At 35.5% G+C, this 72,089-nt stretch overlaps 1 protein-coding gene, 3 long non-coding RNA genes, 1 other non-coding gene and 2 pseudogenes across 6 annotated transcripts; 2 read left to right on the top strand and 5 right to left on the bottom strand.

Annotated features, from left to right (window-relative positions):
- Window positions 1–16,939: 16,939 nt before the first annotated feature.
- On the bottom strand, window positions 16,940–17,045 carry LOC146954441 (small nucleolar RNA R71). Its single transcript, XR_015025228.1, has one exon. It is a non-coding gene; the product is annotated as a small nucleolar RNA R71 (small nucleolar RNA).
- Window positions 17,046–29,141: 12,096 nt separating this feature from the next.
- On the bottom strand, window positions 29,142–30,632 carry LOC146954440 (uncharacterized). Its single transcript, XR_015013260.1, has 6 exons — window positions 30,516–30,632; window positions 30,277–30,349; window positions 30,017–30,147; window positions 29,857–29,928; window positions 29,566–29,613; window positions 29,142–29,397 (listed from the first exon to the last, which is right to left on the bottom strand). It is a non-coding gene; the product is annotated as an uncharacterized LOC146954440 (long non-coding RNA).
- An 88-nt stretch (window positions 30,633–30,720) lies between these two features.
- Window positions 30,721–33,709, bottom strand: LOC146954439 (serine/threonine-protein kinase Aurora-1-like; annotated as a pseudogene). The gene is made up of 6 exons (XR_015013269.1): window positions 33,246–33,709; window positions 31,755–31,877; window positions 31,413–31,559; window positions 31,214–31,309; window positions 30,914–31,036; window positions 30,721–30,817 (listed from the first exon to the last, which is right to left on the bottom strand). The product of XR_015013269.1 is annotated as a serine/threonine-protein kinase Aurora-1-like (transcript).
- A 9,058-nt stretch (window positions 33,710–42,767) lies between these two features.
- LOC146954438 (uncharacterized) lies at window positions 42,768–43,287 on the top strand. The gene is made up of 2 exons (XM_085744703.1): window positions 42,768–42,917; window positions 43,006–43,287. The coding sequence occupies exons 1-2, from the start codon at window positions 42,768–42,770 to the stop codon at window positions 43,285–43,287; spliced, it is 432 nt and encodes a 143-aa protein (XP_085600829.1).
- A 2,579-nt stretch (window positions 43,288–45,866) lies between these two features.
- Window positions 45,867–46,479, top strand: LOC146954437 (uncharacterized). The gene is made up of 2 exons (XR_015013286.1): window positions 45,867–46,032; window positions 46,128–46,479. It is a non-coding gene; the product is annotated as an uncharacterized LOC146954437 (long non-coding RNA).
- A 2,505-nt stretch (window positions 46,480–48,984) lies between these two features.
- On the bottom strand, window positions 48,985–50,931 carry LOC146954436 (uncharacterized). Its single transcript, XR_015032953.1, has 3 exons — window positions 50,351–50,931; window positions 50,045–50,101; window positions 48,985–49,860 (listed from the first exon to the last, which is right to left on the bottom strand). It is a non-coding gene; the product is annotated as an uncharacterized LOC146954436 (long non-coding RNA).
- Window positions 50,932–54,730: 3,799 nt separating this feature from the next.
- LOC146954435 (F-box/kelch-repeat protein At3g23880-like) lies at window positions 54,731–55,981 on the bottom strand (annotated as a pseudogene).
- Window positions 55,982–72,089: the final 16,108 nt, after the last annotated feature.

Below are 72,089 nucleotides of genomic sequence, written 5' to 3'. Positions count from 1 at the left end.
GGCCTCTTCTTCCCAAGAAAAAAAAATATCCTATTTGGACAGACTGGCCAGTGGCAGTAACAGGTGCTATTGGGATTTCATTGTATAGACACAGGTTAAGAATGTCTCGAACACACAAATATTAATTAAACCATATATAGTTAATAATCTCAATTGGCTATGCTTCTAATTTGTCACTAGTTAGACCTTATCTTCTAATAATGAATATTCTTTATTTTATTTTTAATCTATTCACACTAGTTGGAGATGACAATATTCGACAATCGGAATTTTGGTCTAGTATTTGGCGTCTGAAGGCGCCAACCAAAATTAAGAACATTGTTTGGTGGGTGTATCGTGGGTGCTTGTCAACTCGTGTTTATCTTCAGGATAAAGGTGTTAATTACCTTACCAATTGTGTTAGTTGTAATTCTCCCAACGAAGATCTTACGCATGTTGTCTGAGTGTCTGTTTGCTGTGCAAGTATGGAGCATGGTTAGGTTGTGGAACGACATCATGGGCGGATTTGAACATAAAAAAATCAGTGAGGCTAATTTTTTTTGTCCAATAACTAAGAGACATCATAAACCATTCATTTTCAAATAAATGAGATAAAAAAAAACCATTCAATTTCAATTTCAATCTAAATGTTGTAACCAAAAGAAAATTCAATTATTCATCCTTTAAGCATGTTCAGTCCGAGCAATTAATTCAATTGAAAGAGGTCCAACATCTGATTGCTGGATCATCATATCATTCCTTGAAGATGGTGCTGCTATTTGGAGAAAATTTCCTCTGCTGGAATATACTCCTAAAAGTCTCTCATTGGAAGTTGTTGAACCTCAAAGCTGAAAATAAAGAATCATTCTGCAACATGCACAAATAAATAAACATTATGCTTGCAACATAGAATCACCTTTGAAAGATATCATCCGTCCATCATTGTTTTTTTTTTTAGGGAACCATCCGTCCGTCATATATTGTTAAATACCATCATGATGGAAACCAAATTATATGGTGCACAGGTGAGACAAATCTAGCATTATGTAGTAGTTTCTATCATTACATCGATAAATCACATCATTAAATTAAATGATATATGATGTGACTTATTGATAACTTGTGCATGGAGTAAGACAAACCCATCATCTATCAAGCAGGAGTTTTATACATCAATAATGATAATGCACTATCATTAATCAGATCCGCTCCAAGGCGCTCCTCCAAGGTTTCAGACAAAGCAGCTTGCCTACTCAATTGATCATTCATTGACATTGATTGATTTGAATTTCATCCCATAAAATCATCAGCGCTTTTAGACTTCCAAGAACTTCGCCAACATGCCGGAGTTGTTCCATACTGGGCACCCTCCAAATTATTGAAAATCAAAACTGAGACCTAAACAAGCACCACCATTAAGGAAACTTAAAACAACATACCATGGAATAAACAGGAAAATACAGTGTGTATGTGTATGTAGAATATGATCGATGAATACTAGACTCAGAATTATACGTGATCAATGTTTTAAATAAAGGTATGCAACTTATGTGCCGATCTGGTATCGTCTGGTATCTCAAGGCTCAGGTTGTTCAACCTATCTATAGGTTCAGGTATGCAACTTATGACCCTGGACCCCTCCTGATGGTGTGTAACTATCGCAACAAAAAATATGCTTTCGTGCCTTTAAAAATGAAACTACCATGTTCTTGGAAAAGAAAGAGACAGACAATCCAAATTCTTTACACAGTGATATTATGCGGTGCAAACTTAAACAGGAAATGGCTATCCCAATACGCCACACACTCGGTATTTAATTAGATTAACCTAAGCAATCATAAAAAGAATATTCACATTCTTATAAACATGTTCAAATGAAACAACATATACAAATGAACATAAATTCAAACACAAACAATGGAAGAGAAACTTACTTTCAAAAAATTGGAACTAAACTTTCAACATAATCTTTCGGAAAGTGCCAGTATACATGACCGCTAGTTCTATTATCGGCAGTAGTTCTACTTGCAATATCAAACAAAAGAACCAATCCATTACAGGAAACCAACCATGGAAGAGCCTTTTCGAGATCATTTGTTGTTCAAATGATGAGAGTGAGAATCGTCAGAAAAGGTGAAGGAAGGGTTTTCGAATATATGATGGATAGGGTATCTAACGATAATGTATTCCTCCTCACATTCATAGTCATTTTGGGGAGTACGGTTTTCGTGATTCATGATTATTGTAAAGAGATTAGGGTTTCGTGTTTGTGATTTCTCGAGGTGCAGTTTCACAAAACTAGGTTCTGAAATTAGGATTTTCCAAGACTTACTCACACATCTGAATTGAAGAAGAGATTTCACGGGAAGAAACAACAGTACCTCTGCGATGAGATCCTCGGAGAGGACCGCCGGCGACGGAGGCATTGTGATGGCTGTGAGGAGCTGAGCTCGGCCTATATCAACATTGCTATGCATCCTCTTAACTTGGAGAGCATGAGGAGCTGACGCTATAAGACACTTTAGAGTAAGCAAGGAGACCAAACTTTTCCTATATAAAGGGGTCTCTAGCTAACCCTAACTCTTCCTTTTTTTTTTTCTTCCGAAAATACTATACTGAGACGACTTAGTATCCGACACCCCGCATGCTTAGGTCTGACCAGGGCCGTTCCGGTAAAATCGGAGGCCATGTTCAAATATTAAAAATGGGCCCCTGTAGAAAAACAAGATTTTTTAAGCAATAGTAATCATCTTCCTTCAAAAAAAGCAATAGTAATAATCTATTTAAGTTATAAATAACATAAAAAATAGTCATTCTTATTAAGTAAAAGTAAGTTTGTATGGGAAGGACTAACTTTTTTTTTTTTTTGTGGTGGTCAAGGTTCGAACCCCGGACCTTTCATATTTTATGCATTATCCATCCCAACTGAGCTAAGCTCGCGAGGACATGGGAAGGACTAACTAACTTGTGTTGAAACTTCACTAACAACTAATTGTTTTAATATTAAAATTTGGGTTCATATTTCATAATAAAAAGAAACACCAAAAACTTAAAAAGAATCATCACTTTGTTTAGTGCAAAATGGGCCTTAAGTATATTGGTTGTTGCTGCTTAAATAAAGTATCTTTGTTATCTAAATAGTGATAAACTAAAACTAATATCGGAAAAAAAAATAGTAGCAATTTAGTACTAGCATGCATGATTAAACTTTAAACAATAGAAAAAATACTAATTATTTAACGGATTTAATTTGCATTGTTAATGGAAATAGATGACAAAAAATTCAAGATATAAAGTAGTTTTCTACATTCATATAGATAACTTTGAAATGCATTTTAAATTGTAATGGCCTAGTAGTTGTGTATGTAATTGAGCCTTTTATATTTGGTTCAAATTCACACAAATGCTCGGGATTGAACCTCAAGACCGATGACTCAAGTGCATTCTATTTTACCACTAAACTATTCGAAGATGTCTATTGATTTTTTATATTTTGCTATATATACCTAACACTTTTGAGTGCTATATTAAAAAAAAAAAAAAAATCGAGGCTCCTAAGATTGCGAGGCCCGACACTGTAGCTCACCTTGCACATGCCAAGGGCCGGGCCTGGGTATGACATAAAGTTCACTGACAAGAACAATAATAGGTGCTTGAATGAAATTTATATTCTACAAAATTTAGTATAATTAAAACCAAAAAAATATTGGTTCTTGTGATATATGGTGACAAATTTTGGCTCATCCTATAATTTAGAGTGGTGATACATGCACACCCATAGGTTAGGATATTTTTTTGCTGAAAACCAGTCCAAACCGAACCGTTACACCCATACATGTCAACAACAATAATCCTATTATTTTTCACATAAGCAATTATCACATTCATGACCTCTTATATTACGTGACTTTGAAATTATTTTGACATCCATCTCACTACATCCTCTTCATAGCCAGTAAATGTTTGAATAATTTTACTCACAGAATAATTAATAATTAAATATATTTTAACTTTTTCGCAAACTAAATATTCAAGATAAGTTTCTTTAAAAAATAGGGATATGTTTTTTGTCCTTATAAATATGTCAACTTTTTTATCTAGTCCCTCTAAAAAAAATTTCAACTTTTAGTCCCTCAAAATTTTTTCAACTTCACTTTTGGTCCCTCCTTTAAAGTAAACTCATATGTAGAATTCATATTTTTGAATAAAATTTTGCAGAAAAATTCATAATATTATAAGAATCTCTAAAAAAAAATAGAATTTTTTAACAAAATGAATGAATTTAATATGAATTTTTATATTTTTTACGGTTAAAAATTCATATTTAATTTGTGTTTGTTTAAAAAATTCTATTTTTTTTTTGAGATTTTTTTTTACAATATTCTACACATTTCTGCACAATTTCATTAAAAAAATACAAAAATAAACTTAAAAATAGGGACCAAAAGTTGTGATTGAAAATTTTATAAGGACTAAAAGTTGAAGGAAAATTTTAGAAGGACTAAAACAAAAAGTTGGTATATTTATAGGGACTAAAAACATATTTAACCCTAAAAAATATATTCAAAAGCGCGGGCTTAGTTCATTCGTGATAGATGTAAAACTTCAGCATATCGGAATAGTAGTCTAGAACACTAAAAAACAATTAAACTTTATTTTTCCACGAGTTCAAGTCATCGGAAGTAGTCTTATTTTGTAGTAAGAGTCTAACTCATTCTGCTTGATTGAACATCCACTGATTATTTTAACTCATTCTGCTTGATTGAACATCCACTGATTATTTTATCTTGTTATATTGCTATAGACATATGGCTAATTTTGCTGAAGAAGTGAAAGTAGTTATTTTATAATTATATTATCTAAAATACAATTTTTTTTTTATATATTAAAAGTTCAATGGCAAAACTCACTCACACCTAATGCTAAAATCTTGGGACTTGCGGGTTTAAATTTACACTCTGACACATCAAATGTATTTGCAACATTTTATCATCGAAGTTATACTTATATTACACTATATTTTTTTGTTACCATGATATAAGATGTTTGTATCAAAGTACTTGTCACTTGACTAACCAATTGTTGATACTATTATATCCTGTTTTTTTTTGTTGGTACAAACTATTATATCCTTTTTACTATGAATAATATATTTAATGGGTCTATAATTGAATGTGTACACTTTTTTTTTTTTGGTACAAGAATGTGTACACATTTATTATGAATGAAAACCTCATAACGTGACATAATTTTCCTTACCAATTCCAAAACACACACCAAATACATTTTCCAAAATTAGGTACACACACCCTATTTATTTAGAAACACCCTACCTTTCGAAAAATATATGGTAAGAAATGTGTACACATTCATATCTTAAACTTTGGCGGGATTAGAAAAATAGTCTGCATCTGCATAACTTGTTAATTCTATTTTTGGTACTTTTGAATAAAACAAACCCTCGGCCATTGTACCTATAAGGTAACGAAGTATATGCTTGATTATGTTCCAATTTCTTCGTGTAAGTGAAGAACTATATCTTGCTAATAGAATGACAGAAAATGAAATATCATGACATGTGCTACAAGACTATTTAACTACCGAAAAGTACATGCATCCTATAGAGGTGAATATGTCCCATCAAAGTCGATTTAGGGTCTTTGTGAAAATCCTTAAGAAACAAGTCGAGCTTTGCATCTCATAATTTCACCATTCTCATTTGTTTTTCGCAAAAAAAAAAAACCCACCTACATTCAATTGGTTACACACCTTCAAGTGTTCATACTATAAGTCCTAAAAAAAATCGCTTGTAAAGCGAGTTTAACTATGCTTCAACTACCTCTTTCCATTTTGGTCAATTCTCACTCTGCCTACAATCTTTGATAGACATTGGTTCATGATCCTTGCTATCATTTATCACATTTAGCGCTATATGATATGCAAAAGCATCGTCAGCGTTGACTTTTTGCTGGTTCAATCCATTGTCTAAAGACTCTTAATTTATCAAGATCTCTTAATTTTCAAAAATTTCAGGTACCTGATCAGTCTCTTCTAGGACTCAAATATCAATTATGTTATCTTTGAAAACTCTTTTAGAGTTTCTATATCATCACTTGGGTCATCTTTCTTTTTAGCTCCTTTTCTAGTACAAGGATTTTTATCTTTAAAACTGACTGGCCTACCACGCTTCAAACGTGGTTGAGACTCATTTGCAATATGAGATTGCCCAACTGTTGCATCCATTTTTATCGGAGCATTAACAACTGATATATATGATTTTGTCACACTTTTTGGATTAGTAAATGCATTTGGTAATTGATTTTCTAATCTTTACAAATGAATTATTTTTGAACTTCAAGTTCACATTGTTTAGTTCGAGGATCAAGAGGATATAATGATAACTCTTTCCAAATGATCTCCTTTTCCAGCTGCTTTTTCTCTTCCCCTATTTTTGGAAAATTTGATTCATCGAAATGACAATCAACAAATCGGATTGTAAATAAAACTTCGTTGTTGGTTCGAGATACTTTGTAATAGATGGAGATTCATATCCAACATATATTCTCAACCTTCTTTGACAACCCATCTTAGTGCTTTGTGGTGGAGAAATTGGAACATACACATCAGATCCAAAAATTCTTAGATGGGAAATATTAGGTTCTCGACCAAAAACTAATTTTAAAGGGGAAAAGTTATGATAACTTGTTGGCCTGACGTGAATCAATGATGCAACATGCAAAGTTTTCATCTCATCGGAAGTGGTTTTGCAATTAATTGTATATGCTTGATAAATGATTCTGCAAGTTCGTTTTGTTCAATGTCAATTTCAATGGACATGCAATATTCATTAAATGCTTGAGATGAGAACTCAACAACATTATCGTGTACATGACAATCAAGGAAATAAGCTCTTATTCGAATTAATTGAGCTAGCAATCATGCAGATGCCTGATTGCGAGTTTACAACAAAGAAACATGTGACCATCTGTTGGAACAAAATTGGTTTGTAAAATTCCTCTAAGGTTTTGATGATAAAAAAGTATTGAAGAACAATTTGATATGCTAATATTTGTTCAAGTGTGTTGGATCATAGAATATATCCATCAATGAATTGAACATGTACAAAGAGAATTAGAAGCACCAAAGAAGCTTAAAAGACTATGGTAGAAGATCTGAAGATAGGTAAACTATAAGTCAACATCTTGGATCAGAAGAAAGGATGCTATTCAGACTATGAAGTATCTCATCAGAAGCTAAAGATTGACCTCATCAGACTCATAAGATTCCCAATAGACTCAGAAGATCTCATCAGACTTGGAAGACCAAAAATTAGTTTTTACAATTCCTGTAAGATTTTAAGGAAGAGTGATAACTTATAATAATGTAATACCAAGAATCCAAATAATTATAGTATGTTGATAAAAAAAATGTAAATAAAAATAATAATGATAATTCTTTCAAAAAAAAATCTTTTCAAAGGAGTAATAATAATAATAATAATAATAATAATAATAATAATAATAATAATAATAATAATAATAATAATAATAATAATAATAATAATAATAATAATAATAATAATAATAATACAACTAGAATACTATTAAATTAAACTATATACATTTTGATATGACTATTATTTTTCCCACCCTTCTATGTTCTTGCGCGCCCTGCAAAAAATATAAAAATACCCCTGGTCCAGATTATGTAATCCGAACCAGATTGTTAGCATTTTTCGGAATATAAATCTCTGATTTTTTGTGTTTTCTTTAATGTCAAAGGTCTATGTTGACCGGTATATAACCCCCGCATAAGCTGCAAAGCAATTGTAGGGGTTGTATGAACGGCCAACAATTGTTGAAGATCCAAGCCTATTAATAGCCTTAAACCAGGATTAGATCATAACTACAGTCAAATCAAACGTGTTCCACCGTCCAACCATCCAAAAATGCATTAAACACTCCATTAACCGGCCAAACCTTTGGTGAAACGCCACCGTCCAAAAAAAACTCAAGGTTTTCGTATTATATAATCCGAACAACACCAAAATGTGTTTCTTGAAGGGTTTTCATGGAAATGACATAGAAAATAATTAAAAAATGCATAAAAGATACAAGTAAGCTGCTTAAAACAACATAAACATCATAATATTCTAGGATGGTGTACGAATAGGTGCTTTTGAACTCAATTCAGCTGGCCAACTGGATTGAGTTCATAAAAACCTTTTTTGGACTCAAATCTGCAACATAACCATGAAAGACAAGGTAAGTGTTTCAAGAGGATTGTTTTGAGTTAGATCCTGCTGCCTTGCCAACTGAGATATTTATATCGCCAAGGCACCAAGATCTAGCTCATAACAACCACTTGGTATTTAAAGAGGAGATGATTGTTTTGAGTTTTATTTTGTTGTGCTTTGCAGCAAATAAACCAAGGCAGCAAGATCTATCTATATATTTTTGACAGCATGCTGAAGATCTTCATCATGCCGTCAAATAGAGAGCAATCTATTTGCGACAGCATGAGAAATATCCTCAGCACAATGACAAAAATTTCCATGATTTATTTGGTGTGTTTGTGTGTTTTGCTGGAAATGAAGATGAAATCCATAAACACCTTATTTATAGAGGTATTTGGGGGTTGTGGACCACAGAAACTGTCGGTGCAATGTGATCCATACAAAGGAATCTTATGCTGAAGGAATTTGGATTTTACAATCCGAATCGTACCAACACCCTATAAAATTGAGTTGTGTCATACCCCAATTTTTGACCTAAGGATCCTACATTCATACACCGACACGTGCCCTTCGATCCTGATCGGTCTCTGACTTTCCAGTGAAAAATTCGGCAGAGAGGTATTTTGAAATACCTCATGTTTGCTTCCGAGTTGTGCCCTCTTCTCTCTTTATTTTCATTTTTTAAAATCTTATTTTAGTTTCCATCTTTTATTTAAGTTTTTTTAATTAAATTTTAATTTGTTAAAAAAAAATTTATTTATTATTTATCTTATTCTTATTTTAGTATTTATCTTATTTTCTTTTTCTTTTTATTTTTTTATTATTTTATTTTGGTCCAAATAATATCCAAAGAACACAGTCTGTCAACATCCAAAATTCCAGTCCTAATCCAAAAAAAGCTTCACACGCGTTCCGCAATCTGAATCCAGTCCCAAATGTGTTCTTCTTCATCCTAATCCAAACCACCACTTTTATCTGCCCTTTAACAAACCCTAATCCCTTATCCTGGTGCTATAAAAGGCAGACCCAGTAATCAAAGAGAGGAGGCCGAAATTCATCAGTAAAACCAGCACAACATAAACCTGCGACACAATTTTCTAGCCAAACCAATTCCCAATCATAAAACCTGCAAAATTCAACAGCTTCACAAATTGACAATACCAACAATTTTCATCGCAAAAAAACCGATCGCACTACGCATCAAATTTCCAGTAATACAACGATTTTTACCCAGCAACCTGCAAACATAGTGTCACGCACCAAAACCAAATTCCTCAAAACCCATCTCTTTCAATCGGTCGAACCCAGTACTAAACCAACAACATCCAAAACTTCAACAATCCTCAACCCACGCCTGAACCCGAATCCGCCAACAGAGCAAAAGGAGGAGGAAGAAAAGAATCGTCACCATAACCACACGAATCTGATCCCAAACCGACACGTACAACCGAACCAGCACATAACAAGAACCAGTCACAACGCGATCCTTCACCAATCTGAAGCAACACTACACCAGACATACAAACCCGAACAAAGAAGAAAAGGTAACATTGTTTTATTTAGATCTAGGACTGTGGGCTTTTTATTTTGAATTTTTAAGGTCATAAACGGAATCGGGAGGGAGAATTACAAAGGAAAAAGGTTTTTTTTATATATAAAAGGGACGTTTTCTGGCGGCGGCGCCGCCACCTATCGTGGTCGGCCGCCGTGCAGGAAAAAAGGGGGCTGGTCGGAGAAGAAGAACGTGGGGAGGAGAGAGAACATAGGATTAAGGGAAGAGAGAGAGAGTGGAGAGTGGAAAATGAAGGAAAAAAACGGTCCATAGCTTATATATACATATCGAACCGGTTCGGTTCTCCTGGAACCGATCCAGGTTTGAACCGAACCGGCCCCATCTGCAATCCTTTGAGCCCAGAACCCAGCATCTTGCTTTAAGCCCAGTTCATCTTTTTTTTTTCTAATATGCTACGCTCCCACACCACTGCTGCACCCCCCCTTTCACATCATTTTCTTATTATTGCCATTTTCTATTCTGTCGCATTTAGTATCCCATAATAGGTAACATATTCATCATTCATTTATCCATTGCACATTTATTTTTATTTTTTTTTATATATATATCATTTATCTTTACCACGTTGAATTTAGTTTGTATATTAGGCTTAAATGTAATCATTCATGCATTTTTTTAGTGTCGTCATCTCATTGTTTCAATAGTTTATTTTATAGCATGAGTTTTAGAATGTAAACTAGGCTTTAATGTAAATAATTTATTTTTTCGTAATTTATTTTTCGCAGGCCATAGCATGTATAGTAGGTTTAATGTAATGGTTTTAGGTGCATGAGTGCGTGTGTGTATGCTTTATTCTTATGCTCCTAGTATAGGTTAAAGGTTCTTGTAGTGATCCAACGTCACTACAAGATACCTACGCTTTTATTTTCTTGCTCCGTTAGTTTCAATTTTAGTTTAATCATTATTCAAAAACAACAAAAACATGCAAATAACCAAAAATCACAAAAAACATTTTTTAAATAAACCATGATCTTAAATCAAGTGACCGTCTTTTTATTTTTATTTTCTTAAATCAAACATTAATCAATTTGATTCCATTTTGAGTCCATTTTCTTTAATATTAAAAAACACAAACAAATACTCTTTCGCCACTTTGGTTTTCTTTCATTTTAAAACCTTTTCAAAAACATTAAAAAACACTCAACCAATCAAACATCAATTTTTACCGTGAACTACGTGATTTTGATCCTTCACGGGTACGTAGGCAAAGGACTTGTCCTTCCAAATCAATAAAATGTAGATAAACTATGTCTCCTTTCTTTTATCATTTCAAATTCCATTTTTAAAAGCAAGTAAGTTGTAGCACATTATTTAAATAAGATCAAGAGGTTCCCGTAGAGTACTACGGACATAAAGGGTGCTAAGACCTTCCCTTTGAAGGTGAGAAAAACACAAGAAGGGGGGTTGAATTGTGTTTTGAAAAATTCTTCGTTTCTCCTAAAACTGAACACACTGATCAGAAGCTAAGTGAAACAGCTTCTGAAGTGATAATCAGAATCTGAACGCAGCGGAATAAAACAGAGAGAGAGAAGAAGAACGGCACAAAGCAATTATACTGGTTCCTTCCACAATCCGAAAGTAGTCCAGTCCCCCTTGCACTTCCAAGGAGATTTCACTAAGAGTAATATCTGATTACAATTGCTCAAGCACACCTGCAGGAGACTTCCTTTGCTCAAGCACACTTTGCAAGAGTCTACCTATGCTCAAGAACACAATCAAGAGACTTCCCTGCTCAAGCACAACTGCAAGAGACTTCTAACTAAACAAAATTACACAGAAAATTGTTTAAGGTTGAACACTTGATATACAATCAGAGGTGCTCACAATACAAATCAGATACAGACTCAATAACTTAAGAATTTCTAAGATGAAACTTTGAGACACAGAAATTCTAAGTGAATGCAGAACAATTTCAGCAGAGGTTTGACACTTGTAAAAATGTTGTGAGTCTTTCGTTCAGCATTACCAAATCTCTAAGTCTTCACTCCTTTATATAGAGGTGTGAAAGAGACATTGTGAAATTGCCAGCACATCAAAGAGTCGTTGTTGAAGCTTGATCTTTCACTAATGATCGTTTTCCTGATTTGGTTGTTGTCCTATGAAGAACCAATTTGAAATCCATTCCCATTGTGAAGGAACATCTTTACAGGCATAGCTGTTATTCTGGAGCTATTTTCTTGTCCTGTAGCGTGGACACAAAACAGAGTAGTGGAGAAGGTGGTTGTACAGTTTGTACAAAGTACAATGTCAACGCTTTTTGAAGATAAGGTTCCAAGGCCTTCAAATCTTCACCAAAATGACCATTGCAACCATCCACTAATCTTCTGCAGTGTTTTCGAATCCAATAGACAGCTTTTGAAGTGTTGATCTTTGAATCTTCAGCTTGTGGTGATAATCAGCTTCTGATGAGCTTCAGCTTCTGATGAAGTTGCTTCTGAACTATCTGCTTCTGATGGCTATCCGCTTCTGAAGGCTATCTGCTTCTGTTGACCTTCAACTTCTGATGACCTTCAGCTTCTGATGACTTTCAGCTTCTGATGTCGTCATCATTCTTCAGTAGCTCTTATGACTTCAGATGCACTTCTTTTCAGATGCTTTCAAGCTTCCTTTTCTTTAGTCCATAGCTCTCTTTTTGTTCTTCAGAACCTTTATATGATGTACATTTTTAACTATGGTCATGTACGCTTGAACAAATATTAGCTAGTCCAATTTACAATTTTTAATACCTTGTTATCATCAAAACTCTTTAAGGTTCATTGTTAAACACATTTTGTTCCAACAATCTCCCCCTTTTTGATGATGACAAACAATAGTATTTAAAATTGATCAATTGTTGTTAATCTAATTAACAAGTTGACTTTGGGGTTCTGAGGTTTGTAAGCTCAGAATTTGAGGTTTGTAAGCTCAGACTCCCCCTGAGTCTGATAGTCTTTAAGGTGAGGTTTGTAAGCTCCCCCTAAGTTCTATCCAGGTTAATTAAATTCATTTAGCACACAATAATAATACCAGAGCTTTAAATGAAATGAATTATAGATGAGAAGAATGGTTCAATTAATTTTTATTTGAAATTTGATACTCCCCCTTTTTGATACACCCCTTTTTAGGTAAAACAAAAGGATAGAAGTTTTTCAACATATTCAAATATTATTAATGGGGCTCAGAGCCTTTAAATACTATCACATATACTCCCCCTTTTGTCATTAGCAAAAAGCAAATAAGCAATAAAGACAAAAAGATTTGAGAAAAACTCAAACAAGAAGAGAGTATAGTAAAAAAAATCAGAACCTATAATCTTATCAAATATAAATAATCAGAGCATAAATAACTAAGTAAATCAAAGCAATGAAAAAATATCTAGGCATTCATGAATCAGAACCAATTAAGCCTTCAGAAGCAGTAAGAAGTGTAAAACAAGAAATGTTCAGAAGCAAGAACTAAAGTAGCTAAAACAAACAACAAACAAAAGATAAACACTAGGATGTGCAACTAAGGGTTGGTTTGTTGTTGTTTCATCATCTTCTCCAATTGTTCTGCTTGCTTCTTCACCAGTTCTTCAAGAGCTTGTTGCCTCTGAAGAAGTTCCAGTTCCCTTGTTTTAGCTTCCTGTTGTTGCTGTGCCATCTTTTGTCTTAGTAGCTTGAACATCCTGGCTTCTCTAGTCATGTAGTCAGCTTTTGAGTAGAATGGCTCATTTGTCAAAAGCAGCCTTGGACTTTTCTTGGCTAACTCCATATCTTTCAAAAACTTCCTTACAACAAAAGTCTTGATTCTGATGCATTTTCTTCTTACAGATGCTATCAGATTAGTAGCTCTCTTCTGCAAGGATTCCCATTGTTCCTCATAGGCTGATGACAGATCAATTACCCTTCTGTTCTGTACCAAATCCTGCATCTCTGAGAGGATATTGAGTAACTCAATATCAATGTACTCAGATTCCAGTATGTTCAGGGGTGGTTGTTCAAGGATTTCTAGATCTGAGGATTGGTCAGAGTCACTCAGAGACAGATCCTGAACAGGTTCAGGTGTTATAATGATGAGGTTATAATCAGTTTGAGTTGAAGAGGATGGTTGGTCAGGGTTAATTTGTGAGTTTGAGGTTGAGGCTTGGAGATTGACTTGGTGATGGTCAATATCCATTGGAGTAGGTTTGGGTAAGGTTTTCTTTGGTTGTTGGTTTAGTTGGGGTTCAGTTTCAGTATTGATTGGTGGTTGTTGTGGTGAAGTTTGTTGTGTTTGAATGTTTGGTTGGGGGTCACTATTGGCTTTGGGTGATTGTTGTTGTTGGGGTGATGGAGTCTTGTGTGGTTCTGGTGTTTGTTGATGGAGGCTTTCTGAAACAATCTTTTCAGAAGCAACTGCTTCTGAAGTTGTTTCAGAGGCTTTTTATGATGTAGGTTCAACATTTTCTGTTGGAATCATGTTGAGGGTTTGAATATTAAGAGGTTGGGGGTTGAATATTAAGTGCATGTTCAAATTTGTCTTTATAAAATCAAACCTTTCAACAGTTAAAGACTTAGTAAATATATCAGCCCATTGATTCTCAGTATCAATGAATTGTATATCTAAAATTCCTTTTTGAACATAATCTCTGATAAAATGGTGTTTGATTTCAATATGCTTAGCTTTTGAATGCAAAATTGGATATTTAGACAAACAAATAGCAGCAGTATTATCACAATAAATGGGAATACTGTTAGCAATTATCTGATAATCTTCCAACTGATGTTTCATCCAAAGTAGTTGTGTACAATGATAACACGCAAAATACATTGTCTAAATAGTTTAATTTTTATTTATTTTGGGGTTGTTTATTGTGTTTTGCATGTCTTCTGGCTAGTATTTCGTTGTGTTTCAGGTACCGAGGGTGTCAAAAGTAAAAGAATGAAAGAAGGAGGTGCAAAGAGCAACTTGAGCTAGTACAGCCCATCACCGAGGTTAATGACATCATGCTGATGTCACACCCAAATGAGAGGAAGGAAACGCGTTGAAAGAAAAAAATCACGGAGTCTTCCTTCCAAAACTGGAGATTTCATCCAAATCAATTCCCACATCTTTGGGCACAAGTTTGAGGATTCAGTGGCAGATTCAAGGCTATAAAAGAGACCTTCAAGAATCAGTTCAGGGACCAAGCTTTTTTTTAGAGAGAAATTGAGTGATTTAGAAACTGTTGATTTTTCACGTTATTGTAATCAGAGTTTTCAGTTTTCTTTTTCCTTTCATTCAAAGCTTGCGGAATCGATTTGTGGCTACCGCATAAATTAATACTTTCAGTACCTTTGTTTTATCCCATTTAGCCAAGTTCTACTCTTATTTTTATTTGTTGTCTTACTTTTATTCCAATCGATTCATGTATTACGTATATTAAATCCAATTCCCTTACTGCTGCTGCGCCCTTTTATTTCTATCGTTGCGTGTTCAAATTGATGTTCCAATTCATGTTGCTGCGTGTGATGCATATAGCTGCTACAATTTTCTTTCCTTGTTGCCGTGATTAACAAAGGCTGCATCAATTCAATTACAATTCCTTTCCTTGTTGCTGCTTTGCTGTTCCACGTAATCCATATTGCTATTGGCTTTCATTGTGCACTTGTTCCCTTCATTGAAAGTATTCATCATTAACAGGTTAGTTTGCTCATTATTTTTGTTTTTGTTTTTTTTTTTTTTTTTATTTGTCTGTTTCAATGATGATGAATGTTATGAAGAAAAGGTATGCTTATTATTATTACCATGTCTGAGTAGATTTGTATAGAGTCCGGAATATGATGAATGTCGTACCAATGATGCTCTGTTAATTTGTATGATGTGATATTGTAACAGGAATTATTTTTAAGTCTGAAATTTCTGATTTTTAAGTATAAATATTTACGGCGAAAGCTGAAATAACGTGATATCGGTTTCATATCGAAAGAATGAAACTTGTATCTAACCGTAGAAAATTCAGAAATTGATTTTGAAACATAGCGAAAGCGTTTTCTTAAATTAATTTAGAAATTATAAATTTCCAAAAAGAGGTTTTAAAATTGTAATTGTGCATGCGAAAGCTGTCGATTATAAGCTTAAAACCTGGTAACGGACGCGCGAAAGCCGACGGTACCTTTAAATTTGTTTTCTACTAAAAATAACTTTTCAAGCAAAAATTGATTATTTTTTCAAACGGAGTTTTGACGTTGTAAGGCGTACACGCGAAAGCTGTCGAATAGATTACAAAGTCGAAATTCGGTGTCGTACATGCGAAAACTGACGACCCCTTTAATTTAATTCTTTTTACGCGCGAAAATATTGTCTTGTTACAATAATGAAATACAATTTAGCAAGCATCAACGGTCGACACGAATTATATTCCGGTCTCTCGTCATTATAATTAATTTAAATCAAAGTTATTTTCCCAATTTTGCAACCAAACTAATTAGTATCGCCTTAGATAAACAACGTGACAATAGATAACGGTACTTGACATTGGTCTCTGTGGGATTCGACATCTTTTATACTAAAACCGATATTTCCGTGCACTTGCGGACCTATCAAGTTTTTGGCGCCGTTGCCGGGGACCAATTTTTGGCAATATCGCTACTCCGTTGTTACACCGTTTAGACTAAGGCCCTTTTTATTTATTTAAAAAAAAAAAAAAAAAAAAAAACTTTGCATGCGAAAAACCCGAAGTGCTGGAAATCTAGTCAGCTACGTTGACGAAATTGAGCGCTACTTTCGAGCTAGGCGCCGATTGTTATTCGATACCCCGTCGCAATCTGAGACTCAATCAGAAATGGGCGACAACAACAACGATAACCGGCCACTGAAGGATTTCGCTGTGCCCTCTGAGGAGGAGCCTCATACGAGTATTGTTCGCCCTGCCATTGCGGCGAATAACTTCGAGCTCAAACCCTCTTTAGTGCAGATAATTCAGCAAAATCAGTTCTCCGGAAACCCAACGGAGGACCCGAACTTGCACCTTGCTACCTTTGTGCGGTTCGCTGAGACGCTGAAAGTGAATGGCGTCGACCCTGAAGCCATTCGTTTACGTTTATTCCCTTTCTCCCTCAGGGACAGAGCCAGTGCATGGCTTAATTCCCTACCGTCAAATTCCATAACGACATGGAATGAATTAAAAAAGGCGTTCCTCGCTAGGTATTTCCCGCCGAGCAAAACGGCACAATTGAGGAACCTAATTACCTGCTTTAGGCAGACAGACGGAGAATCGCTCTTTGAAGCGTGGGAGAGATACAAGGATCTTTTAAGAGCTTGCCCGCATCATGGGTTGGAAAAGTGGCTGATCATCCATACCTTTTACAATGGTCTCTTGTATAACACAAGGATGACTATCGATGCCGCTGCGGGAGGAGCTCTAATGAACAAGCCGTTTGCTGAGGCTTGGGGCCTGGTCGAGGATATGGCCCAGAATCATTACCAATGGGGGAGCGAACGCGCTCTAGCTGAAAAAGGCCAGCCCAAGGCAGGGATGTACGAGGTTAGCAGTTTTGATCATCTGAGCGCTAAAGTTGATGCGCTATATAAAAAGATAGATAGTCTAACCATCACTCCACCTGCCCCCGTGGCCGCTGTGGCCCCTAACTGTGAGATTTGCGGGACGCCTGGACACACTCCTACTGAGTGTCATCTGTTAGTTGATACAAACCAGGCAAACTACGCGCAAGGGAACCCATATGGGCAAAGAAATCCTAATTTCCCATATAAAAATAACAATCCCACTTATGCGCAAAATTCTGCACCCATTGCACCCCCTGGTTTCCAAGGTCAAAGAGGAGCCCCTGTTGCTCCTGTTAAGTCTAACCTGGAGCTAATGATGGAAAACTTCGTCATGGCTCAGTCCCAACAGAACAAGGAGTTCCTGAATCAAAACATTCACACGAATGAGATGATTAAGCAGCTTGCATCTAAGGTTGACACGTTGGCCACCCATAACAAAATGCTAGAAACGCAAATTGCACAAGTGGCCCAACAACGAGTAGCTGCACCTTCAGGAACTTTCCCTGCGCAACCTCAACCAAACCCAAAAGGGGAGCTAAATGCTGTTACCTTGCGTAGTGGAAAAGATTTAGGGAACCCAAGTGAGAGGGAAGACGCTGTGAAGGAGTCGGTGCCTACTGAAAGTGAGAAAATCTTAGAGAGAAAGGAGGGAGTGGAGGAAGAAAAAGAGAAACCCTATGTACCTCCACCCCCCTACAAACCTCCGATCCCATTCCCTCAGAGACTTGCTAAGTCAAAAAGTGAGGGTCAGTTTAAAAAATTCATGGAGCTCTTGAAGAAGCTCCAAGTAAATATCCCTTTCACAGAGGCAATTACTCAAATGCCGTCTTATGCTAAGTTTCTAAAAGAAATTTTGACAAATAAGAGAAAAATTGATGACGATGATACAGTAGCACTCACCGAAGAGTGTAGCGCTATCATCCAGAATAAGATGCCACCCAAATTAAAAGATCCAGGGAGTTTTTCAATTCCTTGCGTTATTGGCAACTACGTCATCGATAAAGCGCTCTGTGATTTGGGTGCTAGTGTGAGTCTTATGCCCCTTTCCATCTGCGAGAGACTCAACCTTGGAGAGCTAAAGCCAACCAGGATGTCTCTACAACTGGCTGATCGATCTATCAAATACCCGGTAGGAATACTGGAGGATGTACCATTGAGAATCGGCCAGTTGTACATTCCCACCGACTTTGTGGTAATGGACATTACTGAAGACTCGTCTATCCCAATCCTCTTAGGCAGACCTTTTCTAGCTACGGCTGGTGCTATCATAGATGTAAAGAAAGGAAAACTTACCTTTGAGGTCGGGGATGAAAAGATTGAGTTCATCTTGTCTAAATTCATGAAAAACCCCTCCATTAATGACACGGCTTGCTTAGTTGATATAATTGATGAATGCATTAAGGAGCATGCGTCAGGACCACCTCCCACTGACGGAATAGACGTTTCCTTGACTGAAACTGAGGTAGAAGAGGCAAGTCCCCATCAAGAAGAATTGGATGTAAATCCGGTTTATCAAAATGAATGCCTCACCCTTCTTCCCGCTCCAACTCTAGAGCAGCCGAAAGTCGAAATGAAAGAGTTACCTAAAAACCTTAGGTATGAATTTCTAGGACCTAACCGACCAGTCATTGTGAGTGCCGACTTAGGAGAGACTGAAACTGAGAAATTACTTGTTGTATTAAGAAAATACCCGGAAGCTATAGGGTACTCAATTGATGACCTCAAAGGTATTAGCCCTTCAATTTGTATGCATAACATTTTACTTGAAGAGGACTACAAACCCTCTAGAGAACATCAAAGAAGGCTGAACCCGAACATGAGTGAGGTTGTTAAAAAAGAAGTACTGAAGCTTCTGGATGCAGGGGTGATATACCCCATCTCTGACAGCAAGTGGGTGAGTCCAGTTCATGTAGTACCAAAGAAAGGAGGGATGACAGTGGTGAAGAATGAGAAGGGAGAGTCTGTGGCCACACGTACAACCACTGGATGGCGTATGTGTATAGACTACAGGAAACTGAACAAGGCCACAAGGAAAGACCACTTCCCTCTCCCATTCATAGACCAAATGCTTGAGCGCCTAGCTAAGCATTCCCATTTTTGCTATCTTGATGGTTACTCGGGATTCTTTCAGATCCCTATCCACCCGAGTGACCAAGAAAAGACGACCTTCACATGCCCTTATGGAACATTTGCCTATCGGCGAATGCCTTTCGGGCTATGCAATGCGCCCGCCACCTTTCAGAGATGCATGATGGCAATCTTTGGAGATTTCCTAGAGGACATTATGGAAGTCTTCATGGATGACTTCTCAGTATGCGGGCCAAGCTTTGAGGGTTGTCTAAGTAATTTGGACAAAGTTCTGGAAAGATGTGTAAAAGTCAACCTAGTGCTGAACTGGGAAAAATGCCATTTCATGGTAAAGGAAGGCATAGTCCTCGGACACGTAGTGTCAGAACGAGGAATAGAGGTTGACAGAGCAAAGATTGAAGTGATTGAGAGGCTAACACCTCCCACTACAGTGAAAGAAGTCCGAAGCTTTCTAGGTCACGCTGGTTTTTACCGGCGTTTCATTAAGGATTTCTCTAAGATAACTAAGCCTCTTACAGGCTTGCTCATGAAGGATGCAGAGTTCATCTTTGATGAACAATGCCTTGAGTCTTTCCACAAGCTCAAGCAAGCACTAATCTGCGCACCTATAATGCAACCTCCAGATTGGAGTCTTCCCTTTGAGATTATGTGCGATGCAAGCGACTATGCAGTTGGTGCTGTCCTGGGACAGCGAAAAGATAAAAAGATGCATGCGATCTATTACGCCAGCAGAACCTTAGATGAAGCTCAAATAAATTATGCTACTACTGAGAAAGAGCTTCTGGCCATTGTCTATGCTATTGACAAATTTCGATCTTACTTGGTAGGTTCGAAAATTATTGTCTACACTGACCATGCCGCCATAAGGTATCTGCTGAGTAAGAAAGACGCAAAGCCCAGGTTGATTAGATGGATTCTGCTACTACAAGAGTTTGATCTTGAGATTCGTGATAAAAAAGGAACAGAGAATGTGGTAGCAGACCATTTGTCTAGATTGAGTGACCTCAAGCGAGAGGAGTTACCTTTGGATGACTCTTTCCCTGATGATAGGCTGATAGCGTCCGTAAAGACTGTGGCACCTTGGTATGCTGACTTCGTCAACTACCTTGCCGCTGGGGTCCTACCCCCAGACATGGACTATCAGCGGAAGAAAAAGTTCTTCAATGATCTAAAGCAATATTACTGGGATGAGCCCCTCCTTTTCAAGCGAGGCGCAGACGGTATCTTCCGTCGTTGCATTCCAGAGGAAGAGGTCGAGAGTGTCCTTACCCATTGTCATGCGTCCCCCTATGGTGGGCATGCCAGCACGTCCAAAACGGCCTACAAGATCCTCCAAGCAGGACTCTACTGGCCTAATATCTTTAAGGATGTCCACGCGTTCGTTGCGAGATGTGATCAGTGCCAGCGCACCGGTAACATCTCCAAAAGGCATGAGATGCCACTTAAGAACATCCTAGAGGTCGAAATCTTCGATGTGTGGGGCATTGACTTCATGGGACCCTTCCCGTCCTCCATGGGAAACCAATACATACTCGTTGCAGTGGACTATGTGTCAAAATGGATCGAGGCCATCGCCTCTCCTACCAATGATACACGAGTTGTGATTAAAATGTTTAAGAAAATAATCTTCCCTAGATTCGGAGTCCCAAGGCTGGTCATAAGTGATGGTGGATCTCACTTCATCTCGAGGCAATTTGAAAATTTGCTTCAGAAGTATGGAGTGAAGCACAGAGTCGCAACCCCGTATCATCCACAAACAAGCGGCCAAGTGGAAGTCTCTAACCGAGAAATTAAGTCCATCCTTGAGAAAACTGTCTCAACTTCTAGGAAGGACTGGGCCGCCAAGCTTGATGATGCACTCTGGGCTTATAGAACTGCCTACAAGACGCCTATTGGGACTACACCTTTCAAACTAGTCTATGGGAAGTCTTGCCATCTTCCGGTGGAACTTGAGCATAAAGCCTATTGGGCTATTAAAGCCCTTAACATGGATTACAAAGCCGCCGGGGGAAAAAGGGTATTAGAGTTGAATGAGTTAGAAGAGCTGAGATTAGACGCCTACGAGAATGCCAAGATTTACAAAGAAAGAACAAAAAAATGGCATGACAGGCGTCTAATCAGGAGAGAATTTAATGAGGGGGAGCTTGTGTTACTGTTTAACTCCAGGTTGAAATTATTCCCTGGGAAGCTCCGCTCTCGTTGGTCCGGGCCATTTCAAGTGAAAAAAGTTATGCCGTCTGGCGCAATCGAAGTGTGGAGTGAATCCACCGGCCCATTTACTGTGAATGGCCAGAGGTTAAAACATTACACCTCTGGAGAGGATGTTGAGAAAGGCGTTTGTTACGCCTTAACAAAACCCTGAAAGCTGAGTAAGGCGTCGAGCTACCGACGTTAAATGAAGCGCTGCGTGGGAGGCAACCCACAGTTTTTATTTATTGACCTTATTTTTATGTTTATTTTTTGTTTAAGAAATAAAAAGATCAGTCAGAGTTGGCAAGGATAGGTGGCATGTCCCAAAGACAAAAGAAGAAAAATTTTGGCAAGGATATATGGATGATTCAGCATCATGGGATGCCCCCAGATGACCCGGACGACGATTGATCTGTTAGGTAGTGTCTTTCCTTTTCTTTTATTTTTGTTTTTATTTATTTCCATTGAGGTCAATGTCAGTTTTAAGTGTGGGGGAGGAATTTCCCACCTTAAGAGTCTAAGTCTTAATTATCGAGTCAATAAAATGTGTAGTTTTTGCTTTGTTGTCTAATTCTCCCGTTTTATGAACCAATAAAATTTCAAAAATAAAAAAATAATAATAATAAAAATAAATTTAAGGCTAAGTTCGATGATGACTTTATGCATGTAAACACCCTTTCCCCTTTTTAAGTTTCACTAAACTCATATCATGTTTCAATGTGAAAATTCTCTTTTTGAGAAAAACACAAAGTTGCAGTCTTTGAGTAAGTGTATGAGTAGGTATTTTAAGGAGCACGTTCTAACTTTAATGGTAACTTAGACCCTTAAAAGTCTTCAGAGTAAAAGTAGTATAAGTTTGTGTGGGAAATAATGTGCTTTATTGTTATAAATTGTTGAACTAAAATGGGGCGGGAGAATGGCACCAACATGTGGAGGAAAGGACACTCCTCTCTGACTTCCTAAATGTGGTGGTGACTCCCTAATTGAACTTAAGTTCCAAATCCCTCAAAAGAGGAAATAAATTCATCAAAGCTAGGGGGAAAGGACACCCTCTCCAAAAAGACTTCCTACGCGGAGATGATAAAAATTTTGCAGCACTGCTTAGGGTGATTTTGAATCTAGGGGGAAAGGACACCCTCTCCATAAAGACTTCCTATGAGGATAGATAACCCCTAAGCATCTGCAGCCCCTTGTGCTTAAATTGTTAATCTAATTTTAACTGAATTCTCATCTCTCTTATATGAAATGAAGAAAGGACTTCTCTCGGTTACTTTAGCATTAAGGATATAACCTATTCCTCATAATATCTCTTACACAGGCGCAATAAAAAGCTGGACTCCACACACACACTCACTTGAAACTGTTGTAGGGTTGATGTGATCCTTGAAAAGTGTTTTGGTTGTGATAAGTGCATCCTGAGAACGAAGCCTTGAAAAAAAAATTGCAATTGATTTCTAGTTCATTCTGTTCTTCTGAATTATGTTGTTGTCGTCCCTTGCTTTTTGCTTGAGGACAAGCAATGGTTCAAGTGTGGGGGAGTTTGATAACACGCAAAATACATTGTCTAAATAGTTTAATTTTTATTTATTTTGGGGTTGTTTATTGTGTTTTGCATGTCTTCTGGCTAGTATTTCGTTGTGTTTCAGGTACCGAGGGTGTCAAAAGTAAAAGAATGAAAGAAGGAGGTGCAAAGAGCAACTTGAGCTAGTACAGCCCATCACCGAGGTTAATGACATCATGCTGATGTCACACCCAAATGAGAGGAAGGAAACGCGTTGAAAGAAAAAAATCACGGAGTCTTCCTTCCAAAACTGGAGATTTCATCCAAATCAATTCCCACATCTTTGGGCACAAGTTTGAGGATTCAGTGGCAGATTCAAGGCTATAAAAGAGACCTTCAAGAATCAGTTTAGGGACCAAGCTTTTTTTTAGAGAGAAATTGAGTGATTTAGAAACTGTTGATTTTTCACGTTATTGTAATCAGAGTTTTCAGTTTTCTTTTTCCTTTCATTCAAAGCTTGCGGAATCGATTTGTGGCTACCGCATAAATTAATACTTTCAGTACCTTTGTTTTATCCCATTTAGCCAAGTTCTACTCTTATTTTTATTTGTTGTCTTACTTTTATTCCAATCGATTCATGTATTACGTATATTAAATCCAATTCCCTTACTGCTGCTGCGCCCTTTTATTTCTATCGTTGCGTGTTCAAATTGATGTTCCAATTCATGTTGCTGCGTGTGATGCATATAGCTGCTACAATTTTCTTTCCTTGTTGCCGTGATTAACAAAGGCTGCATCAATTCAATTACAATTCCTTTCCTTGTTGCTGCTTTGCTGTTCCACGTAATCCATATTGCTATTGGCTTTCATTGTGCACTTGTTCCCTTCATTGAAAGTATTCATCATTAACAGGTTAGTTTGCTCATTATTTTTGTTTTTTTTTTTTTTTTTTTTTTATTTGTCTGTTTCAATGATGATGAATGTTATGAAGAAAAGGTATGCTTATTATTATTACCATGTCTGAGTAGATTTGTATAGAGTCCGGAATATGATGAATGTCGTACCAATGATGCTCTGTTAATTTGTATGATGTGATATTGTAACAGGAATTATTTTTAAGTCTGAAATTTCTGATTTTTAAGTATAAATATTTACGGCGAAAGCTGAAATAACGTGATATCGGTTTCATATCGAAAGAATGAAACTTGTATCTAACCGTAGAAAATTCAGAAATTGATTTTGAAACATAGCGAAAGCGTTTTCTTAAATTAATTTAGAAATTATAAATTTCCAAAAAGAGGTTTTAAAATTGTAATTGTGCATGCGAAAGCTGTCGATTATAAGCTTAAAACCTGGTAACGGACGCGCGAAAGCCGACGGTACCTTTAAATTTGTTTTCTACTAAAAATAACTTTTCAAGCAAAAATTGATTATTTTTTCAAACGGAGTTTTGACGTTGTAAGGCGTACACGCGAAAGCTGTCGAATAGATTACAAAGTCGAAATTCGGTGTCGTACATGCGAAAACTGACGACCCCTTTAATTTAATTCTTTTTACGCGCGAAAATATTGTCTTGTTACAATAATGAAATACAATTTAGCAAGCATCAACGGTCGACACGAATTATATTCCGGTCTCTCGTCATTATAATTAATTTAAATCAAAGTTATTTTCCCAATTTTGCAACCAAACTAATTAGTATCGCCTTAGATAAACAACGTGACAATAGATAACGGTACTTGACATTGGTCTCTGTGGGATTCGACATCTTTTATACTAAAACCGATATTTCCGTGCACTTGCGGACCTATCATACAACAACTTGCAGTTGAAATGTATTCTGCTTCTGCTGTAGACATAGCAATAGTTGTTTGTCTTTTGCTAGCCCAGGATATAAGATTATCACCCAAAAATTGACAATTGCCACTAATTGACTTTCTTTCAATCCTATCACCGGCATAATCAACATCACAGAATCCAATTAGCTTATAATCTGAGGATTTCCTATAAAGGAGTCCAAGATTAGTTGTTCCTTTCAAATACCTGAAGATTCTCTTGACAGCAGTCATATGAGATTCTCTAGGATCTGATTGGAATCTTGCACACAAGCATACACTGAATAAAATATTTGGCCTAGATGCAGTGAGGTATAACAAGGAACCAATCATACCTCTGTACAGCTTCTGATCTACTTTAGCTCCCTCATCTTCTTTGCTTAAGGTGCACGTAGGGTGCATTGGAGTGTTCATCACTTTACAATCTTCAAGCTTGAACTTCTTCAGAAGCTCCTTTGTATACTTTGATTGATGAACATAAACTCCATCTTTGCATTGGTTGATTTGAATGCCAAGGAAGAACTTCAGCTCTCCCATCATGCTCATTTCAAATTCATCCTGCATTAACTTAGAGAATTCCTTGCAAAGAGATGCATTAGTAGAACCAAATATTATATCATCAACATATATCTGCACAACAAGAATATCTTTCCCAAGGGTCCTTCTGAAGAGTGTTGTATCAACCTGTCCTATTTTAAAATCATTTTTGATTAAGAAATTACTTAGTCTATCATACCAAGCTCTGGGAGCTTGTTTCAAGCCATATAGTGATTTCTTCAGTTTAAAAACATGGTCAGGATATTTAATATCCTCAAATCCAGGAGGTTGCTTGACATACACTTCTTCTTCTATGACACCATTAAGAAATGCACTCTTGACATCCATTTGATATAATATTATGCCATGATTAACTGCATAGGAAAAAAGTAGGCTTAATTGCACTTTTGGCCCCCTATCTTTCCAAAAGTTGCGGTTACAGCCCCTTAACTAATTTAAATACAAAACAGCCCCCTAAGTATTGAAACTGTGGCGGTTTTGGCCCCCCAAGGCCAAAAAAAAATAAGAAAAAATGACACGTGTCACCTTACTTAGGGTGCCACGTCAGCCTTGGGGGCCAAAACTGCCACAGATTCAATACTTAGGGGGCTGTTTTGTATTTAAATTAGTTAGGGGGCTGTAACCGCAACTTTTGGAAAGATAGGGGGCCAAAAATGCAATTAAGCCAAAAAAGTAACCTGATTGCTTCCAATCTTGCAACTGGAGCAAATGTTTCAGTGTAATCAATGTCTTCTTGTTGACTATACCCTTGTGCAACAAGTCTTGCTTTGTTTCTTGTTACTTCTCCTTGCTCATTCAACTTTTTTCTGAATACCCATTTTGTTCCAATAATGTTCTTATGCTGAGGTTTGGGTACCAGATCCCACACATCATTTCTTTGAAATTGATTCAACTCTTCTTGCATAACTAAGATCCATCCATCATCTGAAAGTGCTTCATCAACTGTTGTAGGTTCAATCATTGAGATCAGTCCAATCATTGACTCTTCTTATCTGAAGTATGATCTTGTTCTTCTTGGACTATCTTTGTTTCCAATGATTAGTTCCTCAGGATGTGAAGACTTATGCTTGAATGTGTTTCTGGGAGGATCTGCTTGATGAGAGTCATCTTGTGCTTCATCAGAAGCAGCTTCATCTTGCGCTTCTGATGTGGGTTCAGCTTCTGGACTTTCTTCAGATTCAGCTATCTGATCAGGTTCTGGAGTAGCTTCAGGAACCTGTATCTCTGCAAAACTTTCACCTTGCTTTGAAGTTTTATCTTCAAGCTCTTTGTCATCAAATGTAACGTGCATAGATTCTTCAACACAGAGTGTCTCTGAATTATACATTATGTATGCCTTTGACCTTTCAGAGTAACCTAAGAAAATTCCTCTTTGGGCCTTGGCATCAAATTTCTTTAGGTAGAGCTTGTTATTTTGAATGTAACATGTACATCCAAATTGATGAAAGTAAGAGATATTGGGTTTCCTTCCTTTAAAGAGTTCATATGCTGTTTTCTCCAAAATAGGTCTGATATAGATCCTGTTTTGAACATAACATGCTGTATTCACTGCTTCTGCCCAAAAATGTTTTGGAAATTGTTTTCATGGATCATGGTTCTGGCCATTTCTTGTAAAGTTCTATTCTTTCTCTCTACAACCCCATTTTGTTGTGGAGTTCTAGGAGAAGAGAATTCATGGACAATTCCATGTTTTTCACAAAAAGCTTCAAATGGCTCATTTTCAAATTCTCCACCATGATCACTTCTGACTTTCAAAATCTTTGATTCCTTTTCAGATTGAATTTGAGTGCAGAAACTACTGAATACATCACAAGCAACATCTTTACTCTTTAGGAATTTCACCCAAGTCCATCTGCTATAATCATCAACAATGACTAATCCATATTTACTTCCATATAAGGATGCAGTACTTACTGGTCCAAAAAAATCAATATGGAGTAGTTCTAAGGGTCTGGAGGTTGAAACAATGTCTTTGGTTTTAAAAGATGATTTCACAATTTTCCCTCTCTGACATGCACCACAGAGTGCATCTGAATGATAGTCAATGTCTGGTAGGCCTTTGACAAGTTGTAACTTACTAAGCTTAAAGATTAATCTCCAGTTAGCATGTCCCAACCTTCTGTGTCACATCCATTTCTTATCATTCATTGATAGAAGGCAAATCACCTTCTGATCAGCCAGTTCAGAAAAATTGATTTTGTAGACATTGTCAACTCTCTTCCCCTTGAACACACTGGATTTGTCTTCCTTGTTGATTACAGTACAGTTGGTTTTCTCAAAAAGCACATCATAACCATTATCACAAAATTGACTAATGCTCAAAAGGTTATGTTCAAGACCATCTACCAACCATACATTATTAATTGAGGTAGAGGAATTACCAATAGTTCCAGTACCTATGATCTTGCCAGATTGGTTGCCTCCAAATTTCACACTTCCTCATTCCTTCATTATTAGGCTGAGGAAGCTGGACTTTTCTCCTGTCATGTGTCTTGAGCAACCGCTGTCTAGGTACCATGATCTTAGCTTTGGCACTGCTCTTAGACATACCTGCATCATTAACATTTTCAGATTTAGGTACCCATTGTTCTATGGGTCCTTAAAGGTTAGTACTTGAGGCTTTACTCTTCACTTCCTGTACCTTGTGTTGTGAGTTAAATTGCTTCTGATTAACCATAACCTTAGGTTTTGGAACTTTAGAAGCAGTAACTGTCTTCTTCTAAAACTTGGACTTCAGAACCTCAGATTTTGGTTTCACCAGACTCTGAGGAACAGGTTCTGATCTTTTCAGGATCCTGATCTTTGAAGTCTTAGAATCAGATTTGATCATAGCATTTGGCTTAGAGTTCTTTGGCTTGGAGGTGATCTTAGCCTTAGAGCTAGAAGCTTCAGGTTCTGATTGAACAACAGTTTCCAACTCAACACCTTCAGGTACAAAGAAGGTTTTCAATCCTTCCTTGATGCATTCACAACATGCTTTGAGACTGATTTCATTTGGTTTCCCTCCTGAAAAACCAATCCCTTTGCCATTGTTTATGTAAATGCTATAGATCATAGAAGCCACTCTGCTTCTGTCAATGCCGGATATGATAAAATCTTCAAGAGCAATTTCATGGTTGCTTAAAGGTTTTTCATTACACTTTTCATGTAGCTTCTGACATAAGAACCTGAGCTGATCTTCATAAGTTTTACACATGAAGTCAAAGCCCCTAAGTCCTTGTTCAGAAGCTTTCAGATCCAATAGAGTTGATTTTTGATGTTTTACCAAATCAGCATATTTTTCTTTTAAATCCTTCAACTCATTGGTTCTTACTTCAAAATGTGTAAGAAGTTCTTTAAGTGACTCAACACACTAGTGCAGAAAACACTTTTTAAATCGGGTGAATTTGACTTTTTAAATCGGGTTAAGATCCGACTTATAGGTAGCCGATTTAAAAAGTGTCTTTGATTTTAAGTCAGCCCCCTTTACCCGATTTAAAATCATTTAATTTAAATCGGTTGAACCCATCTAAAATCTTTTAATTTAAATCGGTTGATTCCATTTAAAAAAGGCTAACAAGAGTCAAAAATCTCAGAATTTAAATCGGTTCACCCCATTTAAATTCTCTCTATATTTTAATTTTTTTTATACACGGTTATAGAACAATAACAGCAGAATGCACAGCCTTACATAAATTTCCAACATCAGTTCTAATAAAAAACATACACTAACATCAGTGTTATCTTACAAAGTTGCATAGAAATTCAACTAGCCAAGATCCTACAGATTACAATAAATTCAACTAGCCAAGATCCTACAGATTACAATAATAAAACTATGATCCTTGCCGTGTAATAACTCACAGGCTAGGTGGATTTTCTTACTGTTAACCCTGTGCACTTATCAGAGACGCAAACTGTTTCATTTAGTGCCTCTGCAACACCTCTGGAATCATATTCAACAAGTAACCTCCTACATAAAAGGGTAAAAAAATTGAATAAGTTATTTAATCGGTATAATATATAGGTCCAACCTGATGTCAACAAATTTTTCATGATTACATGCTCTTATAAAATAAAGTATCGACTATCGAGTAATTATGTTCGAAAAACAGGGAAAAAATAAAAGAGTAAGACTTACAATAAACTCAACTTCAGCATGTTCTTTTCCTTTGAACAGTCTGGTAGTCTGTTCAATTAAGACAATAGTCAATTACTGATATAGCTATATGGAGCTTTCAACAAGGGACAATAAAGAATAAGCCTACTGCATGCCTCTTAACAGATTCCAAGTTTTATTTGTTTTCTTAACTGTAATTCATGACAATTCTATGCCTATGATACTTGTGCTATTATATATTATGTACTAAATAACCATAGATGTTTGAAAGAATCTAGAAAGTTGCCTAAACTATCGATGAATACTACCTACCTGGTATATCCATGAATTGATTTGCTGATGGACTTCATGCACGATTGGTCCTCGCAAAACTGTGAGAGGAGACTGAAATGTTTCAAAAATGAAAACTCATTAATCTCTTGTTACACCAAAAATTGGTAATTGAACACAAGTAGCATACATACGATTTTACCTTCTCGTTGAAGTTGATGGGAATTGATGAACCATTAGGGCGAAAAATATATGCTCCAGACGCCTTTATAAATTGTGCACAATTAAACCAATAGCTTGAAATAAGTAATTGTGATCAAACTAATTATCATCCTAATAAAAGATGAGAAGGAAAAAACACTCAGGAAGAAATGCTTTAATAAAAAAAACCGTGAAAAGAAAATTCTTGAGAGAAGTTCACAAAAAAAAAAATTCCATAGTGCATTGAACAGATGTAAAAACCTGGCTGATGAGGTCTTTGGCAGCAGAAGAAACGATTGGTTTAGGAGGGAACTTGAGATCCACTTGAATTATCCTGGTTACAATATAAAGAAGCAATATTAAGCGCGGCAGAGTCAATAGCATCTTATAGTCCTGTTCAATGGTTACTTCCTTTTACTTTCAATTAGTTCATTCTGATACAAACAAAAAAACTCATACATGATGATATATAAGCTATAATTCAAATGCTTAGTTCTTACCTCCTATAAGTATCAGAATGTTCTTTAGCCTCAAAAGGGGGAACTCCATAAAGAAACTCATAGCAAAGGACACCAAGGCTCCATATATCCACACTCGCATCATGTTCTACACTCTCCCTTGTTGAAACCTCAAAAAATTTAGGCTCATCATATTATAGATAGACTAACATAAAAAGTGTGAAAAAATCTTGCCAACTGAACATACCCATCTCAGGTGGAAGGTAATCCAGTGTGCTGCACATGGTCCGCCTGCGATTGAATGTGTGCACTGACCACCCAAAGTCCGCTATCTTAAGTTCACCCTGATAATGAAGAAGATTTTCACATGATCAACACAAATTAAAAACAACAACCAAAAGAACCATAAAAGAAACAATAGTCTAAGTATGGGGGATCACCTGTGCACCAATAAGAAGGTTCTCTGGTTTAATGTCCCTGTGTATGACATGCTTTCCATGGAAATATATAAGGGCTCGAGCCAATGATGCAACATATTCCCTCAACCACAATAACAACATAGGCTTATCAGTTTCAGAAGAATACACACTCTATGTTATTTGTGTCAGAAGTGATATCATGTTATGTTTCAGTATTTACTAGGTTTGGGATACGTACAAATCACCAATAAAAAGTTACATCAGCTGATACTTTAGAGATTCACAAACAAAAGCATGTGAGGAGGGGGAATTAGTACTTACAGTAGCTGCACGTCTTTCACTGAAATATTTGCATTTCTGCAATTCCTTGTAAAGTTCACCTTTGGGTGCATACTCTAAAATCAAGTAAACTCGTTTCTGCAACGAAAAATTAAATATCAGTATGTGTATTTAACCTTCTTCAGCAGTAATGCATGGCTAGACTCTAAGTGCGTCAGCAGCACAGGTAAGAAGTATATACCTGATCATAAAAGTATCCATAAAGGTGCAAGATATGAGGGTGACGGAGATGGCTCTGTATTTCAACTTCTCTGCGAAGCTGATGCTCAACTTGGGATTGTTGCAATTGGCTCTTAAAGAGTACTTTCAACGCAACGATATGATTACTCTGTATCATATAATATCACATTTCACATTTTAATAAACACAATTATAAAAACAAGGTAAAGAAAAACAGAAAAATAACCAGCACAAATCAACAACAATAACAAATGAAATTACGATCATTTCAGATTCATAAATTCAACATCAGCCACATGTAATTGAATAATTTTGAATGGGAAGAAGGAAAAAAGAAGCTCACAGTTTTTTCTCTGGCCAAATAGACATGGCCGAATTTGCCCCTACCAAGAGGTTTTCCAATATCAAAATCATTTATAATCCACCTTCTTTGATCCTTAGCTGAACCTGATACCTCCGAAGAAGCCTGCAACGAAAAATGAACATTATGATACCATCAGATCTTGTTGAAAACAATCACAATTTGATATTAACAATAGGAAATATCTATGAATCTAAACAATAGGATGAGATCTTGTTAACAATGAACACGATTTTAAGCATCAACGTATCTGGCTAGGTTTTCAACCTCCTTAGATTTGAAATTCGTAGCTAATTGTTGAGAAATTAAATAAAATTACGAAGGTGAAGGGGAAAAATTCGTTTCAAATGAAATCAAGAATAATAATAATAATAATAAATCGAAGCTAAAATAAAAAATATAAATAAAATCATTTTTTGTTTTGAAGAATGTTTTATTTACAATTCTGTCAAGGCTTCCATGTTGTTGAGCTCGTGGGATTTCACCGGTCAAATTCCTTCCTGACAAGTTTCTAATACAAGGTATTGTAACCAGTAAAAACCCGTACTACTTTAACTTGAAAATATTTACCATGGCAAAATGTTATGTTGTTATGCAAACAATAGAAACATTTGCCTACAATTTTTCATCATGCTTCTGACTTATGTCTTATGTTTTTCTTGAATATAACTACATCGGTATCTCACACTCTAGAGTATAAACTTTTGGAAATCAAAATTCTAATGTGTTTTAAAAACATAAGCCATAGATGACTTATTCACAGAATTTGCTAGACTAGAAGTTAGCATGGAATAAAAGTGCAAACATAAAGGTGTGGAGACTTTACATATTTGTAATTCTTGCAGGTATAGCAGTACTACAATTCACCCACTCCCATGGAGTTGGAACGCAAGGATGTCCTTCATTCTTTGGGATAATTTCATCAGACAAGGAGGAAAATGCATTTACAATTCACCCCAACTAATAACTTTGAAATCACAGCAAAAAAAAATTGTTTGCTGCAAAACCCATAACACGAGATCCTCCGTTCAAGTTCCTCCGATTCACGTTCCTGCAAAACCCATAACACAAGATCGATCAAGAAACCACTAACAAAAACACGAAATCAATCAACACCCATTACCCAACAAAATAAAAAATAAAACAACATACAAGTTCATCGTTGAAAGAATCAACCATCATCGAATGTTAGCGTCGTCGACGGGATTGAGAGAAGGGTTCGACGGTGGATGTGATTGGGGGAATGAATCAGATCTGATTTTGTGTTTTGAGATTAAGAGTTCGATTGTTTGTGAGATTGAGAGATCGATGGTTTGATATAGGAGTTTGAAGGGCTTGATTGGGTTTGTGAGGTGGTTTGGGGGTGAATAGAATGCGGTGATTAATTGATTAATTGAATGATAAAATAATAATAAAAATAAAAGAGGGGAAAATGGAAAAACCCTAGAAATGAATGAATGAATGATTGATTACCGTATGGTGTTGTTGATGAGGTTGAGGTTGAGTCTCTGTTGCGATGGCCATATCGATCTCAGAGAGAGAGAGAGAGAGAGAGAGAGAGAGAGAGAGAGAGAGGTTTTTGTTGAAATAGAAGAAAGCGATGAAGATGAATGCAGCTCCTTCTTCGTTTTCTTCTTCAATGCTTTTTCCTTCGTTCATTCATTCATTAATTAACACCCAGCACATTTTTTGTAACGGTCGAACAACGGACGAAGGTTAAAGGCTGAGCGACGAGAGCGGGATTACGAAGGAGGAGGAGGAGGAGAGGATACAGATCTAGAGGATGAGAAATTTGGACTTGTTTCACGCGTTTGAGAAATTTGGGTTTCTTTTATTTTTATTTTTATTTTTTATTTTAATATAAAATAGTTTATAAATGGGGTTAACCCATTTAATATGTATTGCAATTAAAATCATTCTTCTGGTTGTAGTTTTTAAGTCAGGTGGATAGCATCCCATTTAAAATCTCTGAGCTAATAAGTGTTTTTTGTGAAGTGGAAGAAATAGTCACAAGAAAGGGGGGGTTTGAATTGTGACCCTTTTAAAATTTAGTCCTGCAACTTAAATAAGTATATATACTCAAGAAGGTTCTTGGTAAATGTTAGTCTAACAAGATTAGAGTATTAGATATATAACAATTGATTTATACACAACCAGAATGTTCTGGATTAAATAAACCTTAAATGATTAAATAGTTTTGTCAAGGACCAGAATGTTCTGGAGAAATGAATATATAAGTAGAATGAGAAAAACGATATTTTAGATAAAATGTGAAAACTATTTTATCAAAGACCAAAATGTTCTGGAGAATGATTAATATAAAAGCAGAATGATAAAACAATATTAAGTTAAAATAAAAAGTTATTTTAACACTGACCAGAATGTTCTGGAGAATGATTAATATAAGACAGAATGATAAAACAATATTATAAGCTGAATTTAAACTTTAGTTAAATATTTATGCAGTTGTTTTATCTTGGACCAGAATGTTCTGGAGGCAGTTAATATTGAATAAAATAATGCAACAATATTAATGATTAATTTGGGACCAGAGAACTCTGGATTAATTTGGTAATGATTAAATAGGACCAGAATATTCTGGAGATTAATAAATATTAATATGAGTGTGATAGTGTGTGTATATTGTGTAGCTTTAAATAAAAGAGAAAGGGAAGAAGAATAACACAGGAGAATTATCCTGGTTCACCAAACCCGGCTACTTCCAGACCCCACACCTCGTGTGAGATTATCCACTATAGTTGTCTTGCTAACAGAAACTTCTGACTAGCACTATAAGGTCTTGATCACACCAGATCAGTCCGATACACCTGTATTATCAACCTCAGCAGGCTTCTACAATTCTTTGCGCACTAGCAAAAGAAAGGTTGGTATTTTCTATCTCAAACTATTAAGCCCAATAGACTTGAGATCTAGTTATCACTTTGTAGGATGATTGTTTGGATCTAATGTCTCAAACAAAAATGAGAAAGATGTTGTTTGGATCTAGCGTCTCAAACAAAATATGTAGGATGTTGTTTGGATCTTTGTGTCTCAAACAAACTATCCTTTTACAAATACAAACTCAAAAAGATGTTCTCAATGAATGAGAAAAAGATGATAAATATAGTGAAAGATTATGGAGTTTGCTTTGTGTTTGTTGAAAGAGATTGATGAAGAGATTGATTTCTTTAGCTTTGAGAGAGAGAGAGAGATATATCAAAGCTTTTATCAAAACTCTTACTTATAACCTTCAAAAGCCTTTGTATTTATAGGTGAGGAGTGTCTTGGTGATCAAGGGAGAAAATAGAGCTGTTGGACACGTTTTTGATAGCTGTCCAAAGTCTCAATTGATTTCTCTTTCCTTCTTAAAAATAGCCAGAACGTTCTCAGAATGTTCTGTCTGATTTGCCTAGCTTTGCTTGCACTGTAGCTTGCTTGCGAGTGAGAGAACCAGCTGTAATGAGCTGTTTACTTGTTGCCCACTTCTGCTTATGTCATGTCCTTTTGCTTTAGTGATGTCATGCTTTAATAAGCCATGTGCTCTCTTCCATGAGATATTTAATTCTTAATGGGCCTTTAGCTTCCAAATGGATCTAACTCATATTTGGGCCCAAGAGACATCTTTCAATGTTACATTTCTGCCATGATTTCTTGCTGTGCAGACTTGTTCACTTTTGATGTACTGTTCCATTTTCATCGTATTTGCCAGAACGTTCTCAGTTCATTCTCATGAAACAAATTCTCACAAAACGAATTAGTAGATAACAAAATAATAATAATTGTAATATTTTTGTTACCTTTTAAAACCATCAAATGAAGATGTTTTCTTCACTTTGTACGACCAGAATGATATTTGTAGAACATGAGAAACCTTTCTCAAAGGCACAATTCCTTTGATTGATTTTTATTCTCCAAATCATATCTTGAGTACTGATGGAAGATTCTTGGACCATCATAAGTCTTTTATGATAGAATCTCCAAGCATATGATCATGAATTTTCTTCTTTGTTATTTCTCTAACCAATATCATTAATGAGTGAATTAATAAATAATTCATTCATGAATTGGTTTCTCTTCAAAGTTGATTCTAATCATTTTGATGAAATGATGAGACTGATTTTGAGTGTAATATGCATCCTTGTCATGAGAACATTCTTTCATCGGAGTTGATAATGTTTTCTTCTCTGACAATATATTCTCGGTTAATTAAACTTGAATTATTTTGTTGTTGATGCGATTTATCTCATAACTTCTCTTGGTGATTTCACACAATGTTTCTTGTACATTGAGTATCTTTGAGATGTTTTAGTTTTGGCATGCCTTTTCTTCCTTGAATCATTAAGGCATTGTTGAAAACCATGTGGTGAGAATGATGAATCAATTGCTAAGAAAGTTCATCTTCTTGTTGAATCTTCACTGGACACTCATTTGATTCAAACAATATTCTTTTTATATCTTCTTTGAGCTTGTGATACTACCGTTTTAGTATTCTTTCAATGAGTATATACATGCACTTGTAAGAGACTTCTTTCTTGTCAACTTCTGTGAAAAGACTCAAGTGCAAACCTCAGTAGATCACCATTCATAAAACTTAGTGTTTATTCCATAAGGTTTGTTATCATTAAAACATTCATCAAAAAGATTTTTGTTTCAACATTTTGTACTAGTGACAAGTTCATCTCTGGGAATCTTAGAATATACCTCATTTTCATCTTCAGAATCTGATTCTGATCCAGCTTCTGAAGTTTCTGTGGCAACTAACCCAACCGCTACCTTTGCATCTTCATCAACTTCCTCTTTATCAGATCGAGATTCACTTCCCAAATCATCCCAGGTTGCCATTAAACTCTGCTTGATCTGCTTCTTGAATTTGCTTGGTTTGAACGTTGACTTCTTTGACTTGTCCTTTGACTTCTCCTTCTGAAGATCAGGGCATTCAGCAATAAAGTGTCCAGGCTTCTTACAGTTGAAGCATCCCTTCTGATCTTCTTTCCTTGAGCTTCTGGAGTTACTCCTTCTGGCTAGAAACTTTCTGTTCTTCTTGGCCAGATACTAAAGTCTGTTGGAGAGCATGGCCATTTCAGCAGCATCTGGTTCAGAATCTAAACTTGATTGTTCTTCCTCTTCAGATTTAACCACTTTGAGAGCTCTTGATGACTTGCCTTTGGATGGAAGAGCTATTGATTTACTCTTCTTAGTAGACTCATGTTCATTAAGACTTAACTCATGAACTTTGAGAGAACTAACAAGATCTTCGACACTTAAAGTGTTTAAATCTTTAGCTTCCTCAATGGCAGTCACCTTTGGTCTCCATCTAGCAGGCAAGCTTCTGAGTATCTTGCTCACCTTGTCAGAAGCAACATAGCTCTTCTTTAGAATTTGTAGCCCAGAGACTAAGGTTTGAAACCTTGAGTACATCTCCTCAATAGTTTCATCATCCTTCATCTTGAATAACTCGTACTGATGTACAAGCATGAGAGCTTTAGCTTCTTTGACCTTCTTGCTGCCTTCGTAGTTTGAACAGAGAGAAGCAAACATAGCTTTAGCAGTGGATTTGTCACTCATCTTCATGTACTCTGCTTTGGGTATGGCAGTGACAAGGGCTCCTCTGATAATATGATGCTTCTTGTAGAGTTTCTTCAACTCAGGAGTATGTTTCTTTCTATCCACAGCAGCTCCTTCTTCATCAAGAACTAAGTCACCAACACCATCTTCTAGTAAATCCCATAGTTCTTCATCTAAGCTCATGATATAAATATAGAAGTTGGTTTTCCACCAAGAAAATTCTTCAGCATCTCCGTTGAACATTGGAATCTTCCCAACACTGGATTTCTTACTGTCACTATAATCATGTGAAACATTATTATAGCTAGTTTGACCGGAAGTAGAAGATTCAGTAGACATATTTTTCTCAGATCTTGGACTGTTACACTGTTAGGTGTTATCAACATAACCAAGGCTCTGATACCAATTGAAGGTGAGAAAAACACAAGAAGGGGAGTTGAATTGTGTTTTGAAAAATTCTTCGTTTCTCCTAAAACTGAACACACTGATCAGAAGCTAAGTGAAACAGCTTCTGAAGTGATAATCAGAATCTGAACGCAGCGGAATAAAATAGAGAGAGAGAATAAGAACCACACAAAGCAATTATACTGGTTCCTTCCACAATCCGAAAGTAGTCCTGTCCCCCTTGCACTGCCAAGGAGATTTCACTAAGAGTAATATCTGATTACAATTGCTCAAGCACACCTGCAAGAGACTTCCTTTGCTCAAGCACACTTTGCAAGAGTCTTCCTATGCTCAAGAACACAATCAAGAGACTTCCCTGCTCAAGCACAACTACAAGAGACTTCTAACTAAACAAAATTACACAGAAAATTGTTTAAGGTTGAACACTTGATATACAATCATAGGTGCTCACAATACAAATCAGATACATACTCAATAACTTAAGAATTTCTAAGATGAAACTTTGAGACACAGAAATTCTAAGTGAATGCAGAATAATTTCAGCAGAGGTTTGACACTTGTAAAAATGTTGTGAGTCTTTCGTTCAGCATTACCAAATCTCTAAGTCTTCATTCCTTTATATAGAGGTGTGAAAGAGACGTTGTGAAATTGCCAGCACATCAAAGAGTCGTTGTTGAAGCTTGATCTTTCACCAATGATCTTTTGCATATTTGGTTGTTGTCCTATGAAGAACCAATTTGAAATCCATTCCCATTGTGAAGGAACATCTTTACAGGCATAGCTGTTATTCTGGAGCTGTTTCCTTGTCCTGTAGCTTGGACACAAAATAGAGTAGTGGAGAAGGTGGTTGTATAGTTCGTACAAAGTACAATGTCAACGCTTTTTGAAGATAAGGTTCCAAGGCCTTCAAATCTTCACCAAAATGACCGTTGCAACCATCCACTAATCTTCTGCAGTGTTTTCGAATCCAATAGACAGCTTTTGAAGTGTTGATCTTTGAATCTTCAACTTGTGGTGATAATCAGCTTCTGATGAGCTTCAGCTTCTGATGAAGTTGCTTCTGAACTATCTGCTTCTGTTGACCTTCAACTTTTGATGACCTTCAGCTTCTGATGACTTTCAGCTTCTGATGACATCATCATTATTCAGTAGCTCTTATGACTTCAGATGCACTTCTTTTCAGATGCTTTCAAGCTTCCTTTTCTTTAGTCCATAGATCTCTTTTTGTTCTTCAGAACCTTTATATGATGTACATTTTTAACTATGGTCATGTACGCTTGAACAAATATTAGCTAGTCCAATTTACAATTTTTAATACCTTGTTATCATCAAAACTCTTTAAGGTTCATTGTTAAACACATTTTGTTCCAACACCCTTTATGTAACTAACCCCCGAACCCTAAATCTTTTCAAAATATGGGGTGTTTGAACTTTTTTGCCCCTTTTATAAAAAAAATTAAATGTTCACTCTTAAAATAAGTTAGTGAGTCAAAAGTTAATCAAATAGCCTTGATCTCCAAAAAATAACGCGACAAGTTGAACTCGAGTTATTTTAGCGTTTAAATGAACATCTTTGGCATAAAGCAACGCATAATGAAAATTTAGATAATATATATTATTTAAAACATAATAAAACAACTTAATTCAACAACATATAACAAACATGTAATAAAAACAACATTAAACACAAAATAAAAACAACATAAAACATATCATTATGGATCATCTAAATTAATGTGTTCGTGTGGTGCGACCATTAGTGCCATGATCTCTTCGTAGTTCCTTTGCCGGATCATACTTTGTTGAATATGTTCAATAGATCAGAACAACGAAGTGTCCAACTCGATCGACCCTCTAGTACTGCACTGACCAAAGATGGAGAACATGGTTCTCACATCGTCGTCGTTCATGAGCTTCATCCGGCTTAACAGCACACTCCCGACTGAGTCGATACTCAACACCATCCACCCTCCGTGTGTCTCTGTAGTTGAGTTCGAGGTTGATTTGATTCAGCTGACCCTTCAACCCGATGAGGGTGACATCAGTGGGAATCCTGAACAGATGGGGTGGTCCCCCCCCCCCCCCCCCCCCGTTGTACTAAACTGCAACTAGCTTGGTGTTCGGATCAAAGACAGGGTTTTCCATGTTTTTTTGTGTGTAGTTTTTGGTTATGAAACATGGACACCTATTTATAGATGTCTCTGGGCGTCTTGGACCATTGAAACTGTCGGTGCAATGTGGACCACAAGGAAAAAAAATCATGTTTCGAATTAATAATTCATTGTAAATGTATTAATTATATTAATAAAATGAGATTTTATGTGCATTATTTTTGTTCCCTTATTTTTTTATATTTGCATTTATTTTATGATTTTGGTATCTAAATAATATAAAATAAAGCAAAGTGTATTTAAATTATGGTAAAAGGGATTTTCTGATTATATAATCTGAAATTTTTTGGGAAATAGAGTTCAAATTACATAATTCGAAGGGTATTTTTTGAATTTTACAAGGCGTGTGAGAACAGAGGAGGGTGGAAAAAGTAATAGTCTTTTGATTTATATAAGATAATCAGGCCTTAATTAGGTTGGGTTGGGTTTTGTTCGATCTGATTTATTAATAGAATTCTGTTCTTTACCCAAAAAATTGCTCGCTCCCAACTGAAATGACTATTTTACTCCTGCATGAGTTAACTAACGCACCGTAAACCTTCAACGTGACTTAAGTCATGCAACATCACTTAAGTCATTTAACAGCAACACAACAACATTTTCCTTCATTTTCTAAACTTCCCACAATATCAAGCAAGTGTTGCTTATCCTACTTCATTGCTTTTATTTGGTTAAAATTTTAGATTTGTTGAAGAAATTTGACATTTTTAGGTTTTTAGAAATTTGACTTGCATGTTAGTTTTTAGGATTGTTAGTGATGAATTAAGTTAGGAATTGAGTTTAGATGTTATTTAGAGTGAAATGTGGTAGTTTTATGGATTCGAAATTGTTTGATTTTAAGTTGATTGAAATATGGACTCTAGGTGTTTGATAAAATGTCTCAATGAATTTTCTTTTGATTTTTTCAATGTTAATGATGAAATTAGTTAGAAATATGTTTGTTAATGTTAATTATAGTTAGTTTGACTGCAACGTACGGATCGAAATGACACTGCCGAAATTTAATTGTTGTTGTTGTATTGTTAGAAATGTTGTTGATTTGTCCGTATGAAAATGTTTCATTTATTTTTTGCTTTTTGAAATGGTTTGCAGATATGTCTAAGAGGGATATGTCGAAGAGGCCTGATAAAGTTAGGTTAGGGAGGCAGCAGTCCTTTAGTAGTAGTGCACGGAGGGAGAAGGAAGCAATATGCCCTCCTTTGGCTGGTCGAGGGAGAGGGGGGCACGAGACTTGGTATGGTTGATGCTGCGGGGGGATCATCGTCACAGACGGGTCTATCCCAGATGGTGGTCCCGACACAGTATCAGCATGAGCAGCATCATCATGAGGAGTATCTACAACATTATCAGGAGAAGGCGTATCAGCCTCAATATCATGAGGGGTATCAGCCTCAGTATCAGGAGGGGGTATCAACCGTAGTATCAGAAGGCGTATCAGCCTCAGGATCAGGAGGCGTATCAGCCTCAGTATGAGCAGCCTCCTCGGCAGCAGGCTGAGCCTGGTATGGAGGATGATGGCTTTCCAGGGGACCTTATGCGTTGTCGCTTTTACCGGACTTAGGTAAACACGTGGCATGCATGCTTTGGAGTGATAAAGTAGTAAGTATAATTGCTTTATTTAATTTAATGATATGTTACTAATTATTGTACTAATTATTTTTACTTAGAATATTTCATGTTTAGTTTACTTATTTATTTTTTTAATGGTGTTTGTTAGAATACGTAACCTTTTTTTTACTTAAAATATTTCATGTTTAGTTTACTTAATTAATTTTTTTTTTGTATTTCAGTTGCAAATGGATCACAAAATGACCGGTGTCTCGCACGGGAAGAAACTTAAGCTTGAAATCTTGATACTTCTGTTGCTGGTAGAAGATAATTGGTGGTTCTGGAACCCGGTGAATGCTTCTAGTATTACCCCCTCCTTATGACTAGGTACGAAAGTATCTCTCACGGGCTAGTTTGTGCTTTGACGGAGAGATGACATGAGGAGACCTGCAGCTTCCATCTGCCTGTTGGGGAGATGACCATCACACTAGACGATGTGGTGTGTCTTCTAGATATACCCATCGCTGGAAGGCTCGTTGAGGAGGATGAGTTATCTCATGACCAGGGCGTAGAGCTGATGGAGAATGAGCTATTGTTTACGGTGGAGGATGCGGTGGAGCAGGTGAATAAACATTCGGGTGCTCATGTCAGTTACACAGCCCTGAAATAATGTTATGAGGAGCTGTTGAATAGGTGTAACCAGTTGGTTGAGGATTTATCAGGGGAGGAGGAGGTGGAGCAGACTCGTGTTAGGCCCGCCTGTGTTAAGGCATTTTTGTTGCTCTTGCTTAGCTACACTCTTTTTGCTCGCAAGAACAGCAATACCGTTAATCTGTTGTGGCTGCTTGCGATTCAGAATTTGGATGAGTTAGGCGAGTGGTCACGGGGCGGGATGAGACTTTCTTTCCTGTATGAGCAGCTTTCTCTTACCTCCAACTCACATGTTGGCGCCGTTGGTGGTTACTTGAGCTTGCTTGTGGTAATATTTTTTTTTCTTATTTTTTTAAGTTAATCGTAAATGTATAGCTTTTTGTATGATACTTGTGTGCTGATATAAATTTGTCTCCTTGTGTTTGCAGGGATGATTTTTAGCTCACTTCAGACATCTCGTTCCGAGGAAGAAATATGAAGATTACGATCGGGGGGACCCATATGTGGGTAGATGGAAACCTCCCAGGGGGTTTTCTGATGCTGACACTTCAGAGGATTGGATTCGATGGAGCATTGTCATGTCATCTGGAGGCCGTAGGAGGATCGACGAGACGTGACGCCTTTTCAGGACGTATGCTGGTTCTCCGAATGTATCATGGCCGGCAAAGACAGGATGGTGTGTCACTTGCCGGAGCAGATTCTAAGGAAGTACGACTATGTTCAGACCGTTCCCAGACCTCCTTCGACGATTGTGCCTGTTGAGCCACCACAAGTGGTTACTGCCTTCTTGGAGTTTGCTCTCCATGTTCTTAACTAGCAGCAGAGGGGTAAGCCTGTCCCAGAGGGCGAGGAGTGGATGCATTCAAAGGGGTACATAACATGGTTCTACAAAGTATCCCATTATCATCGGCCTTGCTCCTGTTCCTGAGTACACAGTTCCCAGTCATGTCTACCAGATGGTTATTGTTGAGCAGAAGTGGGCCAGACATCCTCCCGGCCCATTCCACATCATCGGCAACATTAGAGCCATAATGGAGCATGCAATGGGGATTCCTGATGTGGTTTCAAATCCACTATTTTTCAGCATTTTGGAGGGCATCCGGTCCGATTTTACCGAGTTTGACGAGGTGTCGGCTCTGCGGAGGAGGAGTAGAAGTCCATGGGAGCAGCAGTAGAGTCTTATCTTATGACTTTTGTATATCTGTAGTATTTTTATGATATTTTGTCGGATTCGGATGTAATATATTTACACTTGCGCGTTTGCGTTTTATTTATGACATTTTGCGTTATTTTATTCCTTTATTCTTCATACTTTAATTATGAGTGAATGCTTGATTGAATGAATGATGAAAAGTAGATGCAATTGAATGAATGAATGTATGTTTGAATGAATGATTGAAGAAAAGTAGGGAATTAGAGATTCTGCCTGCTCTGTGACTGAGCACATACATGGCGTGAGTTAACTCACGCAAGCCCTGTATGCAGCGTGAGTTAAGTCACAGAGAGATTAACACTAGCGTGAGTTAACTCACGCAGGGGTAAAAATGTCTTTTTAGTTGGGAACAAGCAAAAATTGTTGGGTAAAGAGCAGAATTCTTATTTATACTAGCGGAAAGACATGTGATTATTTTATTATATTTGTTTGTATAATTTTGATTAAAATTAAAACTTTATCAAAAAAACACCGTTCATAATTTTTAAATGTTAGCGCAATAAAAAGAGCGGAAAGACGGGCACATGAGGGAAGGTCATTTGAAAATATTGGAGGTCCTTATCAATGGTGGGGCGTCACAACTTGCATGTGAAGAGCACAACCATTGTTGACTAAACTAACTACAAAAACACTTGAGTGGGGAAACAAAGATCACACATAGAAAGCATAGAGGAGTTGAGTGATAGAGTTTTCAATGTTATCATTGGCACCGACATTACATATGTTGCTGAAGCTATATTGTCTTTATTAAACAAAATAATGATTTATTTAATAATTAAAAAAAACCACTGTTCTCTTTTTATAAAAAAAAGGCCACGCTATCATAGTTTGTATAAGCAATTATAAACCAGTAAAGTCAAATAATCCTTAAAATTAATCGTAACGAATTTGAATCACAATCACTTATAAACCAACAAAGTCAAATAATCCATAAAATTAATCGACTTTGATTAGTTGTAACATGAAAGAAAAAGGAAAAAAAAACTTATAGGTTAATTCTGAATTTTGATGCAGAGGGCTGAGAGAGGTTGAGAAAAACTAAACAATGCGGGAACGAACTATATTCTGAATTCTGATGCAGAGGGCTGAGAGAGGTTGAGAAAAACTAAACAATGCGGGAACGAACTATGAATTGTGAGAAACCTACTTAGTAATATTTAATATAGTGCTAACAAATCTTTTTCTAAAATATTTTGAGTTCTAATCTTTTTTTAGAGGATTTAAAGTTCAATCTTTAACATTATTTTTTGCTCACGTTTGTTACTAATCTTTATTTTAGAGGATTTAAAGTCCAATCTTTAACATTATATTTTGCTGACGTTTTTACTAATCCTTTTTTCAGAGGATTTAAAGTCCAATCTTTAACATTATTTTTTGCTCACGTTTGTTACTAATCTTTTTTTAAAGGAATTAAAGTTTAATCTTTAACATTATTTTTTGCTCACGTTTGTTACTAATATTTTTTTAGAGGAATTAAAGTCCAATCTTTAACATTATTTTTTGTTCACGTTTGTTACTAATATTTTTTAAGAGGATTTAAAGTCCAATATTTAACATTATTTTTTGCTCAAGTTTGTTTCTAATATTTTTTTTTAGGATTTAAAGTTCAATCTTTAACAATATTTTTTTGCTCACGTTTGTTACTAATATTTTTTTTAGAGGATTTAAAGTCCAATCTTTAATATCATTTTTTGCTCACGTTTGTTACTAATCTTTTTTTAGAGGATTTAAAGTCCTATCTTTACCGTTATTTTTTGCTCACGTTTGTTACAATTGATAAAAGGCTAAGGAAGAGTAACTTATATTAATAAAATAATATGGAAATATTGTTTTTTGTGGAAGGGATATGAAAATATTGACAATCATTGTCGGTTGTATTGAGGGGAACAACACAGATGTACAACAGATGAGTTTTTGTTTTGTGCTAGTTTTTTGTGAGTTTGATCTGTGGTTAACAGAGGTAAAAGAGGGTTAACGGAATGACTAGTGACATGGATTAGTAATCCACATGTTATTTTATAATTGGCTAACAGTAAGAACAGTTCATAAGAAACTGTATGTAAGTTTTCTTTTAAATTAAATTTATTTTTATTTATTTGTTACATGTGTTATTTGTATTTATTTGTTATATGTTTTATTTGTATTTAAAATTTAAAATTAAGGTTATTTTTGAAAAGAAAAGTCCAACCCATAAGTGTTGAAAGGGTAGTTTTCTCTCTCTCTCTATATATAGTAAAGATAAGACACGCACTCACTACTCCGCTCACTTCACACAATCTTTGCATTCCGAAACCCTCAGACGTCGTCATGTCTACTCAACCCGATAAACCCGATAAGGTTGTTAAGTTCTCGGCCATTAACATTTCAGATTTGAACCGCACATTCACACATGATTATATTTTTTACTTCAAAGAGTATTATCAATGGTTTGTTTACTTTTCCCATTTAAATTATTTGTTCGATAATTTACATGTTTTTTTAGTAGGGTTTTTGTTTTTTGTTTTTATATATTTTTAACATAATTTGTTTCTTGTAGGCAATGGAGTTTTTTACCAAACTGGAACAAAACAAGTGGAAGAGGAAACAATCTTAGCTTGATAAGTTTATGTTACAGAGGAGATACCATGAAATTACCAGAGGATTGGGTAATGTGTGCTAATATAAAGCTTTACCCTCCTCAATTCTGATACACCAATTGTGATTAAAGGTAAAAATAAATTCCTCTTCATTTGTTTTATGTGTTTTTAAAACCACCATTAATTATTAATATAACAATTGTATACTTTTTTGTTTCTTCTACAGAAACAGTACACAACTTTACTAAATCGTCACCTGGTATCGGCATGTTTTTTTGCTTGAAAGAATATACTTCAGAAGATTCATGTGATATTGAAGCCAGTGTTTCATTCAGTCTTTCTAACAAATCAAATGAAATGGTTGATGTGCATGGTTTTGGAAAGTTGGAGTTATGATTCTCAAGGCTCAATATTGGCAATCTTTTAAAATGGAGTGAGGAGATGACTGACCTAAATTCTAGAATACTTTTGTTAGTATTGTTGACATTCTCTTTCTAGTTTGTTAATAAATTAGGTTATTGCATATGACTATGGAGATGATTAAGGAATGAGAAATTAGTACTTATCGATTTCTGCAAGTTTTGGTTTTCTCTGTTTTTTGTCGAATTTAAGCTAGTTCACTTAAGTTGCTGCAAATTTAAGCTTTCGCAAACTCGGCCTGTGTAAGCTTTCACTTCAATTTGCATACGAAAGAAAAAGTAAAAATTGAAATTAATGTCTGAAAACAGATATTCACTAGCAAAAATTAATAGAATACCTTGAAGACTATGGTTTTATGCTATTTCTATATTCCTTTTGTTGATTGGTGTGATTCTTTGTTTGATTTTTAGTAGGGAAGTAGTGCTTATAATATTCTGCAAGTTCTGGTTTTTAAGGTTTTTTGTCGAACATAAACTCGGTTACTTTTACTTTTTCAAACTCAGTGTGCGTAAGTTGCCGCAAACTTAGTTTGTCTTTGTCGCAAACTCAGTCCAGGTAAGGATGCACAAACTCTTTACGTATGCAAGCTCAGGAAATACATGGACTTAACTTGATTTGCTTAATCATACACATACTCAGTTTACGTGATATTCGATTTTCTAAGCGAAAATTTAGTTCTTGTACATGAACTGAGTTCACTTTGACTCGCAAACGCAAAAAAAAAAAAGCAGAACTTGAAATTAATGTCTGAAAACACATATATTCACTAAAATATATAATATATAGTGTAATAGGATATCATAAAAGAAGAGATGGAGATTTAGAGAGAGATAAAAAGAGTTTTTGATAAATTTAAAATATCAAAGGTAAATTTTGATATCATTAAATTTAGGTATTGCCAAATATTTTAAGGGAATGACAACCAAAATTCTTATTTTAATATATTTTTTTGGCCTCTTCTTTCCAAGAAAAAAAAAAATCCTATTTGGACGGACTGGCCAGTGGCAGTAACAGGTGCTATTGGGATTTCATTGTATAGACACAGGTTAAGAATGTCTCGAACACACAGATATTAATTAAACCATATATAGTTAATAATCTCAATTGGCTATGCTTCTAATTTGTCACTAGTTAGACCTTATCTTCTAATATTCTTTATTTTATTTTTAATCTATTCACACTAATTGGAATTTTGGTCTAGTATTTGGCGTCTGAAGGTGCCAACCAAAATTAAGAACATTGTTTGGTGGATGTATCGTGTCGCCTGTGGGTGCTTGTCAACTCGTGTTTATCTTCAGGATAAAGGTGTTAATTACCTTACCAATTGTGTTAGTTGTAATTCTCCCAACGAAGATCTTACGCATGTTGTCTGAGTGTCCGTTTGCTGTGCAAGTATGGAGCATGGTTAGGTTGTGGAACGACATCATGGGCGGATTTGAACATAAAAAATCAGTGAGGCTAATTTTTTTTGTCCAATAACTAAGACATCATAAACCATTCATTTTCAAATAAATGAGATAAAAAAAACCATTCAATTTCAATTTCAATCTAAATGTTGTAACCAAAAGAAAATTCAATTATTCATCCTTTAAGCATGTTCAGTCCGAGCAATTAATTCAATTGAAAGAGGTCCAACATCTGATTGCTGGATCATCATATCATTCCTTGAAGATGGTGCTGCTATTTGGAGAAAATTTCCTCTGCTGGAATATACTCCTAAAAGTCTCTCATTCGAAGTTGTTGAACCTCAAAGCTGAAAATAAAGAATCATTCTGCAACATGCACAAATAAATAAACATTATGCTTGCAACATAGAATCACCTTTAAAAGATATCATCCGTCCATCATTGTTTTTTTTTTTTAGGGAACCATCCGTCCATCATATATTGTTAAATACCATCATGATGGAAACCAAATTATATGGTGCACAGGTGAGACAAATCTAGCATTACGTAGTAGTTTCTATCATTACATCAATAAATCACATCATTAAATTAAATGATATATGATGAGACTTATTGATAACTTGTGCATGGAGTAAGACCATTTTGTTTGTGCATGTTAGATGAAGCCTACATCGGATACTATCTTCACATGTTAAAAACTTGTTCATCGTCAAACAAAATTGACTTCATAGCCCTCTCTTCAATGATATCATCAATCCCTGTTGATAAAGGATGATAGTGTAGGGCAGTTTCCATACTGGCACCCTCCAAATTATTGAAAATCAAAACTGAGACCTAAACAAGCACCACCATTAAGGAAACTTAAAACAACATACCATGGAATAAACAGGAAAATACAGTGTGTATGTGCATGTAGAATATGATCGATGAATACTAGACTCAGAATTATACGTGATCAATGTTTTAAATAAAGGTATGCAACTTATGTGCCGATCTGGTATTGTCTGGTATCTCAAGGCTCAGGTTGTTCAACCTATCTATAGGTTCAGGTATGCAACTTATGACCCTGGACCCCTCCTGATGGTGTGTAACTATCGCAACAAAAAATATGCTTTCGTGCCTTTAAAAATGAAACTACCATGTTCTTGGAAAAGAAAGAGACAGACAATCCAAATTCTTTACACAGTGATATTACGCGGTGCAAACTTAAACAGGAAACGGCTATCCCAATACGCAACACACTCAGTATTTAATTAGACTAGACTCCAACCCGTGCGATGCACGGGTCTTTTGAGTTTCATATCAAATTGGTTATATCATTACTTGTGGCTATCCTTGAATGTGTAGTATATACCATTTAAATAAAGACTACAATGATACTATTAAAGAAATCAAATCAAATCATTTTCAATATCATGAATGAAGTTACATTCGTTTAAAACAATGAGTAAATAATTAACTATTGAACATTTTGAAATTCTTCTTTGTAAACTACATTTCATGTTTCATTAGTATCTTTACCTTCATTGTCTATTATCAATATTTTAAGCATTTCCTTGAAGTAACTCTTGACATTGCAACATATATAATATAATTAAGATAAATAATAGTCATCATAAATATTTATTTCCACAGTAGAAAATTGATATGCTATTATTGGGCTTGCTATCATTCACAAAGTTTTTGCTTATTTAGAGTGGGTCATCACTCTTCAGCATAATCATGAATTTGAGACTGGTGGCTTGCAATGTTATAATTCTTTTGAAGACGATACATATGTTTAGAAGTGTCCCGCAAAGAACTCCTTATATCCTAACTGAACTCCTTATATCCTAACTGAAAAGGTTAGGTTGTAATTATCAAAGGATTCACCGAAAGAAACATGAGAAAATTTCAAAGACACAATCACCAAATGTTATACAGTATAACATGCATAATTAATAGTGAATATAATTAAAAAAAATTAAGGGAATTAAAAGAAAATAAATATAAGTAAGAAAAGAACCACACCTTATAATAGGTAATTGAAAAAACCCATGACCAAGCACGTAGCAGACAAAAACACATCACAGAACAACTATTCTTCAATCATAAACCACACTCTATCATCTCTAAATTGTGTCTTTGGTGAGGCTGCATCAAATTTCAACATATGATCAAATATTCAGCACAAAAGATTGCAAAGAATTATACAATATCACGTCTCTAAGTAGACTACAAACAACACCCAATGAGATTGTTGAAACATAATTTAAAAACTACAAAATTAAACCATAAGAACATAATGTACTTCAGTAACTGCTTAAAGGTCACATACCTTTGAGTATTTTATCTTCTTGAGCGCAGACTTGGTAGGCAATAATGGGATTGTCGGCTAATAAAAAGAATGTAAACTATAAAAGTCAAGGAAACCATGGGGAAAAAATGAAATTGTAGCCACAAAATTGAGGTTCATAGTTTAAAAAAAAATCCAGTTTTTTTTGTTAGTGTGATTATTTTTTTTTGGTAGTGTAAAACAAACAAAAAATCCAATTTTAAATCAAATAAGAAATTTTCAGTTTAAAACCCAGTTACATGAATAAGAAATGGAAATCAAGGAATAAGAAATAAAACAAATTCAAACTTGTTCTGATCAGAGTTTACATGTATATGATCTTGCTGCTCCTTCTGAAAGTAGTTTATGGATATGAATACTATTCAAGGTGGGGAATATAATTATTAAACCTACCAAAATATTCCTTTTTAAAAATAAAAATAAAAGCCTTAGCAATAGGTATAACCGTTCCAATTAATTTATTATAGCCTTCAACATCTCCTTGCAATTCTCCCTGCATCGTGGATTAATCAACAACCAATTATTCTGTAACTCACCTGAAACGTGAAAGGAAAACAAAAAGGAACCGAAACCATACAACCGAGTTGCTAATAGTGGGGTTAGTGGGCTTGTGAGTAGTTAATGAATAATTTTAGGCGGATTAGTGGCTTATACAAATGTGTTAGTATTGATTGAAGCAACACTATATCAACAAAATTATTAGTGGCATAATGGCAAACACAATCTCAAATGCATGCAATTTGGGATCGGGTTCGATTTTTCAATTCTTGCAAAGGACTGTTTTTCATTAATTTTTTCCAGAACTATAAATTAGGGTTAATCAGGAGGCGGGATTAGGGTTAATCAGAACTGTTTAACATTTATATATACTAGACCAATGACCCGTGCTACCGCACGGGTCCAGCCACATAAAAGTTGATCGGAACAATAAAAATAATGTAACCATACATTGGCGATAGAAGTTTTATATCATACATAACAAAATGAAATGGTAGCATACATAACAAAAAGGTTTGATACTCAATCGTATAAATCACTGGAATTGAAAAAAAGCAAAACAACAAAAAAATTAAAATATATATTATATAGCGCCAATAGGTTAGTTTATAATGGCTAGATGTATAAATATGACCTCAATATATAAATAGAAACTCATTTACGCGTACATCGCCGAATATCGCACCCTTTGAATCGAAAATCTGCACAAAGTTATAGGGAGAAGACAACTCTTTATGGAAAGTTTTTAATGTAAATGACAATTGTAAATCAATTGGTATTAATTCCTATTAATTGCAGCAATTAATAGCCTTAACCGCATATTGCTTTGTAAATACTCACAACGTTAATTCATGGACATTCTAGCTTGCACCGCGCATTGATTTATAGAAAGTTTTTAATGTAAATGGCCCTTGTAAATCAAACGGTAGTAATTCCTATTAATTGCAGCAATTAAAAGCATTAACCGCATATTGCTTTGTAAAGTCATAAGAAATAATTCATGGAAATTCTCACTTGTACCGCGTATGGCTTTATAGAAAGTTTTTAATGTAAATGATCACTGTAAATCAATTGGTAGTAATTCCTATTAATTAAAAGTTTTAACCGCGTATTGCTTTGTAAAGTCATAAAAAAACGGTTAGGATTTCTTGTGACATTATATGAAAAAAACTATACATTTAAAACGTAGTAGACAGTTATATGTTCGTGGGAAGGAAATACTACAGAAATCATCTTTGAAACCTACAGCATGTTGACAAAGGTATATGTAGTAATGCTACACCCCACCTGAGAGAGGATATATGCAAAACGATTAATTTTCATATAGTTGTGATTGCGCAAAAGTGACTGAAATGTTTAAATGTTTACGTTATGAAAAAACGATTGATTTTCATATAGATGTGATTGTTTCAGGGATCTGTAAAAGTTTTGACATGCTAATAATACAACATTGTATGTATTTCAAAAATAATAGACTTCAGAAACTACTACTAAAAAGTGAGCATCTACAAATCCTTAGTCGTCGAGTCGAAATATGCTTCGAATAATATATATTTTCATAGTTATAGCCTAACTGTAAATTTCAAATTGGATCCATGCCATTTTTGACCTATTAACAGATCATATATATTACTTGATAAATTCGGTAAATATAACTTGAAACAGAATTGTTGCTAGATAAATTTGGTTGCTAGAAATGCAGAATTGTAAATATACTCCATAGATGCTGTTTGGATTACAAAACCATAAACAAAAAAGATAAATACTCAATCTAAGTAGAAAAACGCAGAAAAGAAAGCAGATTAAAATTGTTCAACTTTCATAGAAACTCAATATTTTTCTGAAGGTTCAACTCATTATTTCGCAGAGAAACGCAGAAAAGACCGCTGAAGAGAAACTCATTATTTTTCTTTTGGCTCAACTTTCACATGAACCATTTTAGTTGGTTTGGTTATAGATTCCTCCCCAATTTCTATGACACCACCTCCAGCTGAAGTATTACCATCAGAAGATCTCTTTCTTTCAGATGTGGTTGACGGAGTTCCCAGTTTGTTGGAGTTGCTGCAAGAATCATCTAACTCAGCCAAATCCTAAAAGGAGAATAAAGGCATATCAGGATGATATAATTCGGCCATCAGAATGCTAAAAAAGCATAAGATCAATTAGTCTGCTTATAAATTTATCACCAAATTATTGGCATCACTACCCAGCGCAGTCAACTCTAATTCCGTATCAACACCATCATCATCAGTTGAATCCTGTTAAAAAGACAGTTTCTTCCGTGTCAAAATTCTAATATATAACGGCATGCGCAAGAATCCATACAGATATGATAGTACAAAAAAAATATAAACAAAAAAAAAACTTGAGATTGTATTTCTTGATGAATTCATTGATGACTTCAACATCATCAGTAGCCCTTTTGACATCATAGTTCCTCCACTTACTATTGATATTACCATCACTAACCTCCACCTTAAAGAGCATTTTTTTGTCCACAAAAAAGTTGAAATCAATAGGATAACCAATTGACTTGTTCTCAGGTTGTACCAAGCAAATGGGAGTTTGTAGTGATTAGTGTTGACTTGAATCTGCATATAAAATATAAAACTAAGAATAAGAAAGCAACCTTGTTAATTTCTGCAATCAAGTCACGGACATTCCTTCCTATGAAATGGGTGACAATATGATCAAAGAGAACAAATGTTGTCGAGCCAGAATCATCCATGACAATGACATGTAGCTTGAACCTACAATGGATTGATTAATGATATCAGTTATAATCCAATTTAATTATTTTCATTGATATGTTTCATATAAAAAGCGGCATATTTACCTCGGAACAGCGCTTTTGCATTCCTTGCATCTTTTGCAAGATAGTTTTCCATCAACCACGGTAACCAGCAATGAATACATCAAAGGCAGCGATCATATAATTGATTAGGAGGGGGTGATTAGGGCACTAATTGGCATTAACTACGATTTTATTCGCTAAATGAATACATACGATATGATTCCCTAAATAGAAAAGTTTACTAATCGTTGAGAGTTATGGTGATTTGATTGGAATTAACTACGATTTTAATGGACATTATGACGCATCTGTATGAGATAGGAAACGAGTAGTTACGATTTTATTTGAATTATTTGCATTGATTAATGAATACATCAATGGCAACGATCATATAATTGATTAGGAGGGAAAAAAGGGGGTGATTAGGGCACTAATTGGCATTAACTATGATTTTATTTGCTAAATGAATACATACGATATGATTCCCTAAATAGAAAAGTTTACTAATCGTTGGGAGTTATGGTGATTTGATTGACATTAACTACGATTTTAATGGACATTATGACACATTTGTATGAGATAGGAAATGAGTAGTTACAATTTTATTCGCTAAATGAATACATACGATATGATTCCCAAAATAGAAAAGTTTACTAATCGTTGGGAGTTAGGGTGATTTGATTGACATTAACTACGATTTTAATCGACATTATGACGCATCTGTATGAGATAGGAAATGAGTAGTTTGAAACATATCATTTGAATCAACGGCTGAGATTAGATTAGCAAGGAATTCACAACAACGGCTAAGATCATATAATTGCTTAGGAGGGAAAAAGAGGGGGTGATTAGGGCAAACATGATAGCTTGACAACTCTAGCTTTTATAATAAAGGATAGGGTGAATTAGGGCAAACATGGTAGCCAAGCAAGTCTAGCTTTTATTTTTCGTGACCAATTGATATAAGTTCGTTTTAATGGATGTTTATGATTTTTTTTTTAGCAATTAGTGTAGGGGATTGTTGAATGAATTGATTAGCATTTAATACGTCTTTAATTGCATTAACGAAGTTATATGAGGAAAGATTTTTAGAGTTTGAATCAACGGGTGTGATCAAATGTGAAAATAGAGTTTGAACGGGTGAGATTAGAGTAGCAATTAATACTTGTTTAGGAGGGAAAAATGCTAGGCAATAGGGCAAAATATGGTGAATTAGGGCAAACATTGTAGCCAAACAACTCTAGCTTTTATAATAAAGGATTAACCTAAGCAATCATAAAAAGAATATTCACATTCTTATAAACATGTTCAAATGAAACAACATATACAAATGAACATAAATTCAAACACATAAACAATGGAAGAGAAACTTACTTTCAAAAAATTGGAACTAAACTTTCAACATAATCTTTCGCAAAGTGTCAGTATACATGACCGCTAGTTCTATTATCGACAGTAGTTTTACTTGCAATAATTTCTGTTCGCTTTGCTCTATTATCTCTCCTGTTATAAAGAATTGTTTGGGATACTTCATTGCTATGAAGCATCAGGGTCTCACCATCCTCAGAGAGAAATAACGGCACCAATTGAAAAATAAATTTTGCCCTGTGAAGATTAAAGTCATAATCTATTAACAGATCATGGTAACTAATTTTAAACAATTGAGTCCAAGAATCTTCAACCTCAAATTCCTTCATCTGCCATATGAAGAAATCGGTTTCCCGGTAAGAGTAAGAAAAACAAAAGTAACCCCCCAACACACCTATAGTTGGCTCTCTAGGCGGCACTTCATCAAAACCACGAGGCAACTTGTATTGATGGTATGTCTCGGTCTCCAAATCAAGAGAAACAATAATATGTTGTTCAACAGTAATATCATCAAAACTAGTCCAGATGTCATACAAGGAGCGAATGTTGTAAATAGCCAACCAGTTAACAGTGCCACTCAAATACACATAATTGTAGGTATGACTTATGTCCAAGCCAAAAGGAACAACTGGAAAACCTTCAATATTTCTCCAAACATCACGACCACCACCACCCAAGTTGAGAACTCTCACCTCTGGTTGTTGATCAATAATACAGATAGCCACCACTTTATAAGTTCCGGTTGAATTATCACATCCAAAGGCAAAGCTGAAAATGCCACGATCATGAAAATACCCAATTTTTTCAGATGCTTTCCCGGTGGCTGGGTTCCAAATACGGAACCAGTACTTTCCATGATCATATATATCAAACAAAAGAACCAATCCATTACAGGAACCAACCATGGAAGAGCCTTTTCGAGATCCTTTGTTGTTCAAATGATGAGAGTGAGAATCGTCAGAAAAGGTGAAGGAAGGGTTTTCGAATATATGATGGATAGGGTATCTAACGATAGTGTATTCCTCCTCACATTCATAGTCATTTTGGGGAGTACGGTTTTCGTGATTCATGATTATTGTAAAGAGATTAGGGTTTCGTGTTTGTGATTTCTCGAGGTGCAGTTTCACAAAACTAGGTTCTGAAATTAGGATTTTCCAAGACTTACTCACACATCTGAATTGAAGAAGAGATTTCACGGGAAGAAACAACAGTACCTCTGCGATGAGATCCTCGGAGAGGACCGCCGGCGACGGAGGCATTGTGATGGCTGTGAGGAGCTGAGCTCGGCCTATATCCACATTGTTATGCATCCTCTTAACTTGGAGAGCATGAGGAGCTGACGCTATAAGACAATTTAGAGTACGCAAGGAGACCAAACTTTTCCTATATAAAGGGGTCTCTAGCTAACCCTAACTCTTCCATTTTTTTTCTTCCGAAAATACTATACTGAGACGACTTAGTATCCGACACCCCGCATGCTTAGGTCTGACCAGGGCCGTTCCGGTAAAATCGGAGGCCATGTTCAAATATTAAAAATGGGCCCCTATCGAAAAACAAGATTTTTTAAGCAAAAGTAATAATCTATTTAAGTTGTAAATAACATAAAAAATAGTCATTCTTGTCATTCTTATTAAGTAAAAGTAATATTAAGTAAAAGTAAGTTTGTCATTCTTATTAAGTAAAAGTAATATAAGTAAAAGTAAGTTTGTATGGGAAGGACTAACTTTTTTTTTTTTGTGGTGGTCGAGGTTCGAACCCCGGACCTTGCATATTTTATGCATTGTTCATACCAACTGAGCTAAACTCACGAGAACATGGGAAGGACTAACTAACTTGTGTTGAAACTTCACTAACCACTAATTGTTTTAATATTAAAATTTGGGTTCATATTTCATAATAAAAGGAAACACCAAAAACTTAAAAAGAATCATCACTTTGTTTAGTGCAAAATGAGCCTTAAGTATATTGGTTTGTTGCTTAAATAAAGTATCTTTGTTATCTAAATAGTGATAAACTAAAACTAATATCGGAAAAAAATAGTAGCAAATTAGTACTAGCATGCATGATTAAACTTAAAACTATAGAAAAAATACTAATTATTTAACGGATTTAATTTGCATTGTTAATGGAAATAGATGACAAAAAATTCAAGATATATAGTAGTTTTCTACATTCATAGATATCTCTGAAATGCATTTTAAATTGTAATGGCCTAGTAGTTGTGTATGTAATTGAGCCTTTTATATTTGGTTCAAATTCACACAATGCTCGGGATTGAACCTCAAGACCGATGACTCAAGTGCATTTTATTTTACCACTAAACTATTCCAAGATGTCTATTGATTTTTTATATTTTGCTATATATACCTAACACTTTTGAAGTGCTATATTATAAAAAAAAATCGAGGCTCCTAAGATTGCAAGGCCCGACACCGTAGCTCACCTTGCCCATGCCAAGGGCCGGGCCTGGGTATGACATAAAGTTCACTAACAAGAACAATTATAGGTGCTTGAATGAAATTTATATTCTACAAAATTTAGTATAATTAAAACCAAAAAAAAATATTGGTTCTTGTGATATATGGTGACAAATTTTGGCTCATCCTATAATTTAGAGTGGTGATACATGCACACCCATAGGTTCGGATATTTTTTTGCCTGAAAACCAGTCCAAACCGAACTGTTACACCCATACATGTCAACAACAATAATCCTATTATTTTTCACATAAGCAATTATCACATTCATGACCTCTTATATTACGTGACTTTGAAATTATTTTGACATCCATCTCACTACATCCTCTTCATAGCCAGTAAATGTTTGAATAATTTTACTCACAGAATAATTAATAATTAAATATATTTTAACTTTTTCGCAAACTAAATATTCAAGATAAGTTTCTTTAAAAAAAAGGGATATGTTTTTTGTCCTTATAAATATGTCAACTTTTTTATCTAGTCCCTCTAAATTTTTTTTCAACTTTTAGTCCCTCAAAATTTTTTTTACTTCACTTTTGGTCCCTCCTTTAAAGTAAACTCATATGTAGAATTCATATTTTTGAATAAAATTTTGCAGAAAAATTCATAATATTATAAGAATCTCTAAAAAAAATAATTTTTTTTTAACAAAACATGAATTTAATATGAATTTTTATATTTTTTACGGTTAAAAATTCATATTTAATTTGTGTTTGTTTAAAAAATTCTTTTTTTTTTGAGATTTTTTTTTACAATATTCTACACATTTCTGCACAATTTCATTAAAAAAAATACAAAAATAAACTTAAAAATAGGGACCAAAAGTAGGGACTGAAAATTTTATAAGGACTAAAAGTTGAAGGAAAATTTTAGAGGGACTAAAACAAAAAGTTGGTATATTTATAGGGACTAAAAATATATTTAACCCTAAAAAATATATTCAAAAGCGCAGGCTTAGTTCATTCGTGATAGATGTAAAACTTCAGCATATCGGAATAGTAGTCTAGAACACTAAAAAACAATAAACTTTATTTTTCCATGAGTTCAAGTCATCGGAAGTAGTCTTATTTTGTAGTAAGAGTCTAACTCATTCTGCTTGATTGAACATCCACTGATTATTTTAACTCATTCTGCTTGATTGAACATCCACTGATTATTTTATCTTGTTATATTGCTATAGACATATGGCTAATTTTGCTGAAGAAGTGAAAGTAGTTATTTTATAATTATATTATCTAAAATACAAATTTTTTTTTATATATTAAAAGTTCAATGGCAAAACTCACTCACACCTAATGCTAAAATCTTGGGACTTGTGGGTTTAATTTTACACTCTGGCACATCAAATGTATTTGCAACATTTTATCATCGAAGTTATACTTATATTACACTATATTTTTTTGTTACCATGATATAAGATGTTTGTGTCAAAGTACTTGTCACTTGACTAACCAATTGTTGATACTATTATATCCTGTTTTTTTTTGTTGGTACAAACTATTATATCCTTTTTACTATGAATAATATATTTAATGGGTCTATAATTGAATGTGTACACTTTTTTTTTTTGGTACAAGAATGTGTACACATTTATTATGAATGAAAACCTCATAACGTGACATAATTTTCCTTACCAATTCCAAAACACACACCAAATACATTTTCCAAAATTAGGTACACACACCCTATTTATTTAGAAACGCCCTACCTTTCGAAAAATATATGGTAAGAAATGTGTACACATTCATATCTTAAACTTTGGAGGGATTAGAAAAATAGTCTGCATCTGCATAACTTGTTAATTCTATTTTTGGTACTTTTGAATAAAACAAACCTATGGCCATTGTACCTATAAGGTAACGAAGTATATGCTTGATTATGTTCCAATTTCTTCGTGTAAGTGAAGAACTATATCTTGCTAATAGAATGACAGAAAATGAAATATCATGACATGTGCTACAAGACTATTTAACTACCGAAAAGTACATGCATCCTATAGAGGTGAATATGTCCCATCAAAGTCGATTTAGGGTCTTTGTGAAAATCCTTAAGAAACAAGTCGAGCTTTGCATCTCATAATTTCACCATTCTCATTTGTTTTTCGCAAAAAAAAAACCACCTACATTCAATTGGTTACACACCTTCAAGTGTTCAGACTATAAGTCCTAAAAAATTTCGCTTGTAAAGCGAGTTTAATTATGCTTCAACTACCTCTTTCCATTTTGGTCAATTCTCACTCTGCCTACAATCTTTGATAGACATTGGTTCATGATCCTTGCTATCATTTATCACATTTAGCGCTATATGATATGCAAAAGCATCGTCAACGTTGACTTTTTGCTGGTTCAATCCATTGTCTAAAGACTCTTAATTTATCAAGATCTCTTAATTTTCAAAAATTTTAGGTACCTGATCAGTCTCTTCTAGGACTCAAATATCAATTATGTTATCTCTGAAAACTCTTTTAGAGTTTCTATATCATCACTTGGGTCATCTTTCATTTCAGCTCCTTTTCTAGTACAAGGATTTTTATCTTTGAAACTGACTGGCCTACCACGCTTCAAACGTGGTTGAGACTCATTTGCAATATGAGATTGCCCAACTGTTGCATCCATTTTTATCGGAGCATTAACAACTGATATATATGATTTTGTCACACTTTTTGGATTAGTAAATGCATTTGATAATTGATTTTCTAATCTTTACAAATGAATTATTTTTGAACTTCAAGTTCACATTGTTTAGTTCGAGGATCAAGAGGATATAATGATAACTCTTTCCAAATGATCTCCTTTTCCAGCTGCTTTTTCTCTTCCCCTATTTTTGGAAAATTTGATTCATCGAAATGACAATCAACAAATCGGATTGTAAATAAATCTTCGTTGTTGGTTCAAGATACTTTGTAATAGATGGAGATTCATATCCAACATATATTCTCAACCTTCTTTGACAACCCATCTTAGTGCTTTGTGGTGGAGAAATTGGAACATACACATCAGATCCAAAAATTCTTAGATGGGAAATATTAGGTTCTCGACCAAAAACTAATTTTAAAGGGGAAAAGTTATGATAACTTGTTGGCCTGACGTGAATCAATGATGCAACATGCAAAGTTTTCATCTCATCAGAAGTGGTTTTGCAATTAATTGTATATGCTTGATAAATGATTCTGCAAGTTCATTTTGTTCAATGTCAAATTCAATGGACATGCAATATTCATTAAATGCTTGAGATGAGAACTCAACAACATTATCGTGTACATGACAATCAAGGAAGTAAGCTCTTATTCGAATTAATTAAGCTAGCAATCATGCAGATGCCTGATTGCGAGTTTACAACAAAGAAACATGTGACCATCTGTTGGAACAAAATTGGTTTGTAAAATTCCTCTAAGGTTTTGATGATAAAAAAGTATTGAAGAACAATTTGATATGCTAATATTTGTTCAAGTGTGTTGGATCATAGAATATATCTATCAATGAATTGAACATGTACAAGAGAATTAGAAGCACCAAAGAAGCTTAAAAGACTATGGTAGAAGATCTGAAGATAGGTAAACTATAAGTCAACATCTTGGATCAGAAGAAAGGATGCTATTCAGACTATGAAGTATCTCATCAGAAGCTAAAGATTGACCTCATCAGACTCATAAGACTCCCAATAGACTCAGAAGATCTCATCAGACTTGGAAGACCAAAAATTAGTTTTTACAATTCCTGTAAGATTTTAGGGAAGAGTGATAACTTATAATAATGTAATACCAAGAATCCAAATAATTATAGTATGTTGATAAAAAAAAAAAGAATGTAAATAAAAATAATAATGATAATTCTTTCAAAAAAAAAATCTTTTCAAAGGAGTAATAATAATAATAATACAACTAGAATACTATTAAATTAAACTATATACATTTTGATATGACTATTATTTTTCCCACCCTTCTATGTTCTTGCGCGCCCTGCAAAAAATATAAAAATACCCCTGGTCCAGATTATGTAATCCGAACCAGATTGTTAGCATTTTTCGGAATATAAATCTCTGATTTTTTGTGTTTTCTTTAATGTCAAAGGTCTATGTTGACCGTTATATAACCCCCGCATAAGCTGCAAAGCAATTGTAGGGGTTGTATGAACGGCCAACAATTGTTGAAGATCCAAGCCTATTAATAACCTTAAACCAGGATTAGATCATAACTACAGTCAAATAAAACGTGTTCCACCGTCCAACCATCCTAAAATTCATTAAACACTCCATTAACCGGCCAAACCTTTGGTGAAACGCCACCGTCCAAAAAAAAACTTAGGGTTTTCGTATTATATAATCCGAACAACACCAAAATGTGTTTCTTGAAGGGTTTTCATGGAAATGACATAGAAAATAATTAAAAAATGCATAAAAGATACAAGTAAGCAGCTTAAAACAACATAAACATCATAATATTCTAGGATGGTGTTCGAATGGGTGCTTTTGAACTCAATCCAGCTGGCCTGCCAACTGACATATTTCTATCAGCTGGCCAACTGGATTGAGTTCATAAAAACCTTTTTTGGACTCAAATCTGCAACATAACCATGAAAGACAAGGTAAGTGTTTCAAGAGGATTGTTTTGAGTTAGATCATGCTGCCTTGCCAACTGAGATATTTATATCGCCAAGGCACCAAGATCTAGCTCATAACAACCACTTGGTATTCAAAGAGGAGATGATTGTTTTGAGTTTTATTTTGTTGTGCTTTACAGCAAATAAACTGATAGGCGTTTGACAAGTGCACCAAATACTATCAAAGTAGTAAAAATATCGATCCCACGAGGACTGTTTTTAACTTCAATAATTCAATTGCGTTATAAAAATAGGATGTATAAAAGTTTATTTTGTTTTTGCCACTAGGCAGTAGATTTTGTTTGATTTTATGAAATCAAATAAAAGAAAATAAAGATTGGATTAAGAAAATATGGAGAGAGATGAGATCAGATCCATCGAATCCTCTAAGTTCCCCTAATTGGTCTACTGCACCTATTTGTTATGAATCCTCTTCTAATTTACGATGATTAACAAAATAGCCCTAATCAATCCCTTGAGTTAGGACCCTCTTCTTAAACTACAGCCCCTAATTCCTTAGGTGGTCTAATAATTCTTAAAGGTTTTACCGAACGTTAACCTATTATCACTAACAAACGATTATCTATTCCTAGACTAACCCTGTTTATTAGAACAATTCAATTAGGTCTAAGTCGAAAGCCATGGTCAGTGGTCATTCGTTCTCACAAAATCAGGTTATATGTGATCAAGATATAAAACGCATTAAGAACAATTGAATTGAATAAACTAGAATTGAATTCATAAACAAAATAGAGTTTCACAGCAACATGTGTCAATTAGGGTTACAAAGATTCATCTCGGATCTAATCTCGAAGAGATTTAGCTACTCATAATTGAGTTTACAAATAGCATAATCAATGAAATAATTAAAACATACATGAATTGGTAAAAGGTTGAAGAAATCGCCCTTCTAGCCGTCTCCGATGTCTCAAAATCGCACTTTGCTCTCCAAAATCGTAACCCTTGTTCTTCAGGATTAGTGCAGTATTTATGGAGTTTTGGGCCTGAAGCTGCAAAATCGCGCCGCGCCTATATATTGGCGTGCCGCGATTTCCCTCAAACAGGGATGTTGTCATTTTGCTTCTAAAAATCGCGGCAAGGCTGGAAATTGGCGTGGCGCAATTTGCTTCGAACAGACTTCAATATTTCAGCTTTTTGCACTCCAGAACAGTATAATTTGCATGAGAACTCTATCAAAATGTCACAATAAGTCCTAAAAATTACGTAATGACAGCATGTCATCACAACCCCAAACTTAAACCATTCCTTGTCCTCAAGGAATTTGCTTGCAACAGTGACAAATGACAATAAAATAACAGTTACCTGACAAAACGATAGTACCCAAAAGTTCATTCTCCTTCTAGCTAAAGATGAGCTAGTTTGACTTGTTCGCATCCACCAACTCACAACTCCACGCATCAAATTGAAATAGGGTTCTACCAGTCAACATGCAGGTCTACATATTACCATACGCTTGAAAAGTTTCTAAACATCAATCAAAGTCAATATCATTACACACTTTTGAGGTCTTTAGGGTTATAACGGGGCTTAGGTGAAAGGTGGGATATATTTGGATAAGTAGGCTACACAAAATTTGAGTTAGGCATTCCTACAAGTGTAAAACAAGATTCAATCCCCCAATCCCTAGTTGAAACAAAACTTATGTACCTAGAGAACATTTTCAATAACTTTATCAAAAGCTTGGGGCACATCGAGTTTGAAGTTACTCGGATATGACATTGTGTGCCCCTTTTTTTTTCAATTTCTTTCATCTTTTTTTTTTTTTGATACACCTATTTTTGTGTGTATGTTTTTCATTCTTTTTCATTTTTCATCACTTGTTCTCTAGTACCCCCACCCCAAACTTAGTAGGTTGCAAATTCCAAAGGCAACCCCAAACTTAATATCAAGCAACATCCTACATAGCCTAACTCAATTTAAAATTTCAAGGTAATCATCCTAAAAAGGCTCTAGGCTTCATTTGTAGTTTGTCACCGAACAAAAAGTTCTAATCCTATCGGCTCACAATTGGTTAAGAAAGGATAAATTCAATAAATGAAAACAGGGTAGGCTTCAAAAAGGCTCACAGGACCAAGCACTTTTGCCTCAGTGTGTAATTAACAAAGACAAATCAATAATAGAGAAACAATGCAAGTTCTAGAAATGTAGTTGCATGGAAAACTAATCTAAATATAAGTAAATTGAAAAACAAAATTTGGCAATGAACCTTATGGCTGAGATTTCTGGGAGTATGTGACTACCTAGCAACGCCGTACACTTCGCCTTTGAATCAAGTCACCCCTCCTTTAGAACTTTTGGAATACCGTTTCATCAAACAATTGTTACTAAACTGTAAAGAGTCAACTAACAAACAAATTCGTCAACAATAAACAAGTGCAGATTCATCACAATACGGGGAATAACAAGTTCAACGGACTTTGACAATACAAGAATATAAAAACAGTACGAAACAAAAACAAAGTACTAAAAAGAAAAGTACAACGAAAACACTAAAACAAGCAAAGTTGAACCCTCAGTGGTCCAGTCCCATGTCCACATCCTCATCACCACCAGTCTCAGGTAACCCATCAAAGAAGGCTAGCGGGATTTGTCAAATCTCTCGAAAGAGCCAGTGATCGGCCTCCTATGCATCTGTGCCTCTGCAGCAAACTCAGTGGAAAACCTTCTCCTCTCTCCATTTGAGGTGGCTGCTGCTGTGGGGGTGCTTCATGTGCCCACCTTTCTTCCTCATAAACTCCTCATACTTCTTCATAAAGACATCCATGGTCTTGTCGGTGATAGGCTGAACAGTAGGAGTATGCAAATCACCCTCAAACTCTTGCAATAATCGAACCATTCTCTTACGTCATCAGAAATAAACCGGTTAACATTTGATGGTGGGACAGCGTTTCTTTTGCATTTGTTTTGGCTAGATGAAGGTTGGGTGGTAGTTGTCTTAGGCTTGGTTTGTTGTCTAGTTTGTGGTTTTGAAACATTTTGTGGTTTGGGTGCCATTTGTGTGAAAGTTTGAGAGTGTGTGAAAAAGGGTAGGTTGTTTTGGTTAATTGAAATGGATGAAGATGAAAAATGTTGGATGAATTGGTGTTGGGATATGCTAAGGATATGAAAAATTGATGAAAAAGGGTTGATTTTCGTGGGTTAGGGTTCCTGGAGAAAATTGGGCAGAGTAACTAGGAAAATGGAAAGAGGTTTATGCTAAAACTGCTGGTTCTTTAATAGGCTCTGGCAAAATCGCGTTACGATTGGGAAATCGTGGTGCGATGGCAGTTTGTAACGGTTACCTTTTTCAAATTATCACAAGGATCGTATCACGATTGTCACCATCGTGACGCAATTTGGCTGAGGCAGAAAGGGGTGCAAAATTTTTCTGAAATCGTACCACGATCCCCCAATCGTAATACGATTTAAGCGGTCAAGTCCAGGCAGTTTTACTTCAAAATCGTATTACGATTTGATAATCGTAACGCGACTTTGAAGACGTAATAAAAATTTTTAAAGTTTGCAATTTTTTTCCTGGACTTCCACTTTTAAGAAACAAGAGTTTTTGAAGAGGAGATTGTGACACAACATCAGTATTGTATCACAATCTTCTTGGCAGGGCTTGCACACTAAAACTTTGAAAGAAAAATTCCTGCCTGTTTTGTGTTTCGTTGTTGAAAATATTTTTTTTATATTGAAAACAATAAAAATAAATACTACCTGAAATTAAATCTAGTGGGTTGCCTCCCACCAAGCGCTTTCTTTTACATCATTGAGCTTGACGCTTGAACCACTGTTAGGGTGGCAAATATGTCAGAAAGAACACATCACCCTTCTTCTTCCTCTTGTTAGGCAGGAAATCCATGAACTTGGCATAAAGAAGTAGATGTTCCCATGTGTTCACAGTTATACCTTTGGAATTTAAGCTCTCCCACCTTAGAGAAGGACATGCATCCATTTGCACACGAGTGATTTCCTTAACCCCTGTTTGTTCAGACTTCGGGAAAATTTCAGCACTCCTCACTTTTGGATTTTCTTCCACCACAACCTTGTGACACTCAATCTCCATCTGAACCAGCTTCCTCTGAGACTCATGTGCTTTCTCATCAAGATCACCACACTGAACATCAAACTTCTCAAATGAAACTTGATTTGACACCAAGAAATCATCTAAAATATTCTGAAGTTGAGTATTGTAATCGATGTTGATCAGCTCTTTCTTCCCTTCACCATCACTACCTGGTTGATTCACCTCATAATGACCACAACTCGAGATTTTGTTGTCCAAAATTTTGATCTTAAAAGATAGCATATATTTTTCATACTGCAACTTAGCAATCTCTTCTGTGTCATAGAGGAGTACCCTGTCTATCATAGCTGCAAAACTTGGATAAACTTTTCAGTAGCACAGTACAATGAGAAGAAAACAAAGAGCATAATATTTTTTTTTATATATATACAAAAATATAAAAGACAGAAATCATAAATAATAACGTAATTGCCTTGTTGAAATAATTCAACAGTCCCCGGCAACGGCGCCAAAAACTTGATAGACATTTGGCAAGTGCACCAAATACTATCAAAGTAGTAAAAATATCGATCCCACGAGTACTGTTTTTAACTTCAATAATTCAATTGCGTTATAAAAATAGGATGTATAAAAGTTTATTTTGTTTTTGCCACCAGGAAGTAAATTTGGTTTGATTTTATGAAATCAAATAAAAGAAAATAAAGATTTGATTAAGAAAATATGGAGAGAGATGAGATCAGATCCGTCGAATCCTCTAAGTTCCCCTAATTGGTCTACTGCACCTATTTGTTATGAATCCTCTTCTAATTTACGATGATTAACAAAATAGCCCTAATCAATCCCTTGAGTTAGGACCCTCTTCTTAAACTACAACCCCTAATTCCTTAGGTGGTCTAATAATTCTTGAAGGTTTTACCGAACGTTAACCTATTATCACTAACAAACGATTATCTATTCCTAGACTAACCCTGTTTATTAGAACAATTCAATTAGGTCTAAGTCGAAAGCCATGGTCAGTGGTCATTCGTTCTCACAAAATCAGGTTATATGTGATCAAGATATAAAAAGCATTAAGAACAATTGAATTGAATAAACTAGAATTGAATTCATAAACAAAATAGAGTTTCACAGCAACATGTGTCAATTAGGGTTACAAAGATTCATCTCGGATCTAATCTCTAAGAGATTTAGCTACTCATAATTGAGTTTACAAATAGCATAATCAATGAAATAATTAAAACATACATGAATTGGTAAAAGGTTGAAGAAATCGCCCTTCTAGCCGTCTCCGATGTCTCAAAATCGCACTTTGCTCTCCAAAATCGTAACCCTTGTTCTTCAGGATTAGTGCAGTATTTATAGAGTTTTGGGCCTGAAGCTGCAAAATCGCGCCGCGCCTATATATTGGCTTGCCTCGATTTCCCTCAAACAGGGATGTTGTCATTTTGCTTCTAAAAATCGCGGCAAGGCTGGAAATTGGCGTGGCGCGATTTGCTTCGAACAGACTTCAATATTTCAGCTTTTTGCACTCCAGAACAGTATAATTTGCATGAGAACTCTATCAAAATGTCACAATAAGTCCTAAAAATTACGTAATGACAGCATGTCATCATAAACCAAGGCAGCAAGATCTATCTATATATTTTTGACAGCATGCTGAAGATCTTCATCATGCCGTCAAATAGAGAGCAATCTATTTGCGACAGCATGAGAAATATCCTCATCACAATGACAAAAATTTCCATGATTTAGTTGGTGTGTTTGTGTGTTTTGCTGGAAATGAAGATGAAATCCAAAAACACCTTATTTATAGAGGTATTTGGGGGTTGTGGACCACAGAAACTGTCGGTGCAATGTGATACATACAAAGGAATCTTATGCTGAAGGAATTTGGATTATACAATCCGAATCGTACCAACACCCTATAAAATTGAGTTGTGTCATACCCCAATTTTTGACCTAAGGATCCTACATTCATACACCGACACGTGCCCTTCGATCCTGATCGGTCTCTGACTTTCCAGTGAAAAATTCGGTAGAGAGGTATTTTGAAATACCTCATGTTTGCTTCCGAGTTGGGCCCTCTTCTCTATTTATTTTCATTTTTTAAAATCTTATTTTAGTTTCCATCTTTTATTTAAGTTTTTTTAATTAAATTTTAATTTGTTAAAATTTTATTTTATTTATTATTTATCTTATTCTTATTTTAGTATTTATCTTATTTTCTTTTTATTTTATTTTTTTATTTTGGTCCAAATAATATCCAAAGAACACAGTCTGTCAACATCCAAAATTCCAGTCATAATCCAAAAAAAGCTTCACACGCGTTCCGCAATCTGAATCCAGACCCAAATGTGTTCTTCTTCATCCCAATCCAATTCATCCTAATCCAAACCACCACTTTTATCTGCCCTTTAACAAACCCTAATCCCTTATCCTGGTGCTATAAAAAGGCAGACCCAGTAATCAAAGAGAGGAGGCCGAAATTCATCAGTAAAACCAGCACAACATAAACCTGCGACACAATTTTCCAGCCAAACCAATTCCCAATCATAAAACCTGCAAAATTCAACAGCTTCGCAAATTGACAATACCAACAATTTTCATCGCAAAAAAACCGATCGCACTACGCATCAAATTTCCAGTAATACAACGATTTTTACCCAGCAACCTGCAAACATAGTGTCACGCACCAAAACCAAATTCCTCAAAACCCAACTCTTTCAATCGGTCGAACCCAGTACTAAACCAACAACATCCAAAACTTCAACAATCCTCAACCCACGCCTGAAACCGAATCCGCCAACAGATCAAAAGGAGGAGGAAGAGAAGAATCGTCACCATAACCACACGAAGCTGATCCCAAACCGACACGTACAACCGAACCAGCACATAATAAGAACCAGTCACAATGCGATCCTTCACCAATCTGAAGCAACACTACACCAGACATACAAACCCGAACAAAGAAGAAAAGGTAACATCGTTTTATTTAGATCTAGGACTGTGGGCTTTTTATTTTGAATTTTTAAGGTCATAAACGGAATCGGGAGGGAGAATTACATAGGAAAAAGGTTTTTTTTATATATAAAAGGGACGTTTTCTGGCGGCGCCGCCGCCACCTATCGTGGTCGGCTGATAAGTGCTCAAAAGTAATATATTTCATGTGTTAAAAGAGGCATTTTTAGTGACTTGTTATGCAAGTTATCTACGGAAAAGCAACCAATTGTTGTAATTATACCATTTATGCTTTATATGCCTAATTCTACCCAATTTATGCAGGAAATGACAAGCAAGGACCAAAACTCAAGTTGTGTGAACCAAGCAAATCTCGCTTACGCGAGGTCATCTCGCTTAAGCGAGATTCCTCCAGGGAGAAGCTCAACCTTCGCTTGCATCTCGCTTCCAGGGTCGCTTGTGGATTTTGGTATCTCGCTTACGCGAGATCATCTCGCTTACGCGAGATTTCTCCAGGGAACAATTGTAAATCTCGCTCCCATCTCGCTTCCAAGTCGCTTAAGCAGGATTTCAAGGCGGTTTAAGTTTCAAGCAACCTCGCTTACGCGAGGTCTAACTCGCTTGAGCGAGATGCAACTTCATCAAGGAGCAGGGCTACGTGGCAGGATCTCATTGGCCATGGTTGGATATTTATGATTCTCGCTTGAGCGAGATGTATCTCGCTTAAGCGAGATTACACGTTTTCAGCCCATTTAAATACAAGTTTTCCCTCTCTCTAGGACTATTCACTATTCCATTGAAACATTTTACACATTTCTAGAGAGAGGTTAGAGCTATTTCATAGAGAGAAACACAAAGCAAGTGATTAAGGAGTAGATTCAACCCTAGATTCATTGAGACATCAAGGATCTTGGCATGGAATCTTCATCTTTCCTTCCTTCCTTGCATTAGTTTACATGTCTATATGTAACTAACCTTCTTTGTAGTATTGAGGTAACAATCAAGCTATTATGTAATCTTTTGATCTTTTAATATATATGGTTCTAGCTATATGATTCAATATTGTTGTTATTCTTGCTTTTAATGCTTTCAAAGAGATTCAAGATGATTTGGACACAAACCCTTGAATCTAGACCTAGAATAACAATCTATCTTATGTTATATCATTCTTGACAAGTTTGTAAACCTTTGATAATTACTTTTAATCAAGATTTTAATGCTTTCGGATATTTAATCAGGCTGGACACGGTCGATTAAGTCATCCGATCGACTTTGTTATCGTTTAAGGAATTTGGACACAAATGTTTAAACGATAACCTAGAAATAACGATGTCGCTTTGGACACGAAGGATATTGTAGAAATGATTGTAATAATATTGGTTATAAAGCTAGAGTCTGTTAATCGATCGAGAGATTGCTGCTGTTATGCTTGCTCGTTATCTTATACCGCAAGCGAAATAGTTCGATCCCCTCTCGTTTTTACTTTAGTGTCAAATATGGATATAGTGTTACAAACAAACAAATTATATCCAAACCCTTAATGTGAACGATTGTGTAAATGCTTATGATTAAACGTAACTCCCTGTGGAAACGATCCTATATATGCTCACGTGTACATAGTTATATGACGTGTAGGAAAAATCTTACATCAAAATGGCGCCGTTGCCGGGGAGTAACGGAAATTTTTATCATAAGTATTGAAACAATTTTGTCATGTTAAGTCAATTTTGCACAAAATTCTTTCATACATATACTTATACACATATATCATTCATTATTTTTTTATGCTAACCACCTGGTATAGTCTTGGTGAACTTTGTTTATGCGAGGTACCGTTGATAAAGAAGACCTACAATTTGATCCTGAAATTGAGAAAACTGCTAGGTTACTTAGAAAGCAAGCAAAGGAAGCTAGGAGATTAGCCAGGGTGGCTCAGCCGGAATCTTTACTTTTTATTCCTTCTCCGTCAGGTTCGGTGCATACTATATCACTAGGTGATTTTTCATCACATTCTTCTGCACATTCATCTCCGAGGAGTGATCCAGAAGTAGTCATGGCTAATGAAGATGAGAATGCTCTACCTATGTGGGTTAGTCCGAGGAGGCTAGCTAATCTTGGCAACCGTAATGCCAAATCTTTTGAGCTGAAGTCTGGGTTGATAAACTTGATAACTCATAACCAGTTTACCGGTATGGATCATGAGGATCCATATAAACATCTTACCAACTTCTATGTTACCGCCGGTACACTTGGTATGAAGGAAGATGAGGAAGAGGGTGTGTTTGTGCAATTGTTTCCTCATTCTTTGATCGGGAAGGCTAAGGAGTGGTATCTTGATCAACCAACTTCGTTGATGGAAAATTGGGGTGAGCTAGAGAAAGCATTTCAAGAAAGGTTCTTTCCGGAGAATAGGCATCTTGAGGCTAAAACTTCAATTACAACTTTTGCTCAAGGCCAAAGTGAGACTCTTTGTGAAGCTTGGGAGCGCTATAAATCATTGCTAAGGAATTGTCCAAAGCATGGTTTTGATAGCCAAATGCAACTATATCTTTTTCGTCAAGGGCTTCAAGACATGTCCAAGACGATGCTAGATGCAAGTGCTGGAGGTTCTATTGCTTTGAAAAACCCAGCTGAAGCTGTCAGAATCATTAACCAAATGGCGCTCAACACAAGAAAATCTTCTCACAATCGGAATCCTAATCAAAGGAAAGCCGGTATTCTTGAGCTTGAAGCAAATGATGCGGTCTTAGCTCAAAATAAGCTTCTCACTCAACAATTAGAAGCTATGCAAAAGGAGATGAAAGCTATGCCTAAACAAATTCTTGAATCTCTCAAGCAAGAAGGAGGAACCGCTCAAGTCTATACTTGTGGACTTTGTACGGGGGATCATCCCACCGGCTATTGTCCCGAGCCCGGTTCTTTTGAAGGGGAAGAGGTCAACTATGTGGGAAACCAACAAAGGCCTAACCAATCACAACAAGCCGGAACCTCACAACAAAATCCGGGTACTTCCAACTTCCAAAGAAGGTATCCGGCCAACCAAAACCAACAAAGACCTTGGAGAACACCGTACAATAATAACTATCAATATCCACCATCAAACTACTACCAACAACCTTACCAACAACCATTCAATAATCAATACCAAAATCCACCACCAAATAACCCCCAACAACCGAATAATTCCCAAAGCACCGAGGAGGTCTTGAAACAATTCATGCAAGTGTCCATGGCTAACCAGAAAAACACCGACGCGTCCATCAAAGGCCTTGAAACGCAAGTTGGTCAGTTAGCTCAACAA

This window comes from Medicago sativa, chromosome 1 (genome assembly GCF_051527215.1).
Source record: "Medicago sativa cultivar Bolivia chromosome 1, Bolivia_mono, whole genome shotgun sequence".
Lineage (NCBI taxonomy): Eukaryota > Viridiplantae > Streptophyta > Magnoliopsida > Fabales > Fabaceae > Medicago > Medicago sativa.
The sequence above is the reverse complement of the archived record's forward strand: the minus strand, read 5'-3'. Positions and strand labels throughout refer to the sequence as shown.

Bases quoted from the DNA above. Each gene is read 5' to 3' on its own strand.
- LOC146954438 (XM_085744703.1), top strand. From the start codon at position 42,768: ATGGCCGGCAAAGACAGGATGGTGTGTCACTTGCCGGAGCAGATTCTA. The intron at 42,918-43,005 runs GTTCTTAACTAG...GGTTCTACAAAG, and splicing joins TCTTGGAGTTTGCTCTCCAT to TATCCCATTATCATCGGCCT.